Below are 72089 nucleotides of genomic sequence, written 5' to 3' on the forward strand. Positions count from 1 at the left end.
GGGCTGTGGGGTGGGTGGGTAAGGTTTCTCAACGAAATTCTGGTAGGACAGCCTTTGCTACCCTGAAAGAATGAGCAGGTGCATTGTCATGATAGAAAAAAATTTCTCAGCGCAACTTTCCTGGCTTTTTTTCTCTCACCAATGCAGTTTTCAGCTTTCGTAAAACTTCACAATAAGCCACATGATTGTCCTGTGTCCTTCGAGAAAATCGATCAAAATGACCATTTCTGGAATCCTGAAAAACAGTCACCATAACCTTCTGAATGGTCTTCCCTCTCTTGGCTCATCTTTGAAGTCTTCTCCACCTTCCTTAAAAAAGCTTGATCCATCTAAAAACTTTTATGTGGGGCAGCTTTCCCATAAACTTTTGCAAAACTTCAATGATTTGGGAAGATGTCCACTTGAGTTTTGTTAAAAATTTGAAGGCACCCTGAGACTAAGACAAGTGTATTACTGACAGAACTTGTCTGCAGCTATCCAGTCATCTGAGACATGTTTAAACATGTTCTGTTTGGAATAAACCCATACATATATGACCTGGAATCCTAGTAGCAACATTGTTTTACTTACCCTCCTGCACTTCTTCATGACTGGGCCTGAGCCTATCCTTCACTCATTCACTCAACAAGTATTTATTGACAGCCTACCATGTGCAGAGGAGTCCTGGTGGTGTAGTGACTAAAAGTCAGCTGCTAACAAAAAGGTCGGCAGTTCAAATCCAACAGCTGCTCCTTGGAAACCCTATGGGGCAGAATTGACTTGATAGCACTAATAACACCACCACCACCATGTGCAGATGCAATCTACATGCTGGGGCCACAGAATGAACAAAACACTAGAGACTCGACAGGGACCTCTCTAGATTGCCTCTGTATCCCCAGCACCTGGAAGCCCTGGGGTACAGTAGGTGTTCAATGGATATTAATTAAATAAATGATGAGCATACCTCCACCCTGTTCTCCCACTCCAAGCCTTCCCCTAATAAGGGATTGGGGTCATGGCATGGTCCTCCAAGCAGGTCCTCACTGAAGAGTGTCTCTCCCACTGCTCTGTCTGTACACGGGGTCCTGCGCCTGTAGGCCTGGGCTCAGTACCATTCTGCCTCATGCTCTAAGCACAGGCTGAGACAGAGACAGAGAAAAGGGATGTGGGGCACCATTCCAGAGGAGGAGAGAAAGAGGGAAAAGCAGAGAGCTGACCCACTTTTCCTGTTTGTCTGTGCCTTAGGCCTCTCTCCAGGGGATGGGGGGAAGGAGGCCTGGCAGGCAGCCCTGGCTGCTGCTCTGTGCTTCATTATTCTGCTGGACATGAAAGTATCAGTGGGATGGGCCAGTCATCAAAAAAGCTGCTAAGTGTCAAGCCAGTGAGCAGAGCTCCTGCTGAAGAAAGAAGATACTGGAGAAATTCAGTCTCTTGTGGGCTTGGCCCAAGGGACTAACAGCCAGCCTGCTGATCCAGGCTTAGAGACAAAGGCTACAAAATCGCTCGCCCTGGGCAGCTGGGAGAGTCCATGGACGCCCACCCTCTGTAGAAGTAGTGGAGAAAGAACATGAGCTTTTTTTTCAATCTGAAAATGGGCATAAATAGATACATCTAAAAGCTATTGAAAGATTAGAAATGTTACTTGTACAGTTCCTGGCACTTCATAAGTGGTGAGTATTGTTTCTCAGGCTTCTCGGTTTGGATACAACTCAATTTCATGCTCGTGATAACTATGTATCACAAATCACAATCATAAGCCCCTCTCTCCACAGAGACCATGGCTGGGAGGACAGAGGAATAATCATACCCACACTCTTTGGGGAGAGGAAGGTGCTGTGTGTTTTATCTGGTCCTGTTTGTGTTGTGGTGGAAATCCCAGCCTACAGATCGACTCCCTGAGGAGCTTCTTCTCTGAGCAAAGCCGACCCCTCCTGGCTGCCTGGGGCATGTTTGAGCCTTCCCCGATGGTGTCCTGGGCCATTTCTCACCCTCTCTACTCTCTTCACGTTCCTCATTCTCTTATCTCAACTCCCTGTTTCCTTTCTTGCTCTTAGACACTTCTCTAAATCTTCTCTTCCACCCTTCTTGGGTACTCCCTCTTTGCTTAGAGGAAGAGAAACCCCTTTTTCACAAACTTAAGGCCTCTCCAGTGCTCATGTTCCCTTTTCCTCCACCTTCTCCAGTTTCCTGCCCATCAGTTTGTAGTGACTCCTTCTGAGGCTACAGAGTGTAACCATAAAACCTTACATGGACCTGGCTTCTCCTCCAAGGCCCCCTTTCCTATCCTCATCGGATGTGACTGCAGCACTTCCTAGAGTGTGTTCCCTGCGAACTGCACCAAGAATCATCTGGGCTCTTGTTAAAATGCAGATTCCCAAGCTTCCTTCTCACCTTCTAAATCAGAGGAGAGACCTGGGAGGCTGGATCACATTGGAATTTTTTTCTTCTTTTAAGAAATATTTTCTTTATAAATTTAAAGTCGCACCAGTGACACTGCAGGTGCTGGTACTTACAACAACCAGCAACACAACATAAGGTTGTATAAACGTTACAGGTCTCTCACCGCCAGCCTGTCCTCCTCACCCCAGGTAAACACAGACAACAGACTTATGTCTATCTGTCCTCAGTTTCCTCAATCTTCGTGCAAACATATATGCAAATATATACAGAAAACTATACTGTGGATTTTTACAAAAATGGGATCTACTGTACGAATTACTCTGCAAATTGCTTTCCTCATGCCTCAGTACATCACAGAAACCCTCCAGGTCAGTAGATATAACGATGCTTCATTCTCTTCAATATTCACGTAACATTTAGCAGCATAGATGGACACAGCTTATGAAACCATTCCTTCAATGATGGGCATCGGGGTTCTTTACAAATTATGTTTTCTTCTTTGTTTGGTACCACAGCCATGATGTATTGAGCATCATTTTGTATACACTTGTTATATTGGTGCTTTTATGTCTTTAGTTTTACAAAAATGCGATTGTTTTATAAAAGGATATACATATATATATACACTTTTTTTTATAGATATTGATGCATTGCTTTCCCAAATGGGCACAGTCCCCACTCCCTCTAGCAATTTATGCATTCTTGAAAGCATTAGGTGTTAGCTTCCACTCTTTTTTAAAAATTTTTTAATCATTTTTATTGTGGTTTAAGTAAAAGTTTACAAATCTACTCTTTTTTTTAAAGTTTGTCAACTGCGGGATGAGGGGATATTGCCACGTGTTGCTTTATTTTGCACTTTACTGACTTTCAGTGATGTTGAGTATCTTTTTATATGATTATTAGCTTTTTAGATTCTTCTCTGGGATGCTTTTTTCATATATTTTCCGTATTTTCTTAGTGAGCTTGTCTTTTTGCTTGTGAATTTGTAGTTATTTGTGTATTAGGCATAGTAAACTTTTTTTTAGTGTAGGTGTTGAGAAATATTTTCCCAATAGATTTTTTTACTGTTAGTTTACAGTTTTGTTTTTACCATATAAAAACTTTTTTTTTTTTTAATCATATATATCTAGTCTTTTCTTCACAACTTTCAGGTCTATTGCCTGACTTAGCATTTCCATACTGTTTACACGGAAATGCTCAATTTTTAAAAAAATTTTTATTATGGTTTAAGTGAAAGTTTACAAATCAAGTCAGTCTCTCACACAAAAATTTATATACACCTTGCTACATACTCTGAGTTGCTCTCTCCCTAATGAGATAGCCTGCTCCCTCCCTCCACTCTCTCTTTTTGTGTCCATTCCACCAGCTTCTAACCCCCTCTACCCTCTCATCTCCCCTCCAGATAGGAGATGCCAACATAGCCTCAAGTGTTCAGCTGAATCAAGAAGCTCTCTCCTCACCAGCATCCCTCTCCAACCCATTGTCCAGTCCAATCCCTGTCTGAAGAGTTGGCTTTGGGAATGGTTCCTGTGCTGGGCAAACAGAAGGTCTGGGTGCCATGACCACCGGGGTCCTTTTAGTCTCAGTCAGACCATTAAGTCTGGTCTTTTTACGAGAATTTGGAGTCTGCATCCCACTGCTCTCCTGCTCCCTCAGGGCTTCTCTGTTGTGTCCCCTGTCAGGGCAGTCATTGGTTGTAGCCGGGCACCATCTAGTTCTTCTGGTCTCAGGCTGATGGAGTCTCTGATTCATGTGGCCCTTTCTGTCTCTTGGGCTCATAGTTATCGTGTGACCTTGGTGTTCTTCATTCTCCTTTGCTCGAGGTGGGTTGAGACCAATTGATGCATCTTAGATGGCCGCTTGTTAAAGTTTAAGACCCCAGATGCCACTCTCCAAAGTGGGATGCAGCACGTTTTCTTAATAGATTTTATTATGCCAATTGACTTAGATATCCCCTGAAACCATGGTCCCCAAATCCCCACCCCTGCTATGCTGTCCTTCAAAGCATTCAGTTTATTCAGGAAACTTCTTTGCTTTTCATTAAGTCCAGCTGTGCTGACCTCGCCTGTATTGTGTGTTGTCTTTCCCTTCACCTAAAGTAGTTCTTATCTACTATCTAATTTGTGAATACCCCTCTCCTACCCTCCCTCCCTCCCCACTTCTTGTAACCATCAAAGAATATTTTCTTCTCTGTTTAAACTATTTCTCAAGTTCTTATAATAGTGGTCTTATACAATATTTGTCCTTTTGCAACTGACTTAATTTCACTCACCGTAATGCCTTCCAGATTCCTCCATGTTATGAAATGTTTCACAGATTCATCATTGTTCTTTATCAATGCACAGTATTTCATTGGTTGAACATACCATAATTTATTTATCCATTCATCCATTGATGGGCATCTTGATTGCTTCCATCTTTTTGCTGTTGTAAAAAGTGCTGCAATGAACATGGGTGTGCATATATCTGTTCATGTAAAGGCCCTTATTTCTCTAGGACATATTCCAAGGAGTGAGATTGCTGGATCATATGGTACTTCTATTTCTAGCTTTTTAAGGAACTCCCAAATGGATTTCCAAAGTGGTTGTACCATTTTACATTCCCATCTGCAGTGTATAAGTGTTCCAGTCTCTCTACAACCTCTCCAACATTTATTATTTTGTGTTTTTTGGATTAATGCCAGCCTTGTTGGTGTGAGATGGAATCTCATCGTAGTTTTGATTTGCATTTCTCTAATGGCTAATGATCGTGAGCATCTCCTCATGTATCTGTTAGCTACCTGAATGTCTTCTTTAGTGAAGTGTCTGTTCATATCTTTTGCCCATTTTTTAATTGGGTTATCTGTCTTTTTGTAGTTGAGTTTTTGCAATATCATGTAGATTTTAGAGCTCAGGCGCTGATCAGAAATGTCATAGCTAAAAACTTTTTCCCAGTCTGTAGTTAATCTTTTTGCTCTTTTGGTGAAGTCTTTGGAAAAGCATAAGTGTGTGATTTTTAGGAGCTCCCTGTTGTCTAGTTTTTCTTCTGCATTGTTAGTAATGTTTTGTATGCTGTTTATGCCATGTATTAGGGTACCTAACATTGTTCCTGTATTTTCTTCCATGATCTTTATCATTTTAGATTTTATATTTAGGTCTTTGATCCATTTTGAGCTCATTTTTGTGCCTGGTGTGAGGCATGGGTCTTGTTTCATTTGTTTGCAGATGGATATTCAGCTATGCCAATACCATATTTTAAAAAGACTGTCTTTTTCCCATTTAACTGCTTTGGGGCTTTTGTCAAATATCAGCTGCTCATATGTGGATGGATCTATGTCTGGATTCTCAATTCTGTTCCATTGGACTATGTATCTGTTGTTGTACCAGTACCAGGCTGTTTTGACTACTCTGGCTGTATAATAGGTTCTAAAATCAGGGAGAGTGAGACCTCCCACTTTGTTTTTCTTTTTCAGTAATGCTTTACTTATCCAGGGCCTCTGTCCCTTCCATATGAAGTTGCTGATTTGTTTCTTCATATCATTAAAAATGTCATTGGAATTTGGATGGGAATTGCATTAAATGTTTAGATTGCATTTGGTAGAATAGATATTTTTGTACTGTTAAGTCTGCCTTCCCTGAGCAAGGTATGTTTTTCCACTTATGTAGGTCTATTTTGGTTTCTTGCAGAACTGTTTTGTAGTTTTCTTTGTAAAAGCCTTTTACATCTCTGGTAAGATTTATTCCTAAGTATTTTATCTTCTTGGGGGCTACTGTAAATGGTATTGATGTGGTGATTTCCTCTTCAATGTTCTTTTTGTTGGTGTAGAGGAATCCAACTTATTTTTATGTGTTTACCTTGTATCCTGATTCTCTGCTGAACTCTTCTATTAGTTTCAGTAGTTTTCTTGAGGATTCTTTAGGGTATTCTGTGTATAAGATCATGTCATCTGCAAATAGAGATACTTTTACTTTTTCCTTGCCAATCTGGATGCCCTTAATTTCTTAATCTAGCCTAATTGCTCTGGCTAGGACCTCCAGCAAAATGTTGAATAAGAGTGGTGATAAAGGGCATCCTTGTCTGGTCCCCAATCTCAAGGGGAATGCTTTCAGAGTCTCTGGATTTAGGGTAATGTTGACTATTGGCTCTGTATAAATGCCCTTTATTATATTGAGGAATTTTCCTTCTAATCCTATTTTGCTGAGAGGTTTTATCATGAATGGGCATTGAACTTTGTCAAATGCCTTTTCTGCCTCAATTGATAAAATCATGTAATTCTTTTGTTTTATTTCTATGATGGATTACATTGATTGTTTTTCTAATGTTGAACCATTACTGCATACCTGGTATGAATCCCCACTCGGTCATGGTGAATTATTTTTTTGATATGTTGTTGAATTCTATTGGCTAGAGTTTTGCTGGGGATTTTTGCATCTAAGTTCATGAGGGATATAGGTTTGTAATTCTCTGTTTGTGGTGTCTTTACCTGGTTTTGGTATCAGGAATATTCTGGCTTCATAAAATGAGTTTGGGAGTATTCCGTCCTTTTCTATGCTCTGAAATACCTTTAGTGGTAGTGGTGTTAATTCTTCTCTGAAAGTTTGGTAGAACTCTGCAATGAAGCCGTCTGGGCCAGGACTTTTTTTTTATTGGGAGATTTTTTATTACCTTTTCAATCTCTTCCTTTGTTATGGGTCTATTTGGTTGTTCTACCTCTGTTTGTATTAGTTTAGGTAGGTAGAATGTTTCTAAGAATTCATCCATTTGTTCTAGGTTTTCGAATTAGAGTACAATTTTTCAGAGCAATCTGATATGATTCTTCTAATTTCAGTTGGGTCTGTTGTAATATTACCCATCTCATTTCTTATTTGGGTTATTTGCTTCCTCTCCTGCTTTTCTTTTGTCAGTTTGGCCAAAGGTTTATCATTTTTGTTAATTTTTTCAAAGAACCATCTTTTGGTCAATTGTTTTTCTGTTCTCTGTTTCATTTAGTTCTGCTCTAATTTTTATTATTTGTTTTCTTCTGGTGCTTGAGGGTTTCTTTCATTGCTCTCTTTCTATTTGTTCAAGCTGTAGAGATAATTCTTTGATTTTGGCTCTTTCTTCTTTTTGGATGTGTGCATTTACTGGTATAAATTCATCTCTGAGCACTGCTTTCTCTGTGTCCCAAAGGTTCTGATAGGAAGTGTTTTCATTCTCATTGGATTCTCTGAATTTCTTTATTCCCTCCTTAATGTCTTCTATAATCCAGTCTTTTTTGAGCAGGGTATTGTTCAGTTTCCAAGTGTTTGATTTCTTTTCCTTGCTTTTTCTGTCATTGAGTTCTACTTTTATGGCCTTATGGTCAGAGAAGATGCTTTGTAATATTTTGATGTTTTGGATTCTGCTAAGGCTTGCTTTATGACCTAATATGTCGTCTAGTCTACAGAATATCCCATGTGCACTAGAAAAGAAAGTATACTTGGCTGTTTTGGGTGGAGTTTTCTGTATATATCTATGAGGTCAAGTTGGTTGATTGTGGCATTTAGATCTTCCATGTCGTTATTGAGCTTCTTTCTGGATGTCCTGTCCTTCACCAAGAGTGGTGTGTTGAAGTCTACTATTATTGTGGAGCTGTCTATCTCACTTTTCAATGCTGATGGAGTTTGTTTTATGTATCTTGCAGCCCTGTCATTATGTGCAGAAATACTTAATATGGTTTTATCTTCTCAGTATATTGTCCCTTTAATCATTATATAGTGTTCTTCCTTATCCTTTGAGGTGGATTTAACTTTAAAGTCTATTTTGTCAGAAATTAATCTTGCCACTCCTGCTCTTTTTTGATTGTTGTTTGCTTAATATATTTTTTTCTATCGTTTGAGTTTTAGTTTGTGTCTTTAAGTCTAAGGTGTGTCTCTTGTAGGCAGCATATAGACGGATACAGTTTTTTAATCCATTCTGCCACTTTCTGTCTCTTTATTGGTGCATTTAGTCCATTTACATTCAGCATAATTATGTCTAGGTATGAATTTAGTGCTATCATTTTGATGTCTTTTGTGTGTGCTGTTGTGAATTTCTTTTTCCCACTAAGTAGATTATCTTTTTATATTGTCCTTTCCTTATATTTGTTTGGGTTTCCTTATATTTGTTGTTGTTGATTTTGTTTCTGCTGAGTCTCTGTTGTTTTCTTGTGTAGGATAGTTTACCCCTTTTGTGATTACCTTATTATTTACCCCAATTTTTCTAAATTTAAACCTAACTTTTATTTCTTTGTATTGCTTTATCTTCCTCTCCATATGGAAGATATATGACTACATTTCTTAGTCCCTCTTTATTGTTTTAATGTTGTCTTCTTTTACATAATAACATTGCTTTTTCCCTGTTTTGAGCTTTTTTCTCTTTTTGTCTCTAAAATCTATAGGGAAATGCAACACCTCTACTGCAAAAAGGCAAATAATCCAATTAAAAAATAGGCAAAGGAAATGAATAGATACTTCACCAAAGAAGACATTCAAGGGGCTAACAGACACATGAGGAAATGCTGCTGATCACTAGTCATTAGAGAAATGCAAATCAAAATCACAATGAGATACCATTTCACCCCAGCATTACTGGCATGAATCAAAAAAACAGAAAATAATAAATGTTGGCAAGGCTATGAGGAGACTGGAACTCTTATGCACTGCTGGTAGGAATGCATAATGATAAAACCACTTGGAAAATAATATGGCACTTCTTTAAAAAGCTAGAAATAGAAATACCATATGGTCCAGCAATCCCACTCCTAGCAATATATCCTAGAGAAGAGCTTGTCACAAAAATAGACACATGCACACCCGTGCTCATTGCAGCATTGTTCACAATAGCAAAAAGATGGAAATAATCTAGGTGCCATTCTTTAGACGAATGATAAGCAAACCACAGTACATACACACAATGGAAGACTACACAACAATAAAGAACAGTGATGAATCTGCGAAGCATCTCACAACATGGATAACTCTGGAGGGCATTAGGCTGAGTGAAATAAGTCACTTACAAAAGGACAAATACTGTATGAGAACACTATTTTAAAAACTCATGAAAAGATTTTACACACACACACAAAATAAATAAAGTGTGAAGACAGGATTAAATTCCTGACTTCAGGAGGAGATCTTTGTTCTTAGCTTCCTTGTCTATATGTATGTATATTTCTGTATGTGTGCATGCATAATAATTTCTTACCTCCAAATGGTAGTCCCAAATTAAATTATAATATTGTTTCAAAGAGCTTTATTTTTATTGGTTGAGATAAGTAAGTGCTTATATAAATTGAATAGTCTTAATATTCTTAGAAATTAATGAAAGTGAATTTGTTCATAAAGTTTTATGTTTATTTGTTCGTAAGGTTTTAATGTTTTGTAGTATAGCAGCTTAAAGACAGTTCCTAAGATCTTTTCGGTAAGAGGCTAGATAGAAAAAGGTTGAAATGGGTTCATTTACAAGATTATTAAAGAAAAGGTTGTAAATTAACTGAGATAAAGATAAGCCAGTGAAGTGGAGAGACTTTTGTGATTCTGAAGCCAACTAATAAAATCTTGTCAAGGGGTAAAGTCAGTAAAAATACATGGACAAGGGCTGCAAATTTCCCAGAAGAGCTCAGACAACCACTGGATTCTCCCTGACTTCCCTGGGGCCTCTTTATTTAAGTTTCTTAAACTCATTCACTCACCATGGTGTTGATAAAACAGTCCAGTTATATATAAATACTGATGGGGTAATTTCTATAAAGTTGTTAAAACTACTTATGGCCAATGTTTCACATATCAGAGGCATTATTCTTGGCAAGACAATTAGGGCAGGGATTCTGTGTTTCGTGTTGACCTTATCATGTTCTTAATTGTTTAAGATAACCAACCCTCCTGGCTTTTGAAAAAGTTAAGGTTTTTATAATCCTGTTACTTCCAATAAATACTTTTAAAACCCTTTTATTGTCACTTTGGTTACTTATCCAAGTATTGTTTCTCAGTGACCTATGAACTTATTTAACTACACTTTAAAACTCATGACAACTTTTTAATATTTTGCCCTCCCAAAATCTAATTCTAAGTCATATCTTTTATACCCAAAACTTTGTCTTTTGAGATTTCCCTAGAGAGTCGCAAAAGATTTGTTTTTTCACTTTATAAAGAAAAAATGCTGAACATATTTACGTTTATGTATATCCATTACCCGTATCGGCAAGTTGACTCCAACTCATAGTGAAACCCTGGTGGTGTAGTGGTTAAGTACTAACGCTGCTAACCAAAAGGTTGGCAGTTCTAATCCACCTCCTTGGAAACTCTATGGGGCAGTTCTATTCCGTCCTATAGGGTGGTTGTGAGCTATGAGGTTTATGGTATAGGTTACATGAAAAGTGTTACCAAATAAGAAAATATGCCTAATTTTAGGAAAGTTATTAATACATTTCAGAAATTATATAAAAGATTCCTAAAGATTTGTCAGTGCCCTTGCTGTACACGATATATCTCGTGCTGCTTTGCCTGATATAAAAAAAAAAAAAAGCCTGAGATGTGTGAACTTGGTCACAACTTTTTCTTTAATTTGAATCTAGCATCACCTAGACCAGTGGTTTCTGGCTGGGCATTCACATCACTTATGAAATTTTACTAATATTCAATGTTTACAACCTGCTGTTGTTATTGTTTTGTGCCATCGCATTCCAACTTATAGTGACCACACATGACAGTAGAATTGCTCCTTAGGGTTTCCTAGGCTGTAATCTTTACAGGAGCAGATTGCTAGGTCTTTTGTCCTGCAGAGCTGGTGAAGGGTTCAAACCACTGATCTTTTGGTTAGCAGCCAAGTGCTTAACCATTCCACCACAGAGGTCCTTTGCAACCTGCAAGAGACTACCAAATCTCTTTACTTAATAATCTTGATATATTCTTGGTATATCTTAATTATATGGTTGGCATATTCACATTATGTCTCACAATTATTACATGTTACATCTGAAGTTCTTTGAAAATAAGGTTAATCTTTATGTTTATAGATATTTTGTATAAAGATTTATCAACTGACTTTGTTTTGCTTTTCATACCACAGAAATCAATTCTCATCAGCTCTTTCACTTTTAAAAGCTATTAGTATAAGTTAACAATGGCCATTTTTAAGTTTTGTCATCTGAAGATAGTTTTTACTTTCACTCCCTGAAAGTGCTTACAATCAACAACAGGCCAGAGTATTTCAACAAAAGGGACCGATCAGAGATCCATGGAAAGGACTATGCCAGATATTTGGATATGGCCTTTCAATGACATTCCTTATACTACTGAATTTACAGAATTCTTGTAAAGAAGCTGATGAGTTCACAAGACTGCTAATCCAGTATCAAGTGGAACAGAAATTAATTACATAGGACTGAGTGGACTAATAAATTATTATGGGTTTTATATGACAAATATTACTGATATTTTGATGGTAGTCTATTTTCTGTATATAAGAAATCCCTCTCTCTTTTCTACTAAGATATAGACTATCTTTTGCAAACAAAATGAAACATCTTTTCTGATACCTCTGAAATTGGAAAACTCTTACGGAGTATTCTTATTTTTATGGTACTATAATTATTTACATTGTTGTTGTTCTTAGGTGCTGTAGAGTCTGTTCCGACTTATAGCAACCCTATGCACAACAGAACAAAACACCATGCCATCCTTAAAATCGTTGTTATGCTTGAGCTCACTGTTGCAGCCACTGTGTCAATCCACCTCATTGAAGGTCTTCCTCTTTTCTGCTGACCCTGTGCTTTGCCAAGCATGAAGTCCCTCTCCAGGGACTGATCCTTCCTGACAACACGTCCCAAGTATGTAAGACACAGTCTCCCCATCTTGTTTCTAAGGAGCATTCTGGTTGTATTTCTTCCAAGACAGGTTTGTTCATTCTTTTGGCAGTCCATGTTATATTCAATATTTTTCACCAACACCACAATTCAAAGGTGTCAGTTCTTCTGTCTTCCTTATTCATTGTCCAGCTTTCACATGCATATGACACTATTGAAAATACCATGGCTTGGGTCAGGCGCAAGGTGATGTCTTTGCTTTTCAGCACTTTAAAGAGGTCTTTTGCAGCAGGTTTACCCAATGCAATGTGTCTTTTGATTTCTTGACTGTTGCTTCCGTGGCTGTTGATTGCAGATCCAAGTAAAATGAGACCCTTGACAAGTTCAAACTTTTCTTCGTTTATCATGATGTTGCTCATTGGTCCAGATGTGAGGATTTTTGTTTTCTTTATGTTGAGGTGCAATCCATACTGAAGGCTGTGGTCTCTGATCTTCATTAGTAAGAGCTTCAAGTCCTTTTCAGTTTCAGGAAGCAAGGTTGTGTCATCTGCATAACAAAGGTTGTTAATGAGTCTTCCTCCCATCCTGATGGCCCATTCTTCTTCACATAGTCCGGCTTCTCGGATTATTTGCTCAGCATACAGATTGAATAGGTATGGTGAAAGAATACAACCCTGACACATACCGTTCCTGACTTTAAACCAATCAGCATCCCCTTGTTCTGTCTGAACAACTGCCTCTTGATCTATGTAAAGGTTCCTCATGAGCACAATTAAGTGTTCTGGAATTCCCATTCTTTGCAATGTTATCCATAATTTGTTATGATCCACACAGGCAGATGCCCTTGCATAGTCAATAAAACACAGGTAAATATCCTCCTGGTATTCTCTTTGTTCAGCCAGGATACATCTGACATCAGCAATGATATCCCTGGTTCCACGTCCTCTTCTGAAACCAGCCTGAATTTCTGGCAGTTCTCTGTTGATATACTGCTGCAGCCTCTTTTAAATGATCTTCAGCAAAATTTTGCTTGCTTGCGATGTTAATGATTTTGTTCTATAATTTTCCACTTTCAGTTAGATCACTTTTCTTGGGAATAGGCATAAATATGGATCTCTTCCAGTCCATTGGCCAGGAAGCTCTCTTCCCTATTTCTTGGCATAGACGAGTGAGCACCTCCAGTGCTGCATCCATTTGTTGAAACATCTCAATTAATATTCCATCAATTCCTGGAGCCTTGTTTTTTGCCAATGACTTCAGAGCCACTTGGACTTCTTCCTTTAGTACCATCGGTTCCTGATCATATGCTACCTCTTGAAATGGTTGAACGTTGACTAATTCTTTTTGGTATAATGAGTCTGTGTATTCCTTCTATCTTCTTTTGATGCCTTCTGTGTCATTTAATATTTTCCACATAGAATCCTTCACTATTGCACTACTCAAAATGAGAAGAAACAGCTGCAAACATCCATTAATAATCAGAACCTGGAATGTACGATGTATGAATCTAGGAAAATTGGAAATCATCAAAAATGAAATGGAATGCATACACATTGATATCCTAGGCATTAGTGAGCTGAAATGGACTGGTATTGCCCATTTTGAATCAGACAATCATATAGTCTACTATGCTGGGAATGACAGCTTGAAGAGGAATGGTGTTGCATTCATCATCAAAAAGAACATTTCAAGGTCTATCCTGTAGTACAATGCTGTCAGTGATAGAATAATATCTGTACACCTACAGGGAAGACCAGTTAATATGACTATTGTTCAAATTTATGCACCAGCCACTAGGGGTGAAGAAACAGAAGAATTTTATCAGCTGCTGTAGTCTGAAATTGATCAAACATGCAATCAGGATGCATTGGTAATTACTGGTGATTGGAATTCAAAAGTTGGAAACAAATAAGAAGGATTGGTAGTTGGAAAATATGGCCTTGATGATAGAAAAAATAGTGGAGATTGAATGATAGAATTTTGCAAGACCAATGACTTCTTCATTGCAAATACCTTCTTTCACCAACATAATTGGTGACTGTACACATGGACCTCACCAGCTGGAACACAGAGGAATCAAATTGACTACATCTGTTGAAAGAGACGATGGAAAAGCTCAATATCATCAGTCAGAACAAGGCCAGGGGCGAACTGTGGAACAGACCGTCAATTGCTCCCATGCAAGTTCAAGCTGAAACTGAAGAAAATCAGAGCAAGTCCACAAGAGCCAAAATATGACCTTGAGTATATCCCACCTGAATTTAAAGACTATCTGAAGAATAGATTTGATGCATTGAACACTAGTGACTGCAGACCAGGTGAGTTGTGGAATGACATGAAGGACATCATCCATGAAGAAAGCAAGAGGTCATTGAAAAGATAGGAAAGAAAAGACCAAGATGGATGTCAGAGGAGACTCTGAAACTTGCTCACGAACATTGAACAGCTAAAGCAAAGGGAAGAAATGATGAAGGAAAAGAACTGAACAGAAGATTTCAAAGGGAGGCTCAAGAAGACAATCACAATGACACGTGCAAAGAGCTGGAGATAGAAAACCAAAAGGGAAGAACATGCTAGGCGTTTCTCAAGCTGAAAGAACTGTGAAAAAAAATTCAAGCCTTGAGTTGCAATAGTGAAGGATTCGATGGGGAATGAAAATTATTTACATAAGTTCAAGAATAATCTGTGCTCTTTGTTAACAGGACATAGTTGGAAATCTCGGTTATGTAGCAAGTGTGAAAGATCACTCTAAAACTTAGGCTCTTGACATAATTAAAATGGCTGACACAGGTTGCAATTGGACTCCATTTTGTCCTAGGCCCATGTTTCTGCTTTTTAGAGTAAGTGACCCATGACCACACTCTTGACCAAGATAACTTGTTCTGCAAAATTCTGACGTTGCCCACCCAGATTGTTGCAGGAACCAGCTCTGGAACACAGGAAATTGAGGCTAAGGTTGAGTACCCCAGTGAATAGAAATTCTTGGTAAATGAGTCTTACAGAGCATGTTGAATATTAACCAATAAAACGTACACCATACTCTTTCCCAATTCTCTACAGAGTTCTGCAAAATTAAGTATAAAGGAAGTGTGCTTATGCTCCCTCTTTGGAATGCCGTTTTGAACTTCTATTTTGGTGCTTCCAGATTTGCAAATCTTTGAATCTAGTAAAACTCCCCTTTTTATAGAAACTCTGTTTCATTTTTAACAATTATTTGGTGTCAGAAATGGGACTGAAGCTACCACCCTATGGCCTCATAGCCCTCATCAGACATGGGTGCAGGATCCTACCAAGCCCTTTCAGACCTTCCATCTCTGCAAGGAGGATTGGAGGTCATTTGGTGGGTCCTCTTGAATCTCAAGCTCCATCTTCTTATGTTGCTGCTCAGCTGTGTGTTATTCAGATTTTAGGTTGTGTCTGCAGATGTTTGTCTCTGTCTTTTTGCATGGTTATGGATTCTGCCAAATCTAAGCCTACAAATTTCCCTAGCAGATCTCTTGCTACATGTCCAAGACTTATGGGCTTTGTTCATGTTTGTATTTAGAGCTCTGGCATGCTCCGACCAAAGACAGTTTGTCTGACCAGTGGCCAGTTTTGGGTTGCTATGAATTGGAAAAGTTGATATACCTGAGATCTAAATTAGAAAACTATAGAACTAAATAAAAGTTTGGGATGTTTATTTTGATTGATATTAAGAAGCTTCTGAATATGTCAATGATTCTAAATTGGCTTCTTGACAAGACACACTATCCAAATTAATGAAGATTAATAAGTCTCTTAAGGATGAAAAACACAAGAGTCTATGAGTCCACTCCTTCTGACCCTTCTACTCCTCCTCTATCTTTGTACTCTACTCTCTTCCACATCCTGGAAAGAATCCTGGTCTGTTTGAAATGCTGTTTCCAAACAATCATCTGTTTCTTGTCCCTAAACCTGCTCTGGCATCGCAGATGCCCCTGTAATCACTTTCCCTGGTTTAAAGCTGAATTAAGAGCAATAGAAAAGGAGTTGTCAAAACACATTGAGGATGTTCAAAAATTTAAAGAGTAATTCTGCATCTTAATTCAGGCTTACCAACCTGGGCTTGCTGATCTGTATCAGATAATCCATATGTTAGTTGGATTAGGAGAGGCACAAAATCAACTTCTTCTGTCACTTAGAGGCTTTAACAATGGATAAGGATGCTTCTATTTTAGAAAAAGAGCATCCACTGTTATCATCTGTGTCCCCAACTTTACGGGCTTCTTCCTCCATAGATGTGGGAAGAATACATAGCTCATAACTAATTAAAGTTCATATTGACCCAATGAAACCACATCCCAGGATTTCTCAATACCTTTTAAGACAGGAGGCAATTCAAAGGTTAACACCTGTAGTGGTGGATTTAATTAACAAAGGGCTAATAATACCTTGCACTAGCCCACGTAATACCCCAATTCTTCCACTTAAGACACTGACAATAAAAGACAATAATAATGGGGGGAAAAAAAGAGGTGTTAGACTTATGTCAGAGCCAACTTATGACAGTCATTTGAACAAAATCCCATTGTTAGTAAGGGACTACCTGTACTTCCAAATTCTCATGTTTTGTTCTCAAATAACTCCTCAGGCTAAGATCTTTACTGTAGTGGACCTATGTACTGCTTTATTTAATATCCTGGTCCACCCTGATAGTTAATATTTATTTGCCTTTATTTGGGACTGACGCCAATATGCCTGAACCATCATGCTTCATGGCTTTACTGAATTTCCCAACTATTTCTCCCAAGCCTTAAAAGCTGATCTAGAGTACCTAATGTTTCAAATAATTCTCTCCTCATTCAATATGTTGATAACTTGCTAATTTGTTCCAGGAATCCATTAGACTGTGAAGAAGATTCTATATATCTGCTTAATTGCTCGGTCACTGAAAGGCACAAAGGTTCTAAAGATAAATTTCAATTTGTTAAAACCCAAGTTAAATATTTAGGCTATATTCTAACTTCACAGAAAGTCCAATTAGATCCACAAAGACTTCAAACCATTTATAGCCATTCCTTGGCAAAAAAAAAAAAAACAGCTTAGAGGTTTTGGGGCCTTTGTGGCTACTGCCACAATTAGATTCCAAACTATTCTTTATTGCTCAACCATTCTAGGCTTTGCTTAAAACAGAGAGTCTAGAGGATTCTGAAAAGATAGAGGCTTTTAAAAACCATAATTCCAACCCTCCCTCACACATACAAAAAGAAATATAGCAAGGAAACTGTGCTTGGCTTTGAGGAACTCTGAACTGGGGAACAGAGGAAAGCAGTGGGGAACTGCAAACAGACAAGAATCAATGAATCAACGAGTCACATACAGAAGGAAAATCACTTCTCCTAGCACCCCTGCCCCTCCCCCAGCTACATGGGCCACCTGGCTGCTTTGAACTGTGGTAGTGGCCCCCCCCAAAAAACGTGTTTTCCTAACCACCACAATCCCTGCCTGTACAAAGAGTCAGGACTCAAGCTTCTGCCCTAAAATCAACAGGGCAGACCTCCTCAGTAGTCTGTTTGGAATCTGCCAGAACCTCCCCAAACCAGACCCTATTAGTTGCAAGCCAACTGTGAATTGCTACAGAAGGTCCATACAGTTAAGCCTGCTCATAGCCAACACTCTACCAGCTCCCCCTGCATAACCCATAGCTCCATAGAAGACTAAACCCGTTGCCATTGGGTCAATTCTGACTCAGAGGGACCCTATAGGACAGAGTAGAACAGCCACATAGGGCTTCCAAGGAGAGCCAGGTGGACTCGAACTGCTGACTTTTGGTTAGCAACCAAACACCTAGCCAATATGCCTCCAGGGTTTCCACGCCATAGCTCAGGCCCCTGAAATCAACAGGACCTCCTGGGGAGTACTTCAGGTCTGTCCGCTCACCCTTTCAGATGAAACTGAGGCCTGTTGACTGAGGTTGCTATACACTAAGAAGAAGGCATGTGTAGTGGAGACTACACCCATAGCCAACACACTACAGGGAGGGATCTGTTAAGAACAAAGAAGACCTCCCTGGGGTCCATTTGGAGTGTGACAGCCCCACCCTCACCCAGACACTATCATCTGCAAGCCTACTGTGAATTCCCACAAAAAGACCCTGCAATGAGCCATAGTCAGCCCTCTACCTGCCTCCCTGCACTTCTCATAGCTCTGGCCTTTGAAACCACCAGGACAAACCTCCCTGGAGGTCAATTAGGGTTACCTACTCCCACTTCCAGTTGGTGCTGAGGACTTCTGACTGAGGCTGATGTGTGATAGGAATCAGGAAACTTGAGCAAAGGCTGTACTCACAGCCAACAATCTACAGGACCATGGTGTCTCTCATACCAACAAGACAGATATCTCAGAGGTCCTTCTGGGGAATTTCAGTCCCTCCTCATCCTGAAATGGAGAAAAGTCTGCCTGTGAAGTCTACCTGTGCTAACGCTGAAAGGCAGCTCGGATATAAGCAGCTCCAACAGAGCAGGGAAGGAAGCCTTGGGCAAAACCAGAGGGCAACACCAAGCCCCAAAGGGGGCTTGCTGTGTATGGGTTTTCTAACTAAAATAGTGATTACAGAAAAAGAGAAGAGAAGGCAGTAATAACCAGAGAGAGGAGACTGTGCCTCCTGGTAGACAGATTGATTAGCACATGATATCTCACCTGAGTGGCATTGCCCACTGGTGGACAGATTGACCACAGCATGTTCTCCTGTGTATTTGGGAGGGCTTGAAAGTTGAAAAATGGTATCTGAAACTTTTGAGTCCTAAATAAACCAGGGAAGGTGGAAGAGCTATCACAGAGAGGGAGAGGAAACGGTAAGCAAAGGCCAAAAGGCTCTGCTCACCAAAGAGCTTTCTTGAAGAAAGTAGTACAGGCAAAAACACCAAATACTGAGGAAAACTGAGAAAGTTAATACCCTCAAAAATTCCAGTCCCCCCAACAAAAAAAATCACAAGACACACAGAACAGAGACACAATGGTCCTTTTAAATAAACATGACAAAGAGATTGAAAGCACATCTAGGGATGACCACATAATGAAAAAAAGGAAGAATATTATACAACAACATTAAACATAATTAAAGAACTAAGAGAAAACATAGACAAAGGTCTAAAAGAAGTAAGTAAAGCAATGCAAGAACAAAATGAGGAGCTCAATAAAAGAGATATTGCAGCTGAAAGGGACAAAAACTGAAATGAGAAACACAATAGAAGGATTTACTAACAGACTTAATCAGGCAGAAGAAAAAAATCAGTAAATTTGAGAGTAAGTTAAAATTATAGATGCTGAAAAGCAACAAGAACAGAAGTTCAAGAAGGCTGAGAACAGTTTAATGGATTATGGGACAACAACAAGAGACCAAATATATGCATCAGAGGAATACCAGAAGAAGATGAGAAAGGGATAGAAAGAGTATTTGAAGAAATAATGACAGAAAATTTCCCTAGTCTGACAAAGGACATGAATCTACAAATTCAAGAAGCTCAGAGGACCCCAATAAGGACAAACTCAAAGAGATTTAGAACAAGACACATCATAGTTAGGCTCTCAAAAATTAAAGATAAAGAGAGAACTCTGAAAGAAGTGAGAGAGAAGCAAAGAGTCACATACAAAAGGATCCCCCAAAATTGAGTGCCAATTTTTCCTCAGAAATATTGGAGACCGGAAGGCAATGGAATGATATATTTAAAGTGCTGAAAGAAAAAAAAAAAAAAAAAACTGTCAACCAAGAATACTATACCTAGTGAAAATATCCTTCAAGAATAAAGGTGAAATGAAAATATTCTCAGAAAAATAGAAGCTGAGAGAGTTCATATCCACCAGACCGGCCCTATAAAAAAATACTACTGAGAGTTCTATAGATTGAAGGGAAAAGACAGTAGAAGGCAATTCAAACCTATATATAAAAAGAAAGCTCCCTAATAAATGAAAATGAATGGACAAGTACAAGGTTTAGTAATAAGGTATTCGTGCTTGATAATTGTAAATGTTTTGTCCTTCTCTTTTTTAAAAAATAATAATATATAAAAGGGAAAGATAAAATTGTGTTGCAGGGCACATGAAATATAAAGATATAATTAGGGATAAAAACAACAAAAAGGGGGAGACGAATGGTATAGATATAGAATTTATTGTATGTCACCGAGGTTAAGTTGATACCAACTTACCCCAGAATGTTATAAATATAAGCTGTTAAATGTAATATTCATGGTAACTGCTACATATATATATATCTATATATACATATACATATATATAAAACATACACAAAGTGACAGGAGAAGGGAGCCAAAAAGAATCTCTACAATAAACCTTCAAAACACAAAAGCAATCAGTAGTAAAGGAAAAGACAAAGAAGTCTTAAGACAAATGAAAAACAGATAAATGGCAAAGGGTCAGTGAAAAAGAGGAAGACCCTCAGTGAGATGGATTGACATAGTGGCTGCAACAACAGGCTCAAGCATAACAAGGATTGTGAGGATGGTGCAGGACCTGGCAGTGTTTCATTCTGTTGTACACTGGGTCACTATGAGTTGGAACCGACTAAATGGAACCTAACAACAAAATAATAACTGGATACTTCAATACGCCACTTTCAAAATTGGACAGAACATCTAGAAAGATCAAAAAAGAAAGAGAGGACCTCAATGACACTATAAACCAACTAGATTTAACAGACATATATTGAACACTTGACCCCAAGACAGCGCAATATACATTCCACTCCAGTGCACTTGGATCATTCTCCAGGAAAGATCACATTTTAGGTCACAAAGCAAGTCTCAATAAATTTTAAAAGATTGAAATCATACAAAGTATTTTCTCTGAACACAATGGAATGAAGCTGGAAATAATAATAGAAGAAAATCTGGAAAATATGCAAATATGGAAATTAAAGCACACACTATTAAACCACCAATGATTCAAGGAAGAAATAAAAAGAGAAAACAAAAATTTCTTGGAATCAAATGAAATGAAAGCACAACATGCCAAAACTTATAGGATGCAGCAAAGGCAGTACTCAGAGGGAAACTTATAGCAATAAATGCTTACGTAACAAAAGAAGAAAGATCTCAAATTAACAGCCTAACTCAACAATTCCAAGAACTGGAAGAAAAGCATAAACTAAGCCTAAACCTATCAGAAATAAGAAAATAACAAAAAATGGAGCAGAAATAAATAAAATAAAAAACAGAAAAACAATGCAGAGAATCAATAAAACCATAAGTTAGTTCTTTGAAAAGATCAATAAAATTGACAAGTCTTTAGTTATACTAACAAAAGAAGAGAAAAGGTGCAAACAAACAAACAAAAAAAGAAAGAGGGAACATTAAAACTAACCCAATAGAAATAAAGAGAATTATTTTTATGACAGAATATTATGAACAACTCTAGGGCAACAATCTCGATAACCTAGATGAAATGCACAAGTTCTTAGAAACACACAATCTACCCACACTGATTCCAGGGAAAATAAAAAGTCTCAATAGACCCATAATAAGTGAAGAGATTGAATCAGTGATCAAAAACATCCCAACAACAACAACAAAAAAGTCCTCTACCAGATGGCTTCACTGGAGAATTCTACCAAACATTTAGAGAAGAATTGACACAAATACTGTTTAAATTCTTCCAAAGACAGAGAAAGAAGGACTATTCCCTACCCTGATACCTAAACCAGACAAAGACACCACAAGAAAAGAAAACTACAGGCCAATATATCTTATGAATATAGATGAAAAAATCCTCAACATAACGCTAGCAAACAGAATCCAAGAGTGTATTAAAAGAATCATACACCATGACCAAGTGGAATTTATTCCAGGAATGTAGAGAAGTTTCAACATTGGAAAATCAATCAACTTAATACACAACATCAAAAAAAAAAAAAAAAGAACCACATAATCATCTCTACAGATGCAGAAAAAGCATTGCATAAAATCCAACACTCTTTCTTGATGAAAACCCTAAAGAAGATTGTAATAGCCAGGAAATTTTTCATTATGATTCAGGGAATACATGAAAAGCCAACATCCAACATTATACTAATGAAGAAAGATTGAGAGTTTCCTCCTAAAAATACAGAACATGACAAGGGTGCCCTCTCACCACTTCTATTCAGTATTGTATTAGAAGTCCTAGACAGAGCAATAAGAAAAAAGAGATAAAAGGTGTCTACATTAGAGAAGAAGTAAAATTATCTCTGTTAGCAGATGATAAAATCCTACATACAGAAGACACCAAAGCGTTCACAAGAAAACGTCCAGAACTAAGAGAGGAATTTAGCAATGTAGCAGGGTACAAGGTGAACAAAAATCAGCTGGGTTTCTATACAGAGTTTCTATACACCAGCAATGAAAAATACGAAAGGGAAATTAGAGAACAATTCCATTTACAACAGCATCTAAGAGAAGAAAATACCTAGGAATAAATCTAACCAGGGATATGAAGGACTTACACAATGAAAACTATAAAACACGGCTGAAAGAGATTAAAGAAGACTTAGAAATATCTTCCATGTTCATGGATTGGAAGGCTTAACATTAAGATGTCAATACCACCCAAAGCGATCTATAGATTCAATGCAATCCCAATCAAAATTTCAACAGCCTTCTTTACAGAAATAGAAAAACCAACCCTCAACTTTATATAGAATGGTAAGAGGCCCCAAATAGCAAAAATAGTGTTGAAAGAGAAGAACAAAATAGAAAGACTCACACTTCCTGATTGTAAAACATACTATACAGCTACCACATGTCTGTCAGTTTGTTGTATTGTGGTGGCTTGACTGTTGTGATACAGTGATACTTTATAAGAAGTGGCAAGAGGCCCTGAATAGCTAAAACAACACTGAAAGAGAAGACAAAGTAGAAGGACTAACACTTTTAATTCTAAAACCTGTATACAACCAGCACGCATCTGTCAGCATGTCATGTGGTGGTAGCTTGTGTGCTGTTGTGATGCTGAAACTTTGCCACCGGTATTTCAAATACTAGCAGAGTCACCCTTGGTGGACAGGTTTCAGCGGAGCTTCCAGACTAAAAGAGACTAGGAAGAAGGACTTGGCGGTCTACTCCTGCAAAAATTAGCCAGTGAAAACCTTAGGAATAGCATCAGAACGTTGTCTGAGAAAGTGCCGGAAGAAGATTCCTTCAGGTCGAGGAAAACCAAAACCAAACCCCAAAACTGTTGCCGATTCTGACTCATAAAATACAACTGGGTAAGAGCCACCTCCTCAAAATAGAATCAACCTTAATGATGTGGATGGAGTCAAACTTTTGGAACCTTTATTTGCTGATATGGCATGACTCAAAATGAGAAGAAACAGCTGCAAACATCCATTAATAATCAGAACTCAGAATCTATGAAGAATGAATCTAGGAAAATTGGAAACCACCAAAAATGAAATGGAATGCATAAACATTGATATCCTAGGCATTAGTGAGCTGAAATGGACTGGTATTGGCCATTTTGAATCAGACAATCAATGGTCTACTATGCCAGGAATGACAAATTGAAGAGGAATGGCGTCATGTACATCATCAAAAAGAACACTTCAAGATGTATTCTGAAGTAAAACATTGTCAGTGATAGCATAATATCCATACGCCTACAAGGAAAACCAGTTAATACAACTATTATTCAAATTTGTGCGCCAACCACTAATGCCAAAAATAAGGAAATTAAAGGTTTTTACCAACTTTTACAGCCTGAAATTGATCACACATGTAATTAAGATGCATTGATAATTACTCGTGATTGGAATGCAAAGAAGAAAGATCAGTAGTTGGGAAGTATGGCCTTAGTGATAGCAACAACACCAGAGATCACATGAAAGAATTTTGCAAGAACAATGACTCCTTCATTGCGAATACCTTTTCTCAACAGCATTAACAGCGACTATCCATGTGGATCTCAATGAATGGAAAATACAGGAATCAAATCAACTATATTTTTGTAAAGAGATGATGGAAAAGCTGAATATCATCAGTGACAACAAGGCTGGGGCCGACTGTGGGACAGATCATCAATTGCTCACATTCATATTCATGTTGAAGCTGAGGAAAATTAAAATAAGTACACAAGAGCCAGGATACGACCTTAAGTATATTTTGCCTGAATTTGGAGCCCACCTCAAGAAGAGATTTGATGCATTGAATACCAGTGACTGAAGATCAGAAGAGTTGTAGGAAGAAATCAAAGGTATTATACATGAAAAAATAAAGGGCCATTAAAAAGATAGGAAAGAAAGAAAAGACCAAAATGGATGTCAGAAGAGACTCCAAAACTTGCTCTTGACCATACAGTAGCTGAAGTGAATGGAAGAAATGATGAAGTAGAAGAGCTGAACAGAAGATATCAAAGAGCAGTTCAAGTAAACAAAATAAAATATTACAATGAAATGTGCAAAGGCCTGGAGTTAGAAAACCAAAAGAGAAGAACACGCCCCACATTTCTCAAGCTGAAAGAGCTGAAGAAAAATTCAAGACTTGAGTTGCAATTTTGAATTGAAGTACTGAATGATGCAGGAAACATCAAAAGCAGATGAGAGGGATACACAGAATCACTGTACCAGAAAGAATTTGTCAGTGTTCAACCATTTCAGGAGCTAGCATATGATCAAAAACCTATGGTACTGAAGGAAGAAGTCCAAGATGCACAGGAGGCATTGGTGGAAAACAAGGCTCCAGGAATTGACAGAATACCAATTGAGATGTACCAAAAGGGGTGCAGTGCTAGAGGTGCTCTCTTCTCTATTGCAAGAAATTTGGAAAAGAGCTACCTGGCAACTGACTGGAAGAGATCCATATTTGTGCCCGTCCTAAAGAAAGGTGATCCAACGGAATAAAGAAATTATCAATCAAAATCATTAATATCACATGCAAGTAAAATTTTGCTGAAGATCATTCAAAAGCAGTTGCAGCTGTACATTGACAGGCAACTGCCAGAAATCCAAGCCAGATTCAGAAGAGCATGTGGAACCAGGGATATCGTTGTTGTCAGATGCATCTTGGCTGAAAGCAGAGAACACCAGAAAGATGTTTATCTGTGTTTTATTGAATATGCAAAGGCATTCCACTGTGTGGATCATAACAAATTATGTTTAACATTTCAAAGAATGGAAATTCCAGAATGCTTAATTGTGCTCATGTGGAACCTGTTCATAGATCAAGAGGCATTCATTCGAACAGAGCAAGGGGATGATGCTTGGTTTAAAACCAAGAATGGTGTCCATCAGGGTTGTATCCTTTGATTATACTTATTCAACCTGTATGTTGAGCAAATAATCAGAGATGCTGGGCTCTATGAGGAAGAACACAGCATCAGGATTGGAGGAAGACTCTTTAACAGCCTGCAATATGCAGAGGCCACAGCCTTCCTTGCCAAAAGCAAAGAGGACTCGAAGCACTTACTGATGAGGATTAAAAACTACAGCCTTCAGTAGGGATTATGACTCAACATACAGAAAACAAAAATCTGCAGAACTGGAACAATAAGCAACATCATGATTAATGAAGAAAAGATTGATGTTGCCAAGGTTTTCATCTTGCTTGGATCCACAGTCAACACTCACAGAAGCAGCATTCGGAAAATCAAGTGACTATAAGGCATTGGGCAGACCTGCTGCAAGAGACCTCTTTCAAGTGTTAAAAAGCAAAGATGTCACTTTGAAGACTCAGGTGTGCCTGATCCAAGCCATGATACTTTCAATTGCCTCATATGTATGTGAAAGCTGGACAACGAATAAGGAAGACCAAAGAAGAATTGATATTTTTGAATTATAGTGTTGGAGAAGAATATTGAATATATCAGGGACTGCCAAAAAAATGAACAAATCTTTCTGGGAAGAAGTGCAACCAGAATGCTCATTAAAAGCAAGGATGGCAAGACTTCACTTCTCATACTTTGGACTTGGTATCGGGTGGAACCAGTCCCTGAAGAAGGGCAACATGCTTGGTAAAGTAGAGGGTCAGCAAAAAAGAGGAAGACCCTCAACCAGATGGGTTGACACAGTGGCTGATTGTGAGGATGGCAGAGGAACAGGCAGTGTTTCATTCTCTTGTACACAGGGTCGCTATGAATTGCAATCAACTTGATGGCAGCTAACAACAACAACAACAACAACATACAGCTACAATAATAAAAACAGCCTGGTACTGGTATAACAATAGACACATAGACCCATGGAATAGAACTGAGAGTCCAGAAATAAACCCACAAGCCTATGGTCAACTGATTTTTTACAAGGGTGCTAAGTTCAGCCATGGAAAAAGAAAATTGGATTTCCACATGCAGAAAAATGAAACAGGATCCATGCCTCACACCATACACAAAAAAACAAATTTAAAATGGACTAAGGACTTAAATATGCTAACTTTGTTGTTGTTGTTGGATGCCGTTGAGTCAGTCCTGACTCATAGCAACCCTATGTACCAAAGAACAAAACATTACCCAGTCCTGCACCATCCTTACAATCATTGTTATGCTTGAGCCCATTGTTGCAGCCACTGTGTCAATCCATCTCGTTGAGGGTCTTCCTCTTTTCCACTGACCCTGTCCTTTACCAATCTTGATGTCCTTCAACAGAGACTGATCCCTCCTGACAACATGTCCAAAGTGTGTAAGATGCCGTCTCCTCATCCTTGATTTTAGGGAACATTCCAGTTGTACTTCTTCCAAGACAGATTTGTTTGTTCTTTTGGAAGTCCAAGGTGTATTCAATTTTCTTTGACATTACCACAATTCAAAGGAGTAAATTCTTCTTCAGCCTTCCTTATTCATTGTCCAGCTTTGACATGCATATGACGCGATCGAAAATGGCATGGCTTGGGTCAGGTGCACCTTAGTCTTCAATGTGACATCTTTGCTTTTCAACACTTTAAAGAGGTCCTTTGCAGCACATTTGCCCAATGCAATGCACCTTTTGATTTCGTGACCTCTGCTTCCATGGGCACTGATCATGGATCCAAGTAAAACGAAATCCTCGACAACTTCAACCTTTTCTCCATTTGTCATGATGTAGCTCACTGGTCCAGTTGTGAGGATTTTTGTTTTCTTTATGTTGAGGTGTAACCCATACTGGAGGCTGCGGTCTTTCATCTTCATCAGTAAGTGTTTCAAGTCCTCTTCACTTTCAGCAAGCAAGGTTGTATTATCTGCATAATGCAGGCTGGTAATGAGTCTTCCTCCAATCATAACACCCTGTTTTTCTTCATATAGTCCAGCTTCTTCAATTATTTGCTCAGCACACAGATTGAATAGGTATGGTGAAAGGATACAATCCTGACGCACACCTTTCCTGACTTTAAACCACACAATATCCCCTTGTTCTGTTTGAATGACCACCTCTTGATCTATATACAGGTTCTTCATGAGCACAATTAAGTCTTCTGAAATTTCCATTCTTCGCAATGTTATCCATAATTTGTTATGATCCACACAGTTGAATGCCTTTGCATAGTCAATAAAACACAGATAAACATCCTTCTAGCATTCTCTGCTTTCAGCCAGGATCCACCTGACATCAGCAGTGATAGACCTGGTTTCATGTGCTCTTCTGAAACCAGCCTGAATTTCTGGCAGTTCCCTGTCTATATACCGCTGCAGCCACTTTTGAATGATCTTCAGCAAAATTTTGCTTGTGTGTGATATTAATGATATTGTTGGATAATTTCCACATTCGGTTGGATCACCTTTCTTGGGAATAGGCATAAATATGGATCTCTTCCAGTAGATTGGCCAGGTAGCTGCCTTCCAAATTTCTTGGCATAGACAAGTGAGCATTTCCAGTGCTGCACCTACTCGTTGAAACATCTCAATTGATATTCTGTCAATTCCTGGAGCCTTGTTCTTCTACAGTGCCTTCAGTGCAGCTTGGACTTCCTCCCTCAGTACCATTGGTTCCTGATCATATGCCACCTCTTGAAATGGTTGAACTTTAATTAATTCTTTTTGGTGTAATGACTCTGTGCATTCCTTTCATTTCTTTTGATGCTTCCTGTGTCGTTTAATATTTTCCCCATAGAATCCTTCACTATTGCAACACGAGACTTGAATTTTTTTCTTCAGTTCTTTCAGTTTAAGAAACACTGAGCCTGTTCTTCCCGTTTGGTTTTCTATCTCCAGCTCTTTGCAGATGTCATTATAATACTTTACTTTGTCTTCTCAAGCAACCCTTTGAAATCTTCTGTTCAGTTCTTTTACTTCATTTCTTCCTTTTGCTTTATCTGTTCAACATTAGAGAGCAAGTTTCAGAGTCTCCTCTGACATCCCTCTTGGTCTTTTCTCTCTTTCCTGTCTTTTCAATGACCTCTTGCTTTCTTCGTACATGATGTCCTTAATGTCATTCCACAACTTGTCTGGTCTTCAGTCACTAGTGTTCAGTGCACCCAGTCTATTCTTGAGATGGTATCTAAATCCAGCTGGGGTATGCTCAAGGTTGCATTTTGGCTCTCATATACTTGTTATAATTTTCTTCAGCTTCAACTTGAACTTGCATATGAGCAATTGATGGTCTGTTCCGAAGTTGGCCCTTGGCCTTGTTCTGACTGATGATGTAGAGCTTTTCCATCAACTCTTTCCACAGATGTAGTCAATTTTACTCCTGTGTATTCCATCTGGTGAGGTCCATGTGTATGGTGAAAAAATGTATTTGCAATGAAGAAGTTGTTAGTCCTGCAAAATTCTATCATTCAATCTCTGGCATTGTTTCTATCACCAAGGCCATATTTTCCAACTACTGATCCTTCTTTGTTTCCAACTTTTGCATTCCAATCACCAGTAATTATCAGTGCACCCTGATTGTGTGTTCTATCAATTTCAGACTGCAGAAGCTGGTAAAAATCTTCAGTTTCTTCATGTTTGGCCTTAGTGGTTGGTGCATAAATCTGAACAATAGTCGTATTAACTGGTCTTCCTTGTAGGCATATGGATATTATCCTATCACTGACAGTGTTGTACTTCTGGATAGATCTTGAAATATTCTTTTTGACGACAAATGCAACACCATTCCTCTTCAAGTGGTCATTCCTGGCATAGTAGACTGTATGATTGTCTAATTCGAAATGGGCAGTACCTCTCTATTTCAGCTCACTAATGCCTAGGATATCGATGTTTGTGTATTCCATTTCATTTTGACAACTTCCAATTTTCCTAGATTAGTACTTTGTACATTCCAAGTTCTGATTATTAATGGATATTTGCAGCTGTTTCTTCTCATTTTGAGTCATGCTACATCAGCAAATGAAGTTCCCAAAAGTGTAACTCCACCCATGTCATTAAGGTTGACTCTACTTTGAGGAGCCAGCTCTTCCCTAGTCATCTTTTGAGTGCCTTCCAACCTGAGAGGCTCATCTTCTGGCACTATATCAGTGTTCTGTTGCTATTCATAAGGTTTTCACTGGCTAATTCTTTTCAAAAGTAGCCTTCCAGGTCCTTCTTCCTAGTCTGTCTTAGTCTGGAAGCTCAGCTGAAACCTGTCCTCCATGGGTGACCTTGGTTTTATCTGAACATCGGTGGCATAGCTTCCAGCATCACAGCAACAGGCAAGCCCCCACAGTACAACAAACTGACAAACATGTAGAGGAAATGCGCGAACTGCAACTGTAAAATTCTTAGAAGAACAAGCAGGGGCAACACTGTTAGCCTTATATTTCAACAAGGATTATTTAATATAATAATACAAGCACAAACAGCAAAAGACAAATAAATGAGACCTTATAAAAATGAAAAACTTTGTTATCAAAAGACTTCACCAAAGAAGTGAAAAGAGAAGTTACTGACTGGGAAAATGCCTTTGGAAACCATATGTCTGACAAGAATCTAATAACCAATATATGTATAAAACTTTAACAACTTAACAACAAAAAGACAAATAGCCCAATCATGAAATGACCAAAGAACTTGAACAGACATTTCTTCAAAGAGGACATTCAGATGGTCACCAAACACATAAAAAGGTGCTCAGTGTTATTTGCCATTACATAGATGCAAATAAAAACCACAATGAGACACCGTTTCTCTCCCATTAAGATGCTAAGATTAAAAAAAAAAAAAAAAAACCCAGAAAATAACAAATGTTGGTGAGATTGTCAGGAAATCGCTGGTGGGAATGCAAAATGTTACAGCTATTGTGGAAAACAATGTGGTGGTTTCTCAAAAATCTAAAATAGTGACCCTATAGTACAGAGTAGAACTGCCCCATAGGGCTTCCAATGATGAAAACTTGTTACTTGACGTACGGAGTACCTCATATTTCGTTTCATTCTAAACTTCTATCAGAGAGAATATGGAATATGAGAGACTAAGACTGACAGCAACACGAACAGACCATTAAACACTGACTGAACAGCTATCAAATCAGAGTCCACTGAACAAGGGAGCATTAACTGGCTATTTCATAGCACTCATGGAGCCCTGGTGGCACGCTGGTTAAGAGCGTAGCTGCTAACCAAATGGTCAACACTTCAAATCTACCAGCCACTCCTTGGAAACCCTATGAGGCAGCTCTACTCTGTCCTATAGGGCTGCTATGGGTTGGAATCGACTTGATGACAACAGGTTATAGTAGTCAGTCATGGTACCCTTGATTACTGGAATTGGTTTAACCTATGTAGAAAAAAATAATTTTTTTACGTTTGCAGATGGTGTTAGATGAGGGGGCTCTAGGATTACATAGCTTTGTTAATAATATAGGTAATTCTATATCCTCTTTCTCTCTCTCTCTGAAGTAGCACAAGTAAAGATAATGACATTACAAAATAAACTAGCTCTTGACTATTTGCTTGCTGAGCAGGGAGGAGTCTGTGTGGTGGCAGTTGTCCTTAGATTTACACTTCGGGGGAGGTTGAGACGCAATTACATGCAATAGTATAACCAGCTACTTGGCTTGACAAGTAAAACCTAACATGGGTCACTTTATGACCTATTTGATTGCAACTGGTTTGGGTCATGGGAACCTTGGCTCCAAGGTGCTCTCCAAACATTTTCTTTACAATTATAATTGTGGTCTTCCTGGTTCATTGTATTCTCTCAAAGATTTTAAAAGGTTGATAACAGCTACTAACACATCTCCAAATGATCTCATTAAGACTGAAATGACAAAGGAATAATGAAGCAAAGTTTGGCCTCACATTACAACCTGTGAATACCATGCAGATATCTCTCCTGAATGACAATGCAGCAACTTAGAATAGTGCCTTTCCTTAAATTTTGATCACAACCCTCAATAAACTGAGAGTATGATCAAAAGGGAGGAGTCGTTATCTTGAAGATACTAGGCCTAAGATGGAGTCACTCATGCTTAGCCCATGTTAGCAAACTGAAACCAGCTAAGTTTCTACAAAACTTGTCAAACAATTTGCACTTGCTGCTTCAGCTATAGTATACATCCTGGTTGTGAAAGTTCCTGATATGCCATATAGGGAAAGTAAATAGAACTAACCGATCACTTTTTGTCCAGTGTTACTTCTTTGTTCTTATACCACTTTACCCATATAACTTTCGTCTCTCTCACTTGTCCTTCAGAGCTCTTGTCTGACTTCTAGACCAGACACTCCCCATTTCATGAATTGTAAATAAAACTTACGAACTCATACACAAATTTAATCTTGTGGAAATTTTATTTTTAACGCTTTGCAGTTCTACTCTGTCCTATAGGGTTGCTATGAGTCGGAATTGACTTGACAGCAATGGGTTTGTTTTTGGCTGCATCGCTCAGCTAAATGTCCCTAAGCTCATGGCCCTGTTTTTGAGTGGAACCCTCAGCAACCTCTCTACTATCCTGCAACTACCTTCTAACTGACCACCCACCTGAAATTCCCTGTCCTTCCACATTTTCTTCTGTACCCTGTAGTTGGACTTCTTAAAGTGAAGCTGATCATACCACTTCTCTAATTAAAAACCTTCTATGGCTCCCTACTGCTTGTAAAAAAAAAAACCCTCAGGTCTGGGGACCATGGTTTCAGGGGACATCTAGGTTAACTGGTATAACAAAACATATCAAGAAAACATTCTGCATCCCACTTTGGTGACTGGCATCTGGGGTCTTAAACGCTAGCAAGGAGCCATCTGAGATGCATCAATTCGTCTCATCCCACCTGGACCAAAAACAAAACCAAACCCAGTGCCGTCGAGACAATTCTGACTCATAGCAGCCCTATAGGATGAAGTAGAACTGTCCCATAGAAGGAGAATGAAGAACACCAAAGACACAAGGTAAATATGAGCCCAAGAGACATAAACGGCCACATAAACCAGAGACTCCATCGGCCTGAGACCAGAAGAACTAGATGGTGCTCGGCTACCACCAATGACTGCCCTGACAGGGAACACAACAGAGGGAGTGGGAGAACAGTGGAATGCAGACCTCAAATTCTCGTAAAAAGACTAGACTTAATGGTCTTACTGAAACTGGAGGGACCCCAGAGGTCATGGCCTCTCGGCCCTTTGTTAGCCCAAGACTGGAACCATTCCCAAAGCCAACCCTTCAGACAGAGAAGGATTGGACAGGACTATAATTCAGAAAATGGTACTGGTGAGTAGTGAGTTTCTTGGCTCAAGTAAACACATGAGAATATGTGGGCGAGGTGAGAAGGCAGAGAGGGACAGGAGCTGGCTGAACGGACACAGGGAATACAGGGTGGAGAGGAGGAGTGTGCTATCTCATTAGGGGGAGAGCAGCTAGGAGTACATAGGAAGGTGTGTATAAGTTTTTATATGAGAGACTGACTTGATTTGTAAATTTTCACTTAAAGCACAATAATAATAATAATAAAGCCAACCCTCAAACTTCTTAGAATGGTATAAAAGCTTTCCAGTTTGTATCTATAGAAATACTTTTATGTGTTTGTTTTCTGTTTGTAAGACAACTTTTTTCAAGTGTGTTTGAAAGAGGAAAAGCCTCATTCCTCTGAAGGAACAGTGTATAAATGTGATGGGGAGATGTAAAGATGAGTAAAGGCATCCTTTCCAGGTAGGCACAAGCAGTTAATAGATAAGGTCAATTCCAGAGAAGAAGTAGAGACCTCGGGGAAGAAAGTTACATTGCTTAACTTGCTAAAATCAGAGTTTCAGCAGTGTAATTGACTGCTTTCGTATGGCCTTTCTTGCCATGGTTTTGTAATTCCCATCAAATGATTGGGTGGGACTCCGCAAATAAGGTGCTTGTGGCCCTTATTTATGTTAGATTGGGCAGCTTGCTACTAATGTAAATAAGGTGCATGGCACCCTTGTGGAAGTGAGATCATGAAAATAAGGTGTGTGGAACTCCAACGAAGGGATTGGTCAGTTTTGCCATGCTGCTAGGCTTAAAATGAGCAATCCCAGAGACAGAAAAGAGGGACCTCACCACTAAGAAAGAAGAGCCGGGAGTGGAGCACATCCTTTGGACCCAGGGTTGCTGCACTGAGAACCTCCTAGACCCAGGAGACAGAGAGGGAGAGGGTTGCAACCTGGAGGAAGGGACAAGATGGAGAGAAGCAACAGCAGAGAAACAATAGTAGCACAGCCAACTGGCCCACCAAGCAAGGTGGCTCCAATGAGTGTGCCAACCCATGGAGTGAAAGAACTGAGAACCTTGGGTCAGGAGGCTTGCTGGTGGAGTGAGATGCCTGTGGGCACTTACTGGCAGAACTAAAGAGCTTTGTAACACTTGCCCAAGCAGGGCAGAGACCAGGCTGAGGGGCATAGGGGCTGAGAGAGAGGTCTGCCTGTGGGTGTGGCTGAGAAGCTGTCCTGACTGAAGAACTGTACCCTGAATTATTCCTGATCTTGAATTGTAACCTCTTATTTCCCTAGTAAATTCCATAACTGTGAGTATGGTCTATGAGTTCTATGTGGCGATTGCAATGAATTAACAAACCCAGCAGAGAAGTAGAGAATGCTGTGGGAGGGATGGCTTGTGTCAACACTGGTAAAAAGGTTGGAAGGTGGAGGTATGCCTGACTTCCAACCAATAGGAATCCACCTTGGGCTGATGCTGATGGTGATTCTCTCTCCTCTCCCTCCTGAAGTCGGAGGTCAGACGCCCCATGTCATGCCATTTTTTTTTTATAGGAACAGAATTCATGTATGGCTCTTTCTAAGGGGAGAGAAAAGGCTGTGAAAGCCCTTCTCTTTCCTACTAAAAAGATGCAGGTATAAAGGGCTCTTCTGTTTGGACAACTAGAACAGGCAGTTAAAGAAGTTGGCTGCTAACCAAAAAGTTGACAGTTTGAACCCACCAGCCACTCCATGGGAAAAAGATGTGGCAGTCTACTTCTGTGAAGATTTACATCCTTGGAAACCTTGTGCAGCAGTTCTACTCTGCCCTATAGGGTTGCTTTGAGTAGAAATTGACTTAACAGGAGTGCTATTTTTTTTTTAAATTTTGTCTAGGATAAATAGCTAAGATTAAAAACAAACAAACAAAAAAAACAGAACATAACAAATGTTAGCAAAGATGTGGGGAAATTGGAACCCCCCTTTATTGCTGTTAGGAATGTCAAGTGTTACAGCAGTTGTTGAAAATAGTGTGGTGGTTCCTCAAAAAAAAAGAAAAGAAAAATAGAACTATCATATGACCAAGAAATTCCACTCCTAGGTATATACTCAAAAGACTTGAAAGGAGAGACTCAGAGACTTGTACACCAGTGTACACTGCAGTATTATTCACGATAGCAAAAAGGTGGAAACAACATAAACGCCCATCAATGGAGGAATGGATAAAGAAATTTAGTACTTACATATGGTGGAATACTACTCAGCCAGTAAGAGAAATGAAGTCTTGATACATGCTACAATATGGATGGAGTTTGAAGACATTATGCTGAATGAAATAAGTCAATCACAAAAGGACACATATTGTATGACCTCACTTATATAAAAACACAGTAAAAGAGAAATATATAGAGACCAAAACTGATTACCAGGGGCAGGAGGGAGGGGAAAAGGGGGGCAGTTATTGCTTATGGAATACTGAGTTTCGATTTACAGTGATGGAAAAATCACACTGATTAAGTGTAGGGTTGCACCTCTGATTGTCGTACTTACTGTCAATAAATTGTACACCTGTAAATAGTTGAACTTGCAAAAGTTGTGTGATAAATATATCTACAACAATGATCAAAAAAAAAAAAGCCATTGAGGCACTTATACACAACCAAACACCTCACGGAGGTTTGGAGGTTTAGGGTCATGGTTTCTTGAGCCATCCCAGTTAATTTGCCTAATAATATATTCAGTGCTTCTGTTCTACCTCCTAGTATGGTACATAGTGGGTGGGGTCTTAAAAGCTTGGAAGTGGCCATTCAAGATACAACAATTGATCTGTATCCATCTGGAGTAACAGAGGAAGACAGAGAATCAGGAATAAGGGGAGGAAATGGAATGTACGGCTAACTGCTTCCACGGACAACTACCTCCTTTGCCATGAGACCAGAAGAGCTGGATGGTGCCCAGCTACCACTATGGAATATTTTAATCAAAGATTTTACAGAAGAATCTTGATCAAAAGGGAGAAAATGCAGAACAAAATTTCAAATTCTCATGGAATACAGATTTTCTGGAGCTGTGGGGATTGGACGAACCCCTAAACGTGTTGACACGAGATAATCTTTAAACCTTGAACTAAAAATATCTCCTGTTTTATTCTTAAAACCAAACAATGGTTTAGCTTAACTAGTAAAGAATGTCTGCCTCGAGCATTGTGCTCTTTAAGGTCTATCTATATGGGATCAAATTGATAATAGCAACTCAAAAGATTAGATAGGAACCTTAGGGGGCAGTGAGCTTATGTTAACGGGGAGAGGAAACAAGTCTGAAAAGGAGAGTGAGAATGAATGCACAGCTGAGAGAATGTGGTCAGTGTCGCTGAGTTGTGCGTGTAGGAGCTGTTGACTTGGTCTATGTTCTGCTGGGTATATTCTCAACAACAGCAACAAAAATAAAATAAATGATTTATTTAAAAAAAAAGCCACCCTGTAGCATCATCCCTCCAGACTAAACAAAATTGCAACTCTTTTCTTTGCGGGCCTATTCTCCTTCTTCGTAATCATCTTAACAGCTCATTATTTCAGCCTCTTCTGCTACTACACTATTTTTAGAATGCACTTCTCCAGTAAGGACTCAAGCCAGGCAACCTGAGTCGCAGTGTGCCTCATTTAGCAGAAACAAAAATGAGTTCTTAGGTTTGTTTTTGATATTGTTTTTCATTTAAGATTGTTATTTTGTAAAGTTCGTTTAAATGCACAAGAAAATCTTTCTACTTAAATGACCCCTCCTAGGAATCCCTTTGTAAAGCCAAAAAAGTATAAAAAGGGTTTTAAATGTTGAAAATGTGAATTTATCTATTTTGCAATGTGGGTATATCAGATTTTCTTAAAGTGGGCTGTGCCTGGACTATGTCAGAGAAGAATTACAGTAGTAATAACAGAGGTGACACGCTGGCTGGCTAACTTCGCCTTAATTTCCTATTGTCTGTAGAAAAAGATATCTTCTATTAAATCCAGTGGCAGAGTCTGGGTGTGAAGGATAAAATGTGCTATTATGACATGGAATACACAATTCTCACAGATCTCTGCTAATTTACAAACATTTCTATTTGGATTTTAAGTCCTTGGGGTTTCTTTTATCATCTAATACAACAAATGCCACTCTTTTTTTTTTTTTTTTTAACTGTGCTTTAGGTGAAATTTTACAGAGCAAGCTAGTTTCTCATTAAACAGTTAATACATGTTTTGTGACTTTGGTTGCCAACCTCGCCATGTGTCAACACTCTCCCCTTCTTGACCTCGGGTTCCCCATTTCCATTCATCCAGCTCTCCAGTCCCTCCCTGCCCTTCCTTCCTGCCATGGTTGAGCTATGTGTATTATCATTTGTTTTACCGGCCTGTCTAATCTTTGGCTAAAGGGCGAACTTCAGGAGTGACTTCAGTACTGAGTTAAAAGGGTGTCCTCAGGCCTTACTCTCAGGATTTCCCCAGTCTCTGTCAGACCAGTAAGTCTGATCTTTTTTTGTGAGTTTGAATTCCATCCTACATTTGTCTCCCACTCTGTCCAGGACCCTCTATTGTGATCCTTGTCACAGCAGTCAGTGGTGGGTGCTGGGCTCCGTCTAGCCATGCTGGACTGTGTCTAGTGGAGGCTGTGGTAGTTGTGGCCTATTAGTCCTTTGGACTAGTCTTTCCCTATGTCTTTGGTTTTCTTCATTACCCCTTGCTCCAGATGGGGTGGGACCAGTAGACATATCTTAGATGGCCACTCACAAGTTTTTAAGACCCTAGATGCTATTCACCAAAGTAGGATGTAGAACATTTTCTTTATGAACCATGTTATACCAATTGAGCTAGATGTCCCCTGAGACCATGGTCCCCAGCCCTCAGCCCAGTAACTCTGTCCCTCAGGGAGTTTGGATGTGTCTATGAAGCTTCCATGACTTTTCCTTGGTCAAGTTGTGCTGACTTCCCCAGTATTTTGTACTGTCTTACACTTCACCAAATTTACCACTTATCTATTGTCTAGTTAGTGATTTCCCCTCCTCACCCCTCCCCTCCGTTGTAACCATCAAAGACTGTTACTTTCTATGTGTAAAACTTTTCATGAGTTTTTACCATAGTGGTCTCATGCAGTATTTGTCCTTTTATTGACTTATTTCACTCAGCATAATGCCCTCCAGATTCATTCATATTGCGAGATGTTTCCAAGATTCATCATTGTTCTTTATCATAGCATAGTGCTGCTATAACGGAAATACCACAAGTGGATGGCTTTAACAGAGAGAAATTTACTTTCTCACAGTCTGGTAGCCTAGAAGTCAAAATTTAGGGTATCAGCTCCAGGGGAAGGCTTTCTCTCTCTGTCAGCTCTGCAGGAAGGTCATTCTCATCAATCTTTCCCTGAACTAGGAGCTTCACCACACAGGAACTCTGGGTCCAAAGGATGCACTCTGTTCCCAGTGCTTTTTTCTTGGTGGTATGAGGTCCCCACTCTCTGCTTGCTTCCCTTTCCTTTGATCTCCTATAAGATAAAAGGTGGTGCAGGATGCACCCCAGGGAAACTCCCTTTACATTAGATCAGGGATGTGACCTTAGTAAGGGTGTTACAATCCCACCCTATTCCTCTTTAACATAAAATTACAACCACAAAATGGAGGAAAACCACACAACACTGGGACTCATGGCCTCATCAAGTTGACAGATATTTTTGAGGGACACAATTCAATCCATGACATTGATGTATAGGAATCCAAGTGATTTTCATGTATTTATCTTGTATCCTTCTACTCTGCTGAGTCTTTCTATTAATTCCAGTAGTTTTGTTGTGGATTCTGTAGGATTCTCTAAATATAGTATCATACTATCTGCAAATAGGGATAGTTTTACTTCTTTACCAATTTGGATTCCCTTTATTTCTTTTTTTTGCTTTATTGTTCTAGCTAAGACTTCCAGCACAATATTAAAGAAGAGTGGTGATAAAAGGCATTTCCATCTTATTTCTGTTTGCAGGTGGAATGTTTTTAGTCTGTCTCCATTGAGAATGATGTTAGGTGTTGGTTTTGTATACCAAAAACCAAACCCGTTGCAGTTAAGTCAATTCTGACGAATAGCAACCCTATAGAACAGAGTAAAACTGCCTATATGGTTTCCAAGGAGTGTCTGGTGAATTTGAACTGCCAGCCTTTTAGTTAGCAGCCATAGCTAGTCGTAGCTCTTAACTACTGTACCACCAGGGCCTCATGGTTTTGAATAGATGCCCTTTATTATGTTGAGAAATTTCTCTTCTCCTCCTATTTTATTGAGGGTTTTTATCAGGAATGGGTGATGGACTTCATTGAATGTCTTTTCCATATTGATTGAGATGATCATGTAATTCTTTTATTTATATGGTGGATTACATTGATTGATTTTCTAATACTGAATAATACTAGTTTTTTTTAAATCTAGTATGAATCCACTTGGCCATGGTGTATTATTTTTTTTTTAAATGATGCTGAATTCTATTGGCTAGAATATTGCTGAGAATTTTTACCTCTATGTTCATGAGCCACCACACATCTGTCAGTTTGTCTTACTGTGGTGGCTAGTGTGTTGCTGTGATATTGGAAGCTTTGTCACTAGTATCTGAAATATCAGCAGAGTCACCCTTGGTGGACAGGTTTCAGCAGAGCTTCCAGACTAAACAAAGTAGGAACAAGGACCTGACAGTCTATTTCTGAAAAACTTTGGCCACTGAAAACCTTATGAATAACAACAGAGCATTGTCTGCTATAGTGCTGGGAGATGAGCCCCTCAGTTTGGAAGGTACTCAAAATACGACTTGGGATGGTCTATCTCCTCAAAGTAGAGTTAACTTTAAAGATGTGGATGGAGTCAAGCTTTTGGGACCTTCATTTGCTGATGTAACGTGACTCAAAATGAGAAGAAACAGCTGCAAATGTCCATTAGTAATCAGAACGTGGAATGTACAAAGTATGAATCTAGGAAAACTGGAAATTATCAAAAATGAAATGGAATGCATAAACATCGATAGCTTAGGCATTAGTGAGCTGAAAAGGACTGGTATTGGCCATTTTGAATCACACAATCATATGGTCTACTATGCCAGAAATGAAAAATTGAAGAGGAATGGACTCACATTCATTATCAAAAAGAACATTTCAAGATCTATCCTGAAGTGAACCATTGTCAGCAATAGGGCAATATCCATATGCCTACAAGGAAGACCATTTAATATGACTATTATTCAAATTTATGCACCAGCCAATAATACCAAAGAAGAGAAAATTGAAGATTTTTACTAACTTCTGTGGTCTGAAATTGATCAAATGTGCTATTAAGATGCATTGATAACTTCGGGTGATCAGAATGTGAAAACTGGAAAAGAAGAAGGACTGGTAGTTGAAAAATAGGGCCTTGGTGATAGAAACAAGGTTGGTGAATGCATGATAGAATTTTTCAAGACCAACGGCTTCTTCATTGCCATCTTTTTTCAGCAGCATAAACAGCGACTATACAAGTGGACCTCACTGGATGGAAAACACAGGAATAAAATCAACTACGTTTGTGGAAAGAGACAATGGAAAATTCAGTACCATCGGTGACAGCAAAGCCAGGGGCTGACGGTGTAACCAATCATCAATTGCTCATATGCAAGTTCAAGTTTAAGCTGAGGAAAATTAAACCAAGTCCGTAAGAACCACAATATGACCTTGAGTTTCTTTGGAGCCCATCTCAAGAATAGATTTGATACACTGAACACTAATGACCAGAGACCAGACGAGTTGTGGGAAGACATCAAGGACATCATACACAAAGAAAGCAAAAGGTCATTAAAAAGACAGGAAAAAAAAGAATAGAGCAAAATGGATGTCAGAAGAGACTCTGAAACTTGCTCTTGAATGTAGAGTAGCAAAAGCCAGTAGAAGAAATGATGAACTAAAAGAGTTGAACAGTATATTTCAAAGGGCAGCTTGAAAAGACAAAGCAAAATTTTATAATGAAATGTGCAAAGACCTGGAATTAGAAAACCAAAATGGAAGAACATTTCTCAAGCTGAAAGAATTGAAGAAAAAATTCAAGCCTTGAGCTGCAATTTTGAATGTTTCTACAGGCAAGATATTGAATGACACAGGAAGAATCAAAACCAGATGGAAGGAATACAGAGTCACTGTACCAAAAAGAACTGGTTGATGTTCAACCATTTCAGGAGGTAACATATGATCAAGAACCAATGGCATTGAAGGAAGAAGTTCAAATTGCACAGAAGGCATTGGTGAATAATAAGGCTCTAGGAATTGACGGAATATCAGTTGAGATGTCTCAATAAATGGATGCAGTGTTGGAGGTGTTAACTCGTCATTGTTGAGAAATTTGGAAGACAGCTACTGTCTTCTGGGACAGTAAGACTGGAAGAGACCCGTATTTGTGCCCATTCCAAAGAAAGGTGATGTAATGGAACGTGGAAATTATCAAACAATATCATTCATTTCGCATGCAAGTAAAATTTTTCTGAAGCTCGTTCAAAAACAGTTGCAGCAGTACATTGACAGGGTACTGCCTTAAGTTCAAGCTAGATTCAGAAGAGCAAGGCATATCATTGATGGTGTCAGATTGATCTTGGCTAGAAGCAGAGGATACCAAAAAGCTGTTTACCTGTGTTTTATTGACTATGCAAAGGCATTTGATTGTGTAGATCATAACAAATTATGGATAACATTGTGAAGAATGGGAATTCCAGAACATTTAATTGTGCTCATGAGGAATCTGTACATAGATCAAAAGACAGAAGTTCAAACAGAACAAGGGAATACTATGTGGTTTAAAGTCAGGAAAGGTGTGAGTCAGGTTTGCTGAGCAAATAATCCAAGAAGCTGGAATATATGAGGATGAATATTGCATCAAGATTGGTGGAAGGCTCATGAACAACCTGTGTTATGCAGATGACACAACCTTACTTACTGAGAGTGAAGAGGACTTGAAGAACTTACTGATGAAGATCAAAGAATACAGCCTTCAGTATGGACTACACCTCAACATAATAGAAAACAAAAATTCTCACCACTGGACAAATAAGCCACATCATGATAAATGGAGAAAAGATTGACGTTGTCAAGGATTTCATTTTACTTGGATCCACAATCAATGCCCACAAAAGCAACAGTCAGAAAATCAAACAACAGATTGCATTGGGCAAATCTGCTTCAAAAGATCTCTTTAAAGTGTTAAAAGGCAAAGATGTTACTTTGAAGAATGAGGTGCACCTAATCCAAGCCATGATATTTTCATCGCTTCATAAGTATGTGAAAGGTGGGCAATGAATAAGGGAGACTGAAGAAAAATTGATGCCTTTGAGTTATGATGTTGGCAAAGAATATTAAATATACCATGAACTTCCACAAGAGAGAGCAAGTCTGTCTTGGAAGGTATACAGCCAGAGTGCTCCTTGGAAGTGAGGATGGTGAAACTTCTTCTCACATACTTTGGACATGTTATCAGGAGGAACCAGTTCCTGGAGAAGGACATCATGCTTGGTAAAGTAGAGGATCCAAAAAAAACAGAAAGACCCTTGACAAGATGGGTTGACTTAGTGGCTGCAGCAACGGTCTCAGACATAACAAGGATTGTGAGAATGGCGCAGGACTGTGCTGTATTTTGGTTTGTTGTACATAGTGTCATCTGAGTCAGAACCAACTCAACAGTACCTAAACAATAACATCATATTTATTAGAGGCATTGGTTTGTAATTTTCTTTTTTGTGGTGTCTGCTTTTTGTATCAGGGCTATGCTGGCTTCATAGAATGAATTCGGATGTATCCCTTTCTTTTCTATGTTCTGAAATAGTTTGAGTAGTACTAGTGGTAGAATTCTCCAGTGAAGCCATCTGGGCCAGGAACTTTTTTCGTTGGGTTTTTTTTTTTTTAATCTTTTCAATCTCTTCTCATGCTGTGGGTCTGTTTAGACTTTCTACCTCAGTTTGTATTAGTTTAGGTAAGCAGTGTATTTCTTGGTATTTGTTCATTTCCTCTAGGTTTTCAAATTTGTTGGAGTACAATTTTCATAGTACTGTGTTATGATCCTTTTTATTTCAGTTGGGTCTTTTGTAATGTCCTCTGTTTCATTTTTTACTTGGGTTATTTGTGTTCTCTCCTTTTTTTCTTTTGTCAGTTTGGCCAGTGGTTTGTTGATTTTGTCAATGCTTTTAGAGAACGAACATTTAGTTTTGTTGATTCTTTCTATCGTTTTTCTGTTCTCTCTTTAATATTTTCTGCTCTGATCTTTGTTATTTCCTTTTGTCTGGTGGCTGTGGGCTTCTTTGGCTGTTCTCTTTCTATTTGTTCGAGTTGTAAAGTTAATGTTTTTATTTTATTCCTTTCTTCTTGATGTGTGCCTCTGTTGCTATAAATTGACCTTTGAGTACTGCCTTTGTTGTGTCACAAAGGTTTTGGTATGCTGTGTTTTCATTCTCATTTGATTCTAGGAATTTTTTAATTCCATCTTGGATCACTTCTATTACCCAGTGGCTTTTAAGCAAGGCATTATTCAGTTTCCATGTTATTTTATTTTATTTTTTTCCCTTTCTTTTCTGGGTATTAATTTCTACTTTCACGGCTTTGTGATCAGAGAAGATTCTTTGTATTATCTCAATATTTTTGATTTTTTGAGTGTTAATTTTTTGAGTGTTGATGTCTCTGTTTCCCTATTTTCAATCTTTTAGTTTTGTTTTATCACTGAATGTTCGTTACCTAGGTTGGTATCTGGCTGATGCTGTTCTGTGTCCTAGATTCAGGTTGTTGTCTGATGTTCTTGATTCTCCAACTGAAGGACTCCCTTTATTAATTCTTGTAAGTTTGGTTTGAATTTTACATAGTCCCTTAACTTCTGTTTATCTGGAAGTGTCCTAATTTTACCATCATATTTGAGAGACAGTTTTGCAGGATATATTATTCTTGGTTGGCAATTTTTTTCTTTCAAGGTTTTATGTTTCTGTGAAACATCAGAGATTAGTCTTGTTTTTTCACCTTTGTACGTGACTTTGCATTTTTCTCAAGTTCCTTTCAGGATTCTTTCTTTGTGTTCGGTTTTGTTGAGCGTGATAATGATGTCTTGGTGACTTTCTTTTGGGGTCTATCCTATACGGGGTTCGTTAAGCTTCTCTGATGATAACCTTTTCATCTTTCCTGATATTAGGGAAGTTTTCTATCAGAAAATCTTCAATAATCCTCTGTTTTCCATTTTCTCTCCCTGTTCTGAAAGTCCGATCACATGCAAATTTTTGCTTTTGATTGTATCCCACATTGTGCTCGGGATTTCTTCATTTTTCTTCATTCTTTTTTCTGATTTTTCCTCAGTGTGGTATCCAATGATTTGTCTTCAATTTCCCTGATTCTGTCTTCCATTGTTTCACATTTGCTCCTAAAACCTTCTATTGCTGAAAATCTTATTGTTTATCTTTTGGATTTCTAATTGTTTTTGTATGGTTGTTAATTGTTTACTTATTTTGACATTTTGTTCTCATATTATTTTCCTGTTTCCTATGTTTTCCCTGGTTTTGTCTGTATTTTCCATGATTTTGTCTATTTTTTCTTTAGTTTGTTTTCCTTCATCTCTTTCCTAGTCTCTTGGAGAGCACTGAATATTAGACTCTTGAATTCCCTATCAGGTAGTTCCAGTGCCTTTTCTTCTACCGGAAGGTCATCTGGTGTTTTATTTGGGTTGCTTTCTGGAGCCATCCTGTCCTGTTTTTTTTTAATATGTTTTATTATTTTCAGCTATGTCCAAGACGTTCAGCAATTATTTTCTTCATTTACTGATTGTAGGTTTTTTTTTCCTGCTTTTTTGTTTTATTTGGTTATGTCTTGGCAGGTGGGCTGGATGTGTTTCATTTCTTGTTGTCTGTGGGCATACTAGTTCTTACCACTTTGTCCAGGTGGGCAGGGCAGTCACTCAGCTACAGTGCAGCGGGGCAGATCCAGAAGGAGGGTGGATGGGCAGGGATGGATTCTTTGCAGCACAAACTAGGGCTGGTGGGGCAGGTCTGGGGGTGGCATGGCAGGGCAGGGCCCAGCAGTCCAGAGGTCTGCACCAGTCCCACTCAGGGGCATAATGCTCAGTGGGGAAGGGCCAGGGCAGTGCTGGGTGGGGTTCAGGGTATCCATGCTGGTCCTGCACGGGGGCATGGCACTCAGCAGGGCAGGGACCAAGGTCAGTGCCAGTGCTTCTTGGGGGAGGGGGGTGTGATACATGGTACTTGGTAGGGTGGGCCCAGGGTATGGAGCATTGTGAGGTTTGGGCATCTGGAGTTTGGTGCCAGTCTTCCTTGGGGCATGGTGCTTGGCAGGGTGGCGCCAGGGTGGTGTCAGGTCGGGTCCAAGGATCTGCCCCAGTTCTGCATGGGGGAGTGTCATTCAGCGGGGCAGGGCTGAGGGCAGTATGGGACATGGCCCATGGATTTGGGGATCCACACTGGTCTCACTTGGGGGGTTGGTCCTCAGCAGAGTGGGGCCAGGGGGTAGTGCAGGGCAGGTGGCAGGGGTCTGGAGGTCTGTACTGGTGCCACTTGGGGGCCTGATGCTTGGCTGGTGGTGCAAAGAGGCAGGAGGGAAGACAGAGGATGTGTTGTGTGGAGCTATGTGTGAGTGAGAGAGACAGAAGAGAGAGAAACAAAAGAATAAATGGCAGCAAAGCAGGAGTCAATGGGTGGGGTGGGGTAGACCTGGGGAGGCTGTGTGCCAGTGGCTTTCTAACCAAGCAGTGCAGCATGTCACATAGAGAAAGGGGCAGAGATGGCACACAGAGCTAGGTGGGCAGGAGAAAGGAAAAGAAAGAAGGGAAAGAGAGAGAAGGAAAAAAAAACACCACCAAACAAAAAAATATGGCTCTGAGAGAACCAGCCATTGGGGGTAGGGTGAAACCAGGGTGGCAGTGAGCTGGTGTCTCTATCACTGGGTAGTGTGGCATGGCCCATCAGGAAGGGGCAGAAGCAGCACAGAGCCTAGGTGGGAGGTAGAAGGAAAAGGGAGAAAAGGAAAGAGAAAGAAAAATAAAAAATTTAGTGCTGAGGGAGCTGACTGGTGTGGGCAGGGTGGATCTGGAGCACCAGTGAACTGGTGACTCCCTGGCTGAGTGACCATGGCTTGTTGGCAATCAATGGAGGCAGAGTACAGGGCAGAAGAGTGAGGGGTGGCAAAGCATGTATTTCTGGTTACCAGGTGCTCTGTCTCCTGTTGGTAGCTCCATAAAGTTGCCTTCCTATGCTCCTGCCCAGGGTCATTGGTGGCTGTGCTCCAAAATGATGAAGCCATGCTGCGTTAGCTGGCAGGAGACCTCCACTCTGTAGCTCCTGTCATTCTCTGTTCTCTGTTAGTTTCTTCTTCCTTTCAGCACTTGATCTAGTCCTTTATTCCTTCATTTGATGCTCAGGGTTCCAGGACTGACCTTTGCATCTCTTTTAATTAGTTTTTCTGATCTTTGCTGCAGAAAGATGCGATGGTGCTTCTGACTATAGCACCGTCTTGGCTCTACCAGGAATGCAGCTCTTGACTCGGTCCAAAGGAAGGTTTAAAGATATTATTTCCTTGCTAGGGCTTAAGCTGTTTAAATAATGGATTCAAGTGCTCAATAATATTTGAAATGGTTTATGTGGTAATATTTTCAATAATTGTAATTAAACTGAAGTTTATTGAAGATCAAAAAATAAAAACATTGCCTTTGAGTGTATTCTGACTCATAAGAACCCCATTGGACTGGGTAGAACTGTGCCATAGAATTTCCAAGGAGCAGCTGGTGGATTTGAACTGCCAACCTTTGGTTAGCAGCCAAGCTCTTAACCACTGCGCCATCAGGGCCCCTTATTAAAGACAGCTCTATTTTCTTTATAACTCTCCCCTCACTTTGGTATTTTTATATTTCCCTACCTTCAGCATATAGGAAGCCACAATTCTCAACAGTCGTAAGTGGTAATGAGACATAGCCTAAAGCTGCATTTTTATATCATCCCACTTGCCATGTTCAAAACCTGACAACCAGGGATGACTAAGTGGGCTCGAACAATTAGCCCGGATCTTTTCCACATGTGTGTGAAAGATGAGGCTCCTCAAGTAGAGAGAGAGGGGGAGAAGAGGCCTCGTTCCTACACACACACACACACACACACACACACACACACATATGCACACACTCCATACTCAGAGGCCAAATAAGGCTAAGCAGAGCACTTCCTTTCCCAGAGGCCATGAGTGCCCAGATGGACTAAAAGCAAATTGTGCAAATGGGGTCAGGTCCATCCTGCCAGTTAGTTTTGTGGGTCATGAGTAGCTGTAGTTCGGTAGTCTTAAAACTGTTTCCTCACATATTTCTTTTTTTTTTCGTAATATTATATATCCCTCAAGTAGTTTTTAGTTGATATCTAAATTTTAAAATGTGTGTAAATGGCCACTGTCTTAGGCTGGGCTCTTTAGAGAAGCAAAACCAGTAAAGCATAAAAATATGTAGAGAGAGGTTTATATCAAGGAAACAGCTCACACAATTCTAGAGGTTAGAACGTCCCAAGTCCTTGGATCATGATAGAGGCCTTTCCCAATTCATGGAGCTGCAAAAGCTGGTGAACCCAAGATCAGCAGGTCAGAGAGCAGAGCTCCCGCTCACAGGCTGTGAAGGTTGAGGAATCCCCAAGGTCGGCAGACAAGACTGCAAGGTTTTTCTCCTGATTCACATAGCTGCAGAGGCTGGCAAACCTAAGATTGGCAGGTCAGTGAGCAGGACTCTTGCTTGCAGGCTGTGAAGATCGACATAAACCCAAGATGGACAGGTAAGCTGCTACCTCAAGTCCCAAGAATTGGAGGTCAGACAAGAGACACATGCTGGATCCAGAACAAGCCAACAACCTTGGCAGTGTGAGCAGGAAGAAAGCAGATGGCGGAAGGTGGAGACCTGAAGACTGAGGGGGCAGTGAGCTTCCATAGGCCCCACCCCCAGCGGTACCACGCAGCAGGGTCCATCACGGGGGTGATCACATATCAAGTTTCAACACAGATATGATCACAACATTATACAACTGCCAAAACACCGAGAATTATGGCCCAGCCAAGCTGACACACAATCTTAACCATCATAGCCACAAAGAAGAAATTTCAACATATTTTAAAATTGATGTTTTAAACTAAAACTCTTATATTATTCTTTTAAATATATCCAGTGGCATCATAGTGATTTGATATGCACCAGTATCCATTTTTGGGTGGCCCTAGTGAAGCATTTTGTTGTTAACCAAAAGGTTGGCAGTCCACATCCAGCAGCCACTCCTTGAAAACCCTATTGATTCATTTTACTCAGCACACGTGAGGTCACTATGAGTCAGAACTGACATGATGACATCTAAAAACAACAACAAGCCATCTAAAGCTGTATCTATTTGTGTTATGTGTGTGTCTCTTTTTGAGATATTTAGTTTCATGTTGGGCTTTAACTGAATTCAAAGCCTGATTTGTCTGATGAACTAACTGGTGGGGGCCCTAAGCCAGTGAAATTTCGTTATTAACGTATTATCTTACTTACACCTATGGGCTAGTGAGGCCTGAGGACGTTTGTGGTCTTTCTTACACCTGGGAGATTATTTCCACTTGACTTGGCTGTGTCATGCGAAGAAGAGTCACAACCACATGGGAGGTTTCTGAATTTCAATTTTACATCCAAGGAAAAATAGGGTGGCAAAACAACTGGTCTAAGATCATACCCTGACAACCAAATAAACAGTAACTTATAAAGTACTAATGTTCATGTATTTCGGAAGCAGGACAGCATAGTGGCTAAGAATATGAAATTTGGAATCACATTGCTTGGGTTCAAACCTGAGATGCACCACTAACAAGTTCTATGACCTTGGACAAGTTACTTAACTTTTCTGTCCTTCAGTTTTCTTTTTTAAAATAGACATAATGATAGCACCATCTTAAGATTATTGTGGAAATTAAATAGAATAGGTAAAGTCTTCAAAAGAATGCCTGGCTGGCACATTAAAAAAAAAAAAAAAACACTAAATAACTGCAATTCATTGTCACAGAAAAATTGGAAAAGACTTTTAAATAGAGCAAAGATATTGCTGGGTGTCTTCAGTGATAAGCTATTTGTTGTCTAGAGCACTCCTTTCTGGATTATCTGATTCTATGGTGTTTGCAACTTTCATTGCCTTTGACTTATTTTACAACTTTATAAATTGTAGATAACTGTAGAAATGCAACTAATTCTTGCTAACTAACACACAAATAAATTCTGTCCAGTGAAGGGACAATAGATTTTCTCTCAACAGCTCCACCTACCTGTACATAATGTCACAAATTATTTTATGTGATATCTCAAGATTTTTTTCCTTTATAAAAATTAAGTTCATTTATTATAAATAAAACTGACTTACTGGAAACATTTACTGATTTCTTTGAAAACAAATTTAATGATTTTCCTCATAAACATTTTAAAAATATTTATTTTGTTGTTGTTGAGAATATACACAGGAAAACACACACCAGTTCAACAGTTTCTACATTTACAATTCCATGATGTTGGTTACATTCTTTCATTTGTGCAACCATCTCACCCTCCTTTTCTGAGTTGTCCCTCCTACATAAACATAAACTCAGCTTCCCCTAAGACTTCAGTCGAATCTTTCAAATTGCTGTTGTCAATTTGATCCCACATAGATAAATCTTAAAAGAACATAATGCTCAGTGCAGACATTTCTTACTATCGGTCGGTATTAAGAGGACTTCGGGGGATATTTTTGCTTTAAGGTTTAAAGGTTATCTCAGGGAAATAGTTCCAGGGCTTCTTCCAGCCTCTGTGGCTCCAGAAAGTCTGCATTCCATGAAACTATGAAATTCTTTTCTGCATTTTTACCCTTTTGATTAGGATTCTTCTATAGAATCTTTGATCAAAATGTTCAGTAATGGCAGCCTGGCACCATCCAGCTCTTCTGGTCTCGTGGCAAAGAAGGCAGTTGTTCGTGGAGGCAATTAGCCACACATTTTATTTCCTCCTCTTATTCCTAACTCTCCCTCCTTCCCCCGTTGGTTCAGGCGAGTAGAGACCAGTAGTGTCTTGCATGGCCACTTGCAAGCTTTTAAGATCAACAAACCAGGAAATAGAAAAGACATATTAACATTATCTTGGGCCAGTTTACTGGAATGTCCCGTGAAATTGTGACCCTAAACTTCCAAACGAAAGGGCTAAATCCCATGAGGTGTTTGGTTGTACATAAGAAGCCTCAACAGCTACTCTTTTGTTGTTGTTGTAAATATGTCTATAACACAACTTTTGCTAGTTCAACTTTTTACGGGCGCATAACTTACTGACAGCAATTACATTAATGGGCTGTGTAAACCTACCCTCAATGTGATTTTCCCATCACCATAAAAGAAAACTCAGTACTCCATAAGCAATGCCCCCCATTCCTCCCACCCCTGGTAACCACTAATAAACTTTGGTCTCTTTACATTTGCCTTTTCTTGTTTTTGTACATTAAAAAGACAAAAAACTCATTGCCATCGAGTCTATTCTGACTCATAGCAACCCTATAGGACAGAGTAGAACTGCCCCATAGAGTTTCCAAGGAGTGCCCGGTGTACATAAGTCATACAATATTTGTCCTCTTGTGATTGATTTGTTTTACTAAAGCATAATGTCTTCAGGTTCCATCCATATTGTGGCATGTATCAAGACTTCGTTTCTCTTCCTGGCTGAGTAATATTCCATTCAATCTACATACCACATACTGTTTATCCACTCATCTGTTAACGGGCATTTACGTTTTTTTCCACCTTGTGGCTATAGTGAATAGTTCTGCAATGAACACTGGTGTACAAGTCTCTGTTTGAGTCTCTGCTTTTAAGTCTTTTGTGTATATACCTAGAAGTGGAATTTCTGGGCCATATGGTAGTTCTGTTTTTAGTTTTTTGAGGAGCTGCCACACTGTTTTCCACAAAGGCTTTATCATTATGCATTCCCACCAGCAATAGATAGCAAAGACATCATAAGAAAAGAAAACTACAGGCCAATATCTCTTATAAATACAGATGTAGCAATCCTCAACAAAATACTAGCAAATAGAATCCAACAGCATATTAAAAAAGTCATACTCCATGACCAAGTGGGAATGCAGGAATGGCTCAACATTAGAACCATCAATGTAATACACCACATCAACAACATAGTACACCACTTCAGTAGACCAAAGGAAAAGACCCACACACTTGAGCTGTGACCCTGAAGCCCTGAGGTCATCTCTTTTCTTTTACCACTCTGTCTAGCAAGAGCAGGACTAACCAACCAGCTTCCTTATTTTTTTCATTCTGACAAAATTATACAAATGTATTAAACATGCAGTCACCCAACACCTTGTCTCTCACAAATATTTGATCCATTGTTGGTGATATTTTAAGTATTTCTATTGCCACCTCACACCATGGATTAGCAATGCCCTCTTTTCTACTGGAGACAGAGTCATCAGCAGCTTTAAAGCTAACTAGACTTGAGAATCAATTCGGAAAACTCATCCTTACTATTTTGTTCCACTAGAACCACTAGTACCAAATGTCTTATTTATGGTGAAATTTATCTCAAGGAAGTGGCTTATACAGCTGTAGAGGTTGGCAAGTTCCAAATCTGTGGACCAGGCATCAGGCTGGAGGCTTCTGACTCACGTGGTTACAGTGGCTGACGAACTCAAAATTGGCAGGTCAGGTTGAAGGCTGCTGGCTCACATGGTTGCAGGAACTGGCAAATCCTAAGATCTGCAGGTCATGCAGCAGGCTCTGGCTCATGTCCCAAGAACCAGGGGTCAGAGGATGATGAGTTAGATGCAGGATCCAGAGTGTGCAAGCTTTGCCAGAATATCTTCATGTATTGGATGCAAGCCATGCCCCCAAGGAAACTCCCTTTTCAACTGATTGGCTGATCACATCAGATCACAAAAGGGGGGATGACCACATCAGATCACAAAATGAAGGATGATAACATTATTACATAACTGCCAAATCACTGAAAATCATGGCCCAGGCAAGTTGACACACAACCTTCACCATCATACCACATGATCATCTCTATGGATGCAGAAAAAGCATTTAATGAAATCCAACACTTTCTTGATAAAAAAACTCTCAAGAAGATTAGAAGTGAAATTCCTCAATATGATTCAGAGTGTATATGAAAAGCCAACAGCTAACATTATAGTTAATAGAGAAAGAAATAAAAAGTATTCAGATTTGAAAATAGAAGTAAAATTGTCTCTATTCATGGATGATTTGATCCTATATATAGAAAATGCCAAAGAGTTCACAAGAAAACTTCTAGAGCTAATAGAAGAATTGAGCAAAGTTGCAGGATTCAAGGTTGACAAACAAAAATTTGTTGGGTGTCTATAAATCAGCAATGGGAAATCTGAAAGGGAAATTAGGGAAATAACTCCATTTACAACAGCATGTAAGAGAATAAAATACCTAGGAATAAATTTAACCAGGACATGAAAGACTTATACAATGAAAATTATAAAACACTGCTGAAAGAGATTAAAGAAGACTTAAATAAATGGAAAGATGTTCCGTGTTCATTGATTGGAAGACTAATATTGTTAAGATGTCAATACCACCCAAAGCAATCTATAGATTCAACGCAACCCTCATCAAAATTCCACCACCTTCTTTACAAAAATAGAAAAACCAACCCTCAACTTTATATGAAGGGCAGGAAGCTCCTAATAACTGACGCAATCTTGAAAGAGAAGAACAAAGTAAGGAGACTCACACTTCCTGATTTCAAAACATAATATACAGCTACATTAATCAAAACAGCCCAGTACTGGTACAACAGCAGGCACATAGACCAATGGAGTAGAATTGAGAGTTCAGAAATAAACCCACACATCAACTGATTTTTTACAAGGGGGCTAAGTCCATATGATAGGGAAAGAAGAGTCATTTCAACGAAAGGTGTTGGGAAATTTGAATTTCCACATGAAGAAAAATGAAACAGGATACATGCCTCACATTATACACAAAAACAAATTCAAAATAGATTAAGAACCTATATGTACAATCTGTAACTATAAAATTTTTAGAAGAAAATGCAGGGTCAGTGCTATTCATCCTAGCTTTTAATGATGGATTATCTAATATAATAACAAAAACACAATCAGCAAAAGATAAAATAAATAAATGAGACCACATAAAAATCAAAAGACTTTTACCAAAAAAGTGAAAAGACAAGCTACCGACTGGGACATAATTTCAGAAATCATATATCTGGTAAGAATCTAATTACCAAAATACATATAAAACTTCAACAACTTAACAGCAAAAAGATAAATAACCCAATCATAAAATGGGTAAAGGACTTGAAAAGATATTTCACCAAAAAGGACATTGAAATGGCCACCAAACACTGGAAGTATGCTCAACATCATTAGCCATCAGAGAGATCCAAGTCAAAATCACAACGAGATACCACTTCACTCCTATTGGGAAACCCTGGTGGTGCCATAGTTAAGAGCTACCACTGCTAAACAAAAGGTCAACAGTTTGAATCCACCAGGCACCCCTTGGAAACCATATGGGGCAGTTCTACTCTGTCCTACAGGGTAGCTATGAATTGGAATTGACTCAACAACAACAGGGGATTTTTTTAGGATGGCTAAGGTTAAAAAAGAAAATTACAAATAGTGGTGAGGATGTGGGTATATTGGAATCCTGGTGGCGCAATGATTAAGAGCTATGGCTGCTAACCAAAAGTTCAGCAGTTCAAATTCACCAGGCACTCCTTGGAAACCCTATAGGGCAGTTCTCTTGTGTCCTTTAAGGTAACTATGAGTTGGAAATGACTCGACAGCAACGTGTTTTATAGATATTTTGACTAAAAACTTTGGGGAGGAATGGCTTTATTTGTTTTGTGTACGAGAGAAACAATCAATTTTTTTTAATCAGATGCATTATTCTTATTATGAACTCTTGTCACACCTTCCATAATTGAAAATTAATCATAATCATTAAGTTTCTGTAATCTACAAATAGTTTTTGTTATACTCTGATGCTTTCCTGAATTCTCTGCTATAAGCTACTGGCCAGAGATTGTGTCTTCAAGAAAAACAGTGTCATGGACTCATGGAAAAGAACTGTACCATGTAATCCAAATTATTGACACTTCAAAGAATAGATTCTTGGTTACTGGCTTTCCAGCTGACATTCCTTAGATAATTTTAGATCATAAAAGTGGCCTGAGTCAGGACTTTCAGAGTTTTTTTTAAATAAAAAAGCTGATGGTTTAGTTGCTTGGTAACCCAAGATCCAGCAGAACAGGAATTATTACATAGAACTGAATGAATTAATTAGGGCATTTCTATTTGGAATATTGTGAATTTGTTTTAACATTCTCTTGTTTGGCTTCATAAGGATGTTCTTTTTCTTTATTCGTAATCTAGAATAATTTAGCAAATTCTGTTTATGTAAAGTGAAATAAAACATTTTAAAATAATATTTGATTTTCAAATATCTCACAGAATTCAGAAACTTACTGTGTCTCCTTACTATTCATGGAAATATAGTTATTTGCATAGGCTCAGTAAGACTTTGTCTTCTTTTTATCAGGCTATAATTTATTATTTTTTTTATAATTGAACAAATTGATGGTACAACCAAGGTCTACCTGGCGTGTCATATTTAAGAATGATGTTCATTTAATCAGGTATGATGAATCACTTTTAAGGAATAAAGGTTGGTTGCACTTTGAAAGACAACGTCTACAAAATACTAAGAAGAAAACTGGCCTGGTATCTGGCATGCAAGGTGGTGTAGAAGATCACTTCCTGGCAGGTCAGAAACCTTAGGATACGTCTTAGTGATCTAGTGCTGTTATAAAAGAAGTGCCACAAGTGGGTGTCTTTAATGAATAGAGATTTATTTTCTCACTATTGTGTAAAGGAGACTAGAAGTCTGAATTCAGGCACCGGCTCTAGAGGGAAGCCTTCTCTCTCTGTCAGCTCTGGGGGGGTGGACCTTGTTTCTTTTCACCTTCTGTCCCTCAGTTTCTTGGTGATATTCATGTGACCTAGCATCTAGCTTTTCTCATCTCTGCTTGCTTGCTTAATCTGATCTTTTATATCTCAAAACAGACTGACTTAAGATAACCCTACGCTAATACTGCCTCATTAACACAACATAGAAAATCTATGCTCAAGTGGGATTGTAATCACAGGTATTAGGGGTTAGGATTTACAAGACACATTTTTGGAGGACACAATTCAATCCATAATATTCTACATTTTGGTCCCCCAAAATTCATGTCCTTCCCCCACACGAAACACGTCTACCCAAAAGTTTTAAATCAATGCTAAGTCTAAACTTTCACTTTCTGAATCATCTGAATCAAACATGGGTGAATCTTTAGGTGTATTCCATCCTGGGGCAAAATTCCTCTTCATTTGTGAACCTGTGAAATCTAGAATGCAAGTTATCTGCTTCTAAAGTACAAGGCTGGAACATGCACAAAGAGGACATTTCCATGACAAACGGGAGAAATTGGAGAGAAAGAAGGGGTAATTGGCACTCAGCAAGTCCAAAACCCAGCAGAAGAAATTATATCAGCTCTTTTTTCAAGAATCACCTAAGCCATGGCTGCGCCCTCCAGACTCTGGGTATTGGCCACTCTCAGGATTCTGGGTGGAGGCCCTTCAGCCCTGAGCTTCAACCCCACCTTTCAGGCCCACTAGGATGGCAATTCTGCTCCCTTGCCTTTGGGTGGCCCCATTCTCCTAGTCCATCTGAGTAGCAACCCTAGCCTCTTGTCCCTGGAAGGCTCCATTCTCCTGCCCTTTGGACGTAGCAGCCCCATCCCCACAGCCTTGGGCAGCAGCCCCATTAGCTTGGCCAACCTGGACAGCAGCTCCACACTCTAGAACTTAATGTGCAGAGATCTGACTCTTCAAAATCTAGGAGGCCATGGCTCCAGCCTTTAAAACCCAGAAGGCTGTGGCTTCACTCTTTGAAACCTAGGAGGCTGTGGCTCCCCGCTTTGAAACCAAGTTAGTCCTGCTTTCTGAACTCCTTCCAACAGTTCTGCTGATCTCCGAGCTGCCTGAGGGATGCTTCTTTTCTTTTCTTGGAGGACAACAGCTACAGCTCCTTTGACCTGTTTCCTATATGTAGAATTCCAAGAGGCAGACAGTCTTATTTTTGTCCTGTCTCTGCCCCTGTCAGTCCAAGCGGATGTGTTTTCTGCTGTGGTAATTGGTTAGATCCATCAGTCACAGGGTGATCTCTTTAACAAAGGGTTGTGTAGCCAAGTCCTTGGTGAAGAATCTCGAACACATGTCTAGAATTTGTACAACAGAATTTTTCAAATCTTTAAGTTCTGTTTTCATTTTGCACAGTTCATTTTTCAGTCCCTCTCTTTTCTCTCACATTTTACTGTAAGTGGCAAGGAGAAAACGTGTGGCCCCTTTAAGATCTTGCTTAGAAATTTCCTCAGCCAAATATTCAAGTTCATTATTTATACATTCTACATTCCACCAAACATTTGAACATAATTCATACAAGTTCTTCGTCACTGCATAAAAAGCGTCACCCCTCCTCCACTGTCCAATCACATGCTCATCATTCTCTTTTAAAGCCTCACCGGAAACACATTTAACATCCACATTTCTAGCAACGTTCTGTTGCTGGCGCCATATATATTCTCTAAGATGACGGAGACGTTCTTTATAGCTCTCCTCACTTCTTTCTCAGCCCTCACCACAATTGCCTTTGACGGTCATAATTCTACCAACATTCTCCTCACGGCAATCTAGGTTTTTAATATTAGGTTCCCTAAAACTCCTCCAGCCTCCACCCATTACCCAATTCCAAAATCACTTCCGTATATTAGGTATTTGTTACAGCAGCACTCCACACTCCAGCACCAAATTCTTAGTTTATCTTGTGCTGCTATAACAGAAATACCACAAGTGAATGGCTTTAAGAAACAGAAATTTATTTTCTCACTATTTAGGAGGCTGGAAGTTTGAATTCAGGACCCCACCTCTAAGGGAAGTCTTTCTCCCTCTATTGGCTCTGGGGGATGGTCCTTGTTTCTTTTCAGCTTCCATTCCTTTGTTTCTTCTCAATATTTATGTGGCCTGCATCTATCTTTTCCTATCTCTGCTTGCTTGCTTAATCTGGTCTTTTATATCTCAAAAGAGATTGATTTAAGACATATCGTACAGTAATACAGCCTTATAAACACAACCAAGAAAACCCATTTCCAAATGGGATTATGGCCATAGGGATAAGGGCTAGGATTTACAACACATATTTTGAGTAGACGCAATTCAATCCATAAGAAGATATTTTGGGTTTCCTTAAGAAGAAAATAATTTACTATATTTACATGTCTACAGGTGAAATCTGGTGGAGGGAGTTTCTTGGGCTTGGTTTCCTAGTGCCAGGAGAGCAAATAATAGAAGCTTTTAAAAGTCCGATGAGATTCCCTATGAAAACTCCAGACAGAAGATAATTTTGTGGCTTTGGTAATTGTTCAAAGCTGAGCAGCTGGCTCCGGATTTTCCAAAGCAATCTCAAGGAGTCCTGTATGGTTAATTAATGCTCTTGCTGCACCTATGGAATAATCAGGCCAGACCTAATGAGAGCCTTATTCTGTGGTCAAGAATAACATTTCTTTGACATTATTATGATCATAAAGGAGAGACACTCTCAGGAAAAACTGTGAAAGAATTGGAGATGGGCCAAAAAGATTACTGAGTGTCTTCAGTGGAAAATTATTGTCTAGAGAGCACCATTCTGAATTATCTCATTCTATGGTATCTATAACTTTCAGTGTCTTTGAGCTATTTTACAATTCTGTAAATTGTACTTAAATGATAGTAAAGTAAATAGTCCTTAACTACACTTACATATTCTGTCTGGTGGATGATGATTGATTTTCCTCAAACCCCATCCTTTCTCCCTTGTTTCCTCTCTCTTTCCCCCCACCATACCCCGACCCCTACAGCTAGGGAAAAAGTTTTGTATCCATTGATTTGTAAATTAATTTCAGGGCCTGCATCTCTGCTTTTTGAACTTTTTTTGAACAAATTGTAATATTTTACCTATTCCTTCCTTAATTAGCAAGTTCAATAAAATCTTTGACATGGGTTTATTTTATATTTGTCTGAGAGTAATGCTTTTATGCTTCTTTTTAAAAGTTATCCTTTAACATTATGTTATTATTATTATTCACCCACTCAACATTTTATAAACATCCACTATATTCCAGGCTCTGGGAATACCTAACCAAGTTCCTATCTTCACTCAAGGAGCCCACAGTTTAGGAAGGGAAAGAAAAGTAAACAAACAGTTGCTATGCAGTGTTCAAGGTCTGAGATAGAAGAGTATGCTCCAGGAAGAACAAAGGAGAGACTGAACTCCATGCTCTCATCAGGGTGCTGAGGGGTGTGTGTGTGTTTGAGGGGTCGGGGTGTAGGAAATAAGATGTGGTTGTAGGGACACAGCCATTGAAGCATGGACTGTACATGGCTTCCTCTGGAAATTTAATGTGCCATTGCCCCTTTCTAGAATTTACAAGGACAGTGGTTTTGCGGTTTCCAACTGACTGTTGCCCAGGCACATAAGTCCCTTGGTCCTGACTGCTGGCTCCCTTTCTTCTCCTTTTAGCCCCAGGAGGGTTGGGGGAGGGAAGATATATATATATATATATCTTGATCCTGGGTTGCTCTACAAGCTACCTGTGTGATCTCTCGGGCCCTGGTGGTGCCTCAACATGCCCACTAGCCATGGCTCCTCTCTTAGGACAGGTTGGGTTTCTTTTCCTCTCTCGTTAAAACCCTGTGGTAGGCGCAGACTGAATCACACAGTATATAGTTTTTCAGACTGGCTTCTTTCACCTAGCAATGTGCATTTAAGGTTCCTGCATGTTTTTTGGAGGCTTGATGATTAATTTCTTTTTATTGGTGATTAACATTGCATTGTATGGAGATGCCACAGTTAATTTATCCATTTACCTATTGAAAGATAATTTTGGCAATTATGAATAAAGCTGCTGTAAATATTTGTGTGCAAGTTTTTGGGTGAACATGTTTTCAATTCATTTGGGTAAACGACCAGGAGCATGATTGCTGGATCATATGGTAAGACTTTGTAAGAAACTGCCATGCTGTCTTCCAAAGTGGCTGTACTATTTTGGATTCCCACCAGCAATGAATGAGAATTTCTGTTGCTCCATATCCTCACCAGCATTTGATGTTGTCAGTGTTTTGGGCTCCTATCATTCTAATAGGTGTGTAGTGGTATCTCATCGTTGTTTTAATTTGCAATTCCCTAATAACGTATGATGTTGAGCATCTTTTCATATGCTTATTTGCCATCTGTATTTTTTTTTATATATAAAGTGTTTGTTAACATATTTGCCCATTGTTTAATTTAGGTCTCATTTTCTTATTGTTGAATTTCAGGAGTTCTTTATAACTTAGATACCCATTAACAGATATGTGTTCTGAAAATATTCTCTCCCGGTCTATGTCTTGTGTTTTCAGTCTTTTAACAGTGTCCCAGTGCCTTAGAAGGTACTTCACAGGGTAGAAGTTTTTAATTTTAATGAAGTTAAACCTATCAATTTTTTCTTTTATGGACCATGCTTCTGTCATTGTGTCTAAAATCTCATTGCTAAACCTGAGTTCACCTATATTTTTTCCTATTATTTTACCTTCTAGAAATTGTGTAGTTTTGTGTTTAACATTTATGTCTATGATCCATTTTGAGTTAATTTTTTGTGGAAGGTGTAAAGTCTGTGTCTAGATTCTTTTTTTACATGTGACTGGGCCAGTCGTTCAGCATCATTTGTTGAAAAGATTATCTTTTCTCCACTGAATTGCCTTTGCTTCTTTGTCAAAGACCTGTTGACTGTATTTGTGTGGGTCTATCTCTGGGCTCTCTACTCTGTTCCATTAATCTATGTGTCTATTCTGTCAACAAAATCACACCATCTTGATCACTGCAGCTTTTTTTATATTAACTCCTGAAATCAGGTAGTGTCATTTCTCAGACTTTGTTCTTTTTCAGTGTTGTGCTGGTTATTCTGGGTCTTTTGCCCTTTTTTTTTTCCTTTTAATTGTTATGTGACACTAGTTGCAATCTCTATAATGTGATAGCACACTCCCCCTTTCCACCCCTAGTTTCCCGTGTCTATGTAACCAGCTCCTATCCCTTTCTGCCTTCTCATCCCTCCTCCGGACAGGATCTGCCCACTTAGGCTCGTGTATCTACTTGAACTAAGAAGCACGCTCTGCACAAGTATTATTTTTATGTTTTATAGTCCAGTCTAATCTTTGTCTGAAGAATTCGCTTTGATGAATGGTTTTAGTTCTGGTTAACTGAGAGACTGTGGGCCATGTCTTCAAGGATTCCTCTAGTCTCAGTCAGAACATTAAGTCTGGTCTTTTTACATGAATTTGAGTTCTGCACCCCACTTTTACCCTGCTCCATCAGGGACTCCCTATTGTGTTCCCTCTCAGGGCAGTCATTGGTGGTAGTTGGGCACCAACTAGTTCTTCTGGTCTCAGGCTGATGGAGTCTCTGGTTTATGTGGCCCTTCTGTCTCTTGGGTTTTTTCTTTGAGTCTTTGGTGTTCTCCATTCTCCTTTGCTCCACGTGGGTTGGGACCAATTTATGCATCTTAGACGGCAGCTTGCTGGCTTTTAAGACCCGAAATGCCACTCACCAATGGGATGCAGAATATTTTATTAATAAACTTTGTTATGCCAATTGACCTAGATATCCACCAAAACCATGGTCCCCAGACCACCACCCCTGCTGTTCTTTTTCCTTTCCATATAAATTTAGGATGAGTTTTTCATGATTGGGATTGCACTGAATCTATAGATCATGTTGGGAAGAATTGACGTTTTAATAACATTGTTTTTGATTTCTTTCATCAGAGTTTCATAGCTTTCCTCCTATAGATCTTATACATATATTGGTAAGTTTATACCTAAATATTTAAATATTTGGTGCTAATGGTATTGTGTTTCTAATTTCAAATCCCAATTGTTTGTTGCTGGTATATAGGAAAGCAATTGACTTTTGTATATCAACCTTGTGTCCTGCAACCTTACTGTAATCACTTACTAACTCCAGGAGTCTTTTGGTCAAATTTTTGGGATTTTTCTACGTAAACAGTAATATCATCTATGAACAGAGGCCATTTTATTTCTTCTTCCCCAATTTGTATACCTTTTATTCCATATAAGATGAAATGTGAGTGAGTTTCTGAGCCACCGCGCCATACATGGTGCGTGTCTTTGGTTTTGCTTCCTGTTTGAGTGAACTAGTGCAGCTTCCTCCAAATTTCCAAGAAGACTTTAAGCTCTTCCCATTTCTAAGATCACCACTAACGTTTCATTGACTCTTGAGTGACATGACAACAGCACTTTAGGAACATCATCCTGGCTCCGGGACATAAGAGGGATTGGTGTAGAGAAATCAGCAGTCATCCGGGTCTGAAGGGTGATGGGCTCAACTAAGGGGAAGCAGAAGAACCTATACAAGTGTCTAAAATTTGTGTGTACTTCTTGAAGATACTTACGTTTATTTTTCTTATTTCTTATAAGAACAGTTATAAACTGCAAATAACCACATCACTTGTTTATTCATATTATAAGGGAACAAATGAATATTTATTTTAAAATCTTTATTTTTTAGAAAAAAAATCATTCCAGTGCAAAAATGTTTTATATGAATTTTAACTTGAATAATACAACTGTTTTCTCCTATTTTATTTATTATGCAAACCACATTTTAATAACAATAAAGGCAATGAATTTTTTTAAAAAAATCACTCAAAGTCATTTAAACACTTCAACTGTGTATATTTTTCTGTGTTCCCTTCTAATACCTTTGTGTGTGTGTGAATATGATGGATTTACACAATAGAAAGTCACTGTTAAGTTTGAAAGCATCTTTGAAATGCACTCAGTGGAAAATATTTGGCTTAAGCTAATTCTACTAATAAGGTTTGGCCAAAGTCAGGGCAAGCTACATAATTTACAGAGCCCAGTATGAAATGAAAATGCCAGGTTCTAGATGGGGGTGAGGAGTCCAGTTCCCCTTCTCACTGGCCTACTGCCATAGCTCACTTCAGACAGGTAACCCCCAAAGGATTGCAATCTCTGCACCGAGATGCACTCAGTACTAAGATTGGGGTGGGTGAGAAGCCCTGTCTAAGTCAGCACTGTGGTGCTGCCTACCAAAGGCAGGAAGGAACACCATCTTGTCCTGCCCTGAAAGGCTGCAAGCTGTACACCCAACCATAACCTCTCCTTTGCCTAGGCCACCACCAGGGCTCCAGGAAATTGGTAGAACTTAAACCTTCCTTTGCCGACGTGACTTGGTCCCTGCCTTGGGTAAACGGTGACAGCAGTTGCAGATGGAGGCAGGGGAGGGGAAGGCCAAGTAGGGTCTGGCATACCAGAAGATAAAGAACAGGTGGCTGAGAACCTATCCTGGGGAGATGGGAAGCCAGTGGGAGGAGGGATCCCATAAGGACCAAAGATTCAGACCCCATTGCATGCCTCATTATCCTATTGGACTTCACTTACAAAACACAAATCCAAAGATAAAGTTATTAAGAATTTCAACCGATGACCACAGAGCATTAAAACCAAGCATAGGGCTAGCACTGGTCACATGTCCATGAAGCCAGTATTAGCCAAAGTTTTTTGTTTAGGCAAGTTATACTATTTAAATTCCTTCCTGACAGGAAGGAATTTTCAGAACAGTAGGTGCTTGTTTTGTTTTCAGCGCCCAAAGAGTAGGATTCACTCCAAGGACAGAAACTTTGAAGTGGCCAGTACCAAAATTCTTGAACTTAGCCTTCCCTTTATAGAATTTCTACTGTTACCTGGAAGTAAGAATAGATTAGAGAGGAAAAACAAAGACTTCAGAAAATAATGATCTTTAAATGAAAAGTTAGGTAGTTTGTCAATACCATATATTTTGCTGTTTTTGAAAAGAGTTTAATCCAATTTGAATCTTTAATTTGAACCAAAATATTATCTATTCTGTTTTGAATCTAAGGAAGGCATGAGTCGTGTTAGCTGGAGTGACGAAGCTGAAAACTCTAATGAAATCATGGTTAGAAGCCTGGGCAGGACCCTTTGAATCCTTCCACTTAAAGAATAGAACTTCAGTCCATCCTGGTTTAGCTTGCAAGTGTTATATGATGGATCATATTGAGAATTTGGTTATCATTGTGCCAGAGGGGGCTTGTGTCATACCAAAGACCAAGGGTTCTTTCCCTGCATTGGGAGGTTTTCCTAAGAGCCTCTTTAATACAACATAGGAGCCAACATCTTCTCAAAGGAGATAGGCAAGGCTATCCTAATCCTTTAGAGGAACTCAACATTTAAGTGTGTAGGGAGTAGGGAGAGAAGTTGTATCCCAGAATCAATTACAAAGCTTTGTGTGTGGCTCCAATATAAGCAAACTCAGTTGTTAAAACACCTCCTTGTCTTGCATGCATATAGTGCTGTAGCGTTTACAAAATTCTTTCACGTATCATGCTTTTATTTCTTTTATAATTTCCATAAAGAAAGTGGAAAAGGAGAAATGTAAGCATAAAGAAAAGGAATTTTTGATGTAGAGAAATAGGGCAGGTGTGTCCTGGCTGCTGGTCCTGACTAACCCTTCTAATCTGATTATTTCTGTACCCCGTGTACCCGCAGCTTTACATTAACTGTGCTATTGAGTGCTTGATTTATGGTGTTTCACAACAGCCTCTTCATCCACATGATTGCCAAAGTACTGGAGAGCAGGGGCTGCACAATCTCAAGTAAGTTGCATTCCCTGGGTGTGACATACTTTTAGCAGGACTTTCTTGATAAATGAGTCAATAATAACACACACACACACACACACACACACACACACACAAAGTCACTTGGATTCAACTGCTGTTTGCCTGCCTGTATTAATAAGTTTAGGGTAGTTAGCATGACTCCATTCTTGCCGTGGTTCTGGATCAATAAATCATTAGGTATTGATAGAGTCAAAGTCTGAGCTGGGTGCAATGGGAAGTTAGGGTCAGATGTACAAAGAAGACCTGTGCAGCATGGCTTCTGCCTACAAGAAGGTTATGGTCTAGTTGAGACAAGACATATAAAACATTTGGAGAATGACCAGCAGTAAGGAATTGTGAGGTATAGGGTCAGCCTATAAAACCTGAAATGCACAATAGGGTCAATGAAAGGAAGGGACAATGGTAGACTTTTTGTAGCAGAATCTTGGTCTGGGGCTGGAAGAATAAGTGTCCCAGAACAAAGGAGTGCATGAGCAGACTTCACAGGTAGGGCAGATGAGAAACTCAAGGTCTCTACTGAGTGGCTGGGGCAGAAGTCTGTGAGGTGTTCAGGGACCCACATGTACCCAGAAGCACTGATGCATTTAATCTATTTACATTCAGTGTGATTAGCAATAAGGATGAATTTACTGCAGCCATTTTGTTTTATTTTGTGTGTGTGTGTGTGTGTGTTGTTAAAGGTTTCTTTGCTCTTCTTTACTTTCTGTGCCAAGTTTCTTTTGTGTATGCATTTTCTTTTTCATTCACTTATTATTGCGATTTTTTGTATACTGAGACTTTGTTTTTCTTCTGTTATGTTTTGGTGAGTAGATTAATTTTCTTTGTGATTAGTATGAGGTTTATATTTAACATCTTACAATTAAAACAGCCTGTTATATCTTGAAATCACTTTAACTTCCTCATGAAAGTTCTATAACTACCCTATTCATTCATCCTTTTATTTTGATATTGTCTTCAGTTGCAACTTTGTAACTCAGATTCCCTGTAGTCATTTTTTAACTTTATTTTACTGTTGTAATGTCTTTTCCTGCCTCTTCATGTGATTTGTAATTTACTGTTTTCTTTGAGGCATTAAGGATTTTATTATATATAGAGAGATCATATGTTTGTTTGACTTTGTTTTGCTTTTGTTTTGATATAGCAGGATCTTGGCATCTTTCTTTATTCTCTGGGTTGTTTACTTCAATTTGATTTGTTTTAATTGTTGTTTTGTATTATTGGTCTATATATGACTTTGATGCTGTCAATTTGCTGGGTGTGCTTTTCTGTTACTGGTGAGTGTTGTGTGTTGCACAAACCTAGGGATCCTATGTCATTAAACATACATGACTTCCCTTAGAAGATTGTATGCAGTTACAAGAATAGGTCCCTCCCTGATGTGAGGTGCCAGGTGTCAGGTGGTCCAAGTCCCTTTACAGCTCTTGAGGGATAACATTGTCCCTCTGCCTAATGTGAATGGCTAGCACTGCCCCATGGAGTAGGATGGGTTCTGAGCCAGGCAGGCATGGGTGGACGTTGGGCTTGGGGAGGTGACAGGTAGAGAGCTGGGGCACACGTGAGGGGACCAGGCAGGGGCTGTTGAGGTTCGGCTAGGCGGGCATGTAGAGTGCCAGTGTGCATGCCGGCAGACCAGGCAGATGTGGGTGGATGTCGGGACAGGTGGGATGGGGCAGAATGCCAGGGCATGTGCAGAAGGGTGGAGGTCAGGCTGGGCAGGGGGATGTAGCACCAGGGTGTACACAAGTGCCCAGGCAGGAGGAGGTGGAAGCCAGGCAGGGGCAGGGGTGGGTGGAGTGCCGGGGTGTGGACAAGTGAGCCAGGCAGGGGTGGGTGGGAATTGGGCAGAGGTTGGGGCACCAGGATCCACATAAGTGGCCTGGGTGGGCTGGGGGGTGCAATGTGGGATAGCTGTGGAGACATGTTCAGGGGGTGGGACCACTCAAAGGTAGGAGGAAAAGGGGTGATCTGGGGTCATTTGGAGGGTTTTTAAGTTGCTACTCTGTGGGTTACTATTCAAAGGGCATCTTCAGTCCAAAAGATTGGGTGCTTCTGCTGAAGGGCAATCCCAGCCCTAGTTCCCAATTTCCCCCCTTCTCTGAACTCACCAGGGATGCTGGATCTCTCCTTTGCCCTCTTGTTTTTTCCCTTTGCTCCTCTGCAGATTTTGCACTTCCTGCCCTCTCTATCTCCAATCTTGTGGCTCCGACAATTCACTACCTTAGTTTGCTCTAATAGCTCTTCCCTATGTTTCCCTAATTTCAGAAGACATGGTGCTCCCATGTGCTGTCCTCTCGGGCTTGGTCAGACCCAGGGCAAGCTCTGCCAACTTCATCCTTCCAAGTTTGTTTACCCAATGTTTCTGCCTCTGGTTGTGTTTTCTCTGCAGTTGCCTTCCTAGGCTCCTCACCCAGGGATGACACTCAATATCATCCCAAAACAGCACTGCTGCACTGGGCCAGCAAGCAGGTCACAGACAAGATGTGGTTCTCTGTGTTCCTGCTGGGTTTATTCTATCTCTCCGTACAAGAGGTGCTCCATTCAATTCTCCAACCCTTCATTTGATGTTTGGAGGTCCAAAGTCATTATTTGTATCCCTTTTCCTTAGTTTTTCGAGTCTTTATTGTAGAGGGTGTTATGGTGTGTCTAACTAAACCAGAGCGCAGTAACAGGCTGTTATAAATGATTCTGCCTACCCAATAAGTGCCTCTGAGTGCTGTGTTCAATACCAAGCAAGTAGACATGAACTGTGCTTTGTGGCACTTGCAAAGTATTGAGGTTGGGGAAGTTATCAAGTAATCAATTATACCATCAAATACAGATTTCTAAACTATGATGAAGTCTGAGAGGTCAGGAAAAGCTTCCTTAAAGAATGAAGCTTTAACTGAAATCTGAAATATTAGGGGACGTTAACTGTACCAGGCATAGTGGTGGAGGCCAGGGAGAGTAAAGAACCTTTCAAAAGGAAGGAATAGTATATAAAAGTGTCCTTAGGTGGGAAAGACATGAGCTCTAAAAGGCAGCATTGTTGTGAAGCAAATTCAGTGAGGGCCATAAGATCTTGTAAGCTCCATTATGGATTTTGGACTTCATTCTAAAAGTACTGGCGATTTCTCTCACTTCAGTAAAGAGCACACCCTGCAAAGAAGCTGAGGTGAGCTGGGAGGCAGTCAGAAGCCCACTGTAGAAGTTCAGGTAAGGGAAGATGTGGCTTGGACTCAAGAAGAGCCATTTTTAGAGTTGCCATTCTTGTTAGCTTGGGGCCACCTTATGTGATTTATACATTAGGTGAGTTAAAGCAATGGCTAAATTTTCAGGAGGGGCAGTTTCTTTGCAAAGGAGATTGCATACATGCTCCCCAGCTGCCCCAAGAGCAGTGCAGCCTGAATTCAGACACACAAATCCAAGTCAGCCTAACAGTGAAAGGCTTCCACTTAGTAAGGACCACTTAGGGGAGTAGTGCAGGATTCAATAAACCCTGTCGCATTCTGGATGGGCAGTCAGCAATGTTCTCCACACTCTCAGCCCTACATGGGCAGGACTGGTGCTGGCTGCATGTGGCGTGCTGGTGACACAGCTGGAACACTGGTGTGAGGGGGAGCTGGGGCTGGAGTGAGGATTACAGGGGCATAGCATAGAGTTAGAAAAGATGGAAGTAGTACAAAAGCTGAGCTAACTATGTTCTAATCATTCAAGACTCTTATATCTTTAATGATAATTTAAAAACAAACCTGAGGTTTAGATTTTTGTATAAAACAAAACTGAATCCCTAAATGTCCCATGAGGTAGTGAACTGGTAAGATGATAAACTCAGACTTAAGTTCTCTTTTCAAAATCCTGTTGATCTACGACTGCTTTTTTTTTTTTAATTTTATTGTGGTAAAATATATTAACAAAACATTTGCCATTTTAACCATTTTTAAGTGTGCAACAGACCCTAACAAATTATGTGTGGATTATAACAAATTATAGATAACATTGCGAAGAATGGGAATTCCAGAACACTTAATTGTGCTCATGCGAAACCTGTACATAGACCGAGAGGCAGTCATTAGAACAGAACAATAGGATACTGCATGGTTTAAAATCAGGAAAGGTGGGCATCAGGGTTGTATCCTTTCACCATACCTATTCAATCTGTATGCTGAGCAAATAATCCAAAAACCTGGACTATATGAAGAAGAATGGGGCATCAGAATTGGAGGAAAACTCGTTAATAACCTGGGATATTCAGATGACACAACCTTACTAAAAGTGAAAAGGCCTCGAAGCACTTGCTGATGAAGATCAAAGACTATAGCCTTCAGTATGGATTACACTTCAACATACAGAAAACGTCATCAGACCAATGAACAACATCATGATAAATAGAGAAAAGATTGAAGTTGTCAAGGGATTCATTTTAGTTGGATCCACAATCAACACCTATGGAAGCAGCAGTTAGGAAATCAAAGGATGTATTGCACTGGGCAAATCTGCTGCAAAAGACTTCTTTAAAGTGTTGAAAAGCAAAGATGTCACTTTGAGGACTAAGGTGTACCTAATCCAAACCACGGTATTTTCAATCATCACATATGCATGCGAAAGCTGGACAAAGAATAAGGAAGATCGAAGAAGAAATGATACCTTTGAATTATGGTGTTGGCAAAGAATATTGAATATACCATGGACTGCCAGAAGAATGAACAAGTCTGTCTTGAAAGAAGCACAGCCAGAAAACTCCTTGAAAGAAAGGATGGTGAGACTTCGTCTCACTTACTTCGGGCACGTTTTCAGGAGGGGCTAGTTCCTGGAGAAGTACATCATGCTTGGCAAATTCAGTGAAAGAGGGGGAAACTCTCAGTGAGATGGATTGACACAGTGGGCTCAGAGATGGGCTCAAACATGGCAATGGTCGTGGCGATGGTGCAGGACAGGGCAGTGTTTCATTTTGTTTTATACAGGGTCGTTATGAGTTGCACCTAACTCGACAGCACCTAACAAGTGTACAATTCAGTGACATTAATTACATTCACCATATTATCTGACTATCACCACTTTGCATTTCCAATTTTTCATCACCTGTAACAGGAACTCATCACCCTTTAAGAAATAACTCCCTATCCCTGCCTTCCCCCAGCCTCTAATAACTAATAACCTTTGGTTTCTATGCATTTGCCTATTTTAGATGTTTTTTTTTTTTTTATAAGTGGAATCGTACTGTATTTGTCCTTTTGTGATTAGCTTATTTCACTCAGCATTACATTTTCAAGGTTCATCCTTGTCATAGCATGTATCAGAACGTCATTTCTCTTTATGCTGAATAATATTCCATTGTGTGGATAGACCACAGTTTTGTTCATCCATTCATACATTGGTGGCCAACTTGAGTTGTTTCTTCCTTTTCACTGTTGTGAATGTTGGTGCCGTAAATACTGGTGTACACATATCGGGGACTGGGAAGCAGCAGGAGGAAGGGGCTGTGAAGATTGCTCTGGAGAAGGGGTACTGATGTGAGGAAGGAGGTCCATGGTGTGGGGTTGGTGACAAAGATCAGGGATGGTGTTTTTCAGCCCCTCTTCCACTGTGTTTATTTGTGGAGAGATTGCCTGATAGAGGTATCTCATTCCCACACACCATCAAGCCTTGACAAGATACAGAACCAAGGCAAAGATGGTCATCTGCACAACAGAAGTGAATGCAGGGTGGATCTAAAAAAGGGTTGGAAAATTATACGGCTTCTCTTTTTCTTATCTTGATAATTACTTACAAATTCCAATGAGGCAATTAGAAAAGCACCAAGATCACAAGAGTGCTGACTTTTTCAACATTTTCTCCATTAAAGATCCTTGTAATTTTACAGGGAAGAAGTGGGATGAAACAATGAAATTCTTATTCACCTTATATTTTAAAGTTGTGGAAACTAATGCCCAGGAACTAAAGCCATAGAATCACTCAGTGGCGGCACTGGGACCAGAACTTGGGTAACCTCCTCTCATGATCAAAACCCTTTCCACTATCCCAGACTACTCCCCCTCTAGGCATTCCCCAACACAGCACCAGAGTGGGAAAATATGGGAAAGTAAAACAAATTCAAATTTCAAAATACTTTCCCACAAGCGGTCTTCTCTTGAGAACTCCAATGTTAACTGAAAAATAAGTGCAGTCTGAGGTGAATCCTGGTCTACACAGCTTGTTGACCAACCCCTGTTTTCAGGTATATCAGTAAGCTCTGCTGTTTTTCACTTCTGACAGCCTATTGCAGGCCCTTGAAATTCCACCACTTCATATGTGTGTCCTTTAAAGGAAAGGAAAGGGGACAAGGTTGTAGTAAAACCCTTTCTCACTGGTTGACATGCACCACCTCTAACCCAAATGAGTTTGGAAGAGCACTTTACCAAGAAAAGAATGAAGAGGGGGAATGAAGAGTTCAGCAGGGCAAGACCCCCTCCCCCTTCCCCAAGAAAGAACTTGTGAAAACATCTGGGAGACCTGGCCTTCCCGGATGTCCTCTTTAACAGACTACTTTAGGTGTTTATACTTTGCCCAGCACTGGAATCATGACAGATTATGTTGCTTGCAGGGTCTCCACAACATTTTGTAGGTGGTCTTGTAAAGGAAAGCAAATGTTTAAAGCTTTTTTCCCTTCCTACTCCCTGAGTGTTTATGTGGGGAGAGATGGTACCAGTTGCTCCTGATAAGAATGGGCAGAAGCTCCAGTCACACATGCAGACCTTGCTAATGTGACTGTGGCACACACAGCTCTTACCTGCGGTGCACGCAATATGTTTATGGGTAGACACTAGGAATTTACGCCCTTCCTGTCATGACTCGCACGCATGAAGTTAGTACCCAAGTCAGCATGGAAAAAACACCTGAACATTTTCAAGTAGATTGCTTTTATATCAGAGTATTTGTGGGATACATACACAAAATCACACATATTTCAGACGTCTTCAAATGCATGTGCTTAGCGTATCAGGACTCAAAAGATGGAATGAATATATACATTTGAATATGTAAGGATACTTGTATGATTAAATATTTGTAAGTGGTTGAGGATATTTGTATCATATACACTTTGAAAAAGAAAAGCTGACCAATCATACGGTCCATATCATAAGTTTACCTATGTGACCATCATCATAAAAAATGCCTATCAAGCACTTATGGGGAATTCAATTAGTTATTGTACAAAGTACCTGCTCCCCTTTAGGAATTTATGATCCAAGGAAAACAGTGTTTCCTTTAAGGGAATTAAAGGCATCATCTGTAGTAACAATTGATACTTGTACATGGTTTTACAAAGTGTAAAGTACTTTCACAAACATTATATGGTTTTCACCAAAATCCTGTGTCTAGCTCAAGGTCATCTAGTTGTTAAGAGTATAGAGATGAGTTCACTACTCAAGTTATGCATTTGGAATCCCATTCTCTACTGCCCCAGCATTGGTGTTATGAATAGGAAGGAGGGTTTGGGGAAGCCTATTCTGGGGAATCTTGAAGCAGAGGACCTATTGTGAGCACTTTGATGGGATCATTGTGATTTCTGTGGTGTGGAAAAGGGTGAATGCGGAATGAGGGCATGAGGAGGATGGTGAAGACTTGAGAGAGCTTGTGTGAAGAAGGGAGGAAGGATGCAACCAGCAAAGTGGGAAGGGGCTGCTTGAAGGTACCGAAAGCCCAGCTGGAGCTGGAGACTTGGGATTTTCAATGGTTTTTACATATACCCAGAAGGCCCAGGTGCTGCAAGCAGTTAACGTGCTCAGCTGTCAACCAAAATGTTGGAGGTTTGAGTCTACCCACATGTGCCTCAGAAAAAAGGCCAAGTGATCTACTTTTGAAAAATCAGCATTGAAAACCCTATAGAACACAGCTCTACTCTGACACACGAGTTCACCATGAATCAGAGTAGACTTGACGGCAACTGGTCCAGGTGTGAGTCTACACAAGTACGTGATTTCTGCAGGGAGAGTGACATTTGGCCTGGTTTCTTTCTAGGGCTTTACCAAGCAGATGTGTGGAAGGAGGACTATGGTTTCAGTGATGAGACTGAAATACAGCCACAGGTATTGAGCATTACAATGCACTAAGCCTAGTGCTAAGACATTTATGACATCATCTCATATATTCTTCATAAAAATGTTTCTTACCCCAACTCCCCAGATAAGGGAAAGAGGCTCAGAGAGCTTGAAAATGAGTCCAAGCCACACAGTTGGTAAGTAACAGAGCCAGGCTTCAACCTCAGTCTGCCTCCCTCTAAAGCCTGAACTTTACCCACTCTGCATACTGCTTCCCATGGTCCAGAAAGTAAAGACAAAAGTGAGCTCACAGTTGGGAGCAAAGGAGGAATCAAGGCCTGAAGTTCTCTGAGGTGGAAATTCAGGTATAGTGAGATCCTAACATGGATCTAAAACCTGTCAGCAAGGATGACAATACGTTCTTGTAAGCATGAAGGAAAAAGATTTGAATCTCAGCAGTGACCCTCAGGTGCTCATCTGCAAAAGGGTACCAATAATAACATTTTTATAGTATGATGAAGATAAAACCAGGTAATGTGTCTTAAAGTACTCCATAAACTTCAAACTGTTAAGCAG

Source organism: Elephas maximus, chromosome 3 (genome assembly GCF_024166365.1).
Source record: "Elephas maximus indicus isolate mEleMax1 chromosome 3, mEleMax1 primary haplotype, whole genome shotgun sequence".
In the NCBI taxonomy this organism is placed as follows: Eukaryota; Metazoa; Chordata; class Mammalia; order Proboscidea; family Elephantidae; genus Elephas; species Elephas maximus.